The sequence below is a fragment of the Zingiber officinale genome, chromosome 6A (assembly GCF_018446385.1).
Source record: "Zingiber officinale cultivar Zhangliang chromosome 6A, Zo_v1.1, whole genome shotgun sequence".
NCBI lineage: Eukaryota > Viridiplantae > Streptophyta > Magnoliopsida > Zingiberales > Zingiberaceae > Zingiber > Zingiber officinale.
Window position 1 is genome coordinate 122,601,503 of NC_055997.1, and position 72,089 is coordinate 122,673,591.

The 72,089-nt window shown below is 38.1% G+C and overlaps 3 protein-coding genes across 10 annotated transcripts; all 3 read right to left on the reverse strand.

The window, feature by feature from the left end:
* Window positions 1-24,757: 24,757 nt before the first annotated feature.
* Window positions 24,758-29,697, reverse strand: LOC121997842 (serine/threonine protein phosphatase 2A 57 kDa regulatory subunit B' beta isoform-like). Its single transcript, XM_042552481.1, has 2 exons — window positions 28,245-29,697; window positions 24,758-25,311 (listed from the first exon to the last, which is right to left on the reverse strand). The coding sequence occupies exons 1-2, from the start codon at window positions 29,403-29,405 to the stop codon at window positions 24,997-24,999; spliced, it is 1,476 nt and encodes a 491-aa protein (XP_042408415.1). The 5' UTR covers window positions 29,406-29,697; the 3' UTR covers window positions 24,758-24,996.
* A 1,938-nt stretch (window positions 29,698-31,635) lies between these two features.
* Window positions 31,636-32,353, reverse strand: LOC121994367 (ethylene-responsive transcription factor 2-like). Its single transcript, XM_042548429.1, has one exon. It carries the CDS (start codon window positions 32,188-32,190, stop codon window positions 31,699-31,701), a length of 492 nt encoding a protein of 163 aa, XP_042404363.1. The 5' UTR covers window positions 32,191-32,353; the 3' UTR covers window positions 31,636-31,698.
* A 756-nt stretch (window positions 32,354-33,109) lies between these two features.
* Window positions 33,110-50,403, reverse strand: LOC121997843 (light-mediated development protein DET1-like). Of its 8 annotated transcripts, none has more exons than XM_042552489.1 (11): window positions 50,031-50,403; window positions 48,932-49,274; window positions 48,596-48,824; window positions 46,508-46,675; window positions 39,945-40,013; window positions 39,569-39,628; window positions 39,379-39,456; window positions 39,146-39,310; window positions 36,793-36,888; window positions 34,041-34,140; window positions 33,110-33,501 (listed from the first exon to the last, which is right to left on the reverse strand). In XM_042552489.1, the coding sequence occupies exons 2-11, from the start codon at window positions 49,213-49,215 to the stop codon at window positions 33,368-33,370; spliced, it is 1,383 nt and encodes a 460-aa protein (XP_042408423.1). In that variant the 5' UTR covers window positions 49,216-49,274; window positions 50,031-50,403; the 3' UTR covers window positions 33,110-33,367. The 8 variants fall into 8 exon arrangements, with proteins under 8 accessions (XP_042408423.1, XP_042408418.1, XP_042408417.1 ...); XM_042552484.1 differs by having other exon boundaries at window positions 46,508-46,606; window positions 48,932-49,344; XM_042552483.1 differs by having other exon boundaries at window positions 39,569-39,625; window positions 48,932-49,344.
* Window positions 50,404-72,089: the final 21,686 nt, after the last annotated feature.

Sequence of the window (72,089 nt, forward strand, 5' to 3'; positions counted from 1 at the left end):
ACCTTCTTCTCCTCCAAGCAAGGTTCGGCCACAAAGGAAGAACTTCACCAAAGAAGAAAACCAAAATACTAACCAAGCTCCAAGAGATGCTAGCTTTCTCCCTTCTTCTTCTTCTCCGAGTAGTATCCGGCCACCACAAGAACTCCAAGAGAGATGAAGTATTCGGCCACCACAAGAGGAAGAGAGGGAGAGGATGATGGCCGGCCACAACACCAAGGAAAAGAGGGAGAGAAAACAATAGAGGTTGTGTCTCATGAAGGCACCCCTACCCCTTCTTTTATATTCCTTGACCTAGGCAAATTAGGAAATTTATTTACAATAAAATTTTCTTAATTTCCTTGACATGATTTATTTGAGAAAAATAAAATAAAATTTCCCAAATAAACTCTAATGGCCGGCCACATCAAGAGGGAACAAATTGGACAAGTTTCAATCAACAATTAAAACTTTCCTTATTTGTTTCCGGAAATTTTAAAAATAAAATTTCTCTTTAAAAATCTCTTCATGGTTAATAAAAGGAAATTTCTATAATTTTAATTTTATTAACATGTGAATAATTTTAAAGAGAAAAATAAAGCATCTCTCCAATCTACAAATAAGGAAAGAGATCTAAGCTCTTTCTTTAATCTTTGTAGATCTTTTACAAGAGATATTTTAATTTTAATTCTCTTTAAATTATATCTTCCACATAATAATAAAATTAAAATTAAATTTCTTTTTAATTTATTTTGGGGCCCTACTAGCTTGGGTTCAGCTAGGGCCGACCTTTTATACCTAGGCGGCCTAGCTTGTTCCCAAGCTAGCTTGGCCCCTAGTGGGTATAGAAGGTGGGTATAGGTGGGTATAGAACTCTATAAATAAGAGGCTACGATAGGGACCGAGAGGAGGAATTGGTTTTGGTCTCCCGATAAAATTAAGCATCCCGTGTTCGCCCCGAACACACAACTTAATTTTATCAATGATAATTCATTCCACTAGAGAACTATCATTGAACTACCGCACCAATCCCAAATTATATTTTTGGGCTCCTTCTTATTATGAGTGTGTTAGTCTCCCTGTGTTTAAGATATCGAATGTCCACTAATTAAGTGAGTTACTGACAACTCATTTAATTAATATCTAAGTCCAAGAGTAGTACCACTCAACCTTATCGTCATGTCGGACTAAGTCCACCTGCAGGGTTTAATATGACAATCCTTATGAGCTCCTCTTGGGGACATTATCAACCTAGTATCTCTAGGACACAGTTTCCTTCTATAATCAACAACACACACTATAAGTGATACCATTTCCCAACTTATCGGGCTTATTGATTCATCGAACTAAATCTCACCCATTGATAAATTAAAGAAATAAATATCAAATATATGTGCTTGTTATTATATCAGGATTAAGAGCACACACTTCCATAATAACCGAGGTCTTTGTTTCTTTATAAAGTCAGTATAAAAGAAACGACCTCAAATGATCCTACTCAATACACTCTGAGTGTACTAGTGTAATTATACAGTCAAGATAAACTGATACCTAATTACATTACGACCTTCTAATGGTTTGTTCCTTTCCATTTTGGTCGTGAGCTACTGTTTATAATTTATAAGGTACTGATAATATCATCTTCTGTATGTGACACCACATACTATATTATCTACAATATAAATTAATTGAACAACTACAACTAAATGTAGACAATTTGACCAAATGTGATTCTTTATTCATAATGAATGTTTACAAAGCTTAGGCTTTCAGTATACACTCTAACAATCTCCCACTTATACTAATGACTAAGCTGCCATATCTTCTACCATACATCTGATTCTCATTCCCTCCACATGCCGATCGAAAGCTTTCGCCGGAAGGGCCTTAGTGAAAGGATCTGCCAGGTTATCCGCTGATGCAATCTTGGCGATGACAACTTCTCCTCGCTTCACGATATCTCGTATCAGGTGGTACTTGCGCTCTATATGTTTACTTGCCTTATGAGCTCGTGGTTCCTTCGAGTTTGCAACTGCACCGCTATTATCACAATAAATTGTGATGATTTTGGGCAAACCAGGAATCACATCTAAGTCCATTAGAAATTTCCTGAGCCATACGCTTCTTTAGCCGCCTCAGAGGCTGCTACATACTCAGCTTCCATGGTTGAGTCCGAAACGCATTTCGCTTAACACTCCTCCATGAAATGGCTCCACCTCCTAAAGTAAACACATAGCCTGATGTAGACTTACTGTTATCCCTATCGATTGAAATCAATCCGTGTAACCCACAGGGAGCAGATCGTCTGCTTGGTAAACTAGCATATAATCTCTAGTCCTTCTCAGGTACTTTAATATATGCTTTACCGCAGTCCAATGTCCTTGTCTAGGGTTACTCTGATATCTGCTGACCATGCCCACGGCAAAACAGATATCAGGTCTCGTACATAGCATTGCATACATTAGGCTTCCTACAGCCGAAGCATAAGGAACTGCTTTCATGTCTTCTATCTCTTTCGACGTCTTTGGAGACATCTCTTTAGACAGAGCTACTCCATGTCTAAAAGGTAAGAAACCTTTCTTGGAATCCTGCATGCTAAAACGAGCAAGGATTGTATCTATATATGAAGCTTGGGACAGACACAACATTCTTTTCTTGCGATCCCTTATCACTTTGATCCCAAGAATGTGTGCACACTCTCCTAAGTCCTTCATATCAAATTGTTTGGACAACCATACCCTTACGTCTGATAATACTTTGACATTGTTGCCAATTAACAAAATATCATTTACGTATAGTACAAGAAATAGCATCACGTTTCCGTTACACTTTTTGTATACACAAGACTCATCCGGACACTGAATAAATCCATATGACTGGATTACTTCATTAAACCGGATGTTCCAAGACCTTGAAGCTTGCTTCAGTCCATAAATGGACCGATTGAGCTTGCACACTAGATGCTCTTTGCCTTTTTCAATGAACCCTTCTGGTTGCTTCATATGAATGTTCTCTTCAAGACTTCCATTAAGGAATGCCGTCTTGACATCCATTTGCCAAATCTCATAATCCATATGAGCAGCAATGGATAAGAGTATCCGGATAGACTTAAGCATGGCTACCGGTGAAAAGGTTTCCTCATAATCGATTCACTCTTTCTGAGTGTACCCTTTCGCAACAAGCCTAGCTTTGAAGGTCTCTACCTTCCCGTCTGTCCCTCTTTTCCTTTTGTAGATCCACTTGCATCCAACGGCTTTTACACCATCAGGTGGTTCTACAAGCTCCCAGACTTTATTAGAGTACATAGACTTTATTTCAGAATTCATTGCCTTTTGCCAAGATGCTGCATCTATATCTTGGAGTGCTTCGTCGTATGTTCGTGGATCAGGTTCATGTTTACCCGGGATCAAGTCCGAAGACTCTCCCAAAAACATGAATCTTTCAGGCTGCCTTACAACCCTCCCACTACGACGAGGCACTGTCTGTGGTTGTGTATCATGTGTGACACGTGTTGCAGTCTCTTGTGGTACTTCATCTTGTACTGTTGGTACTGAAGTAGACATGTCCTCTCTAAGTTCTTCTAAAACAACTTTGCTACTGGGCTTGTGATCCATTATATAGTCTTCTTCTAAAAACTGGGCATTGGTGCTAACAATGACCTTCTGGTCTTTAGGACTATAAAATAAACCACCTTTCGTTCCTTTGGGATATCCTACAAACACGTGAACTTCTGTACGGGATTCTAACTTATCAGCATCTGGTTTCAAAGACATGTGGACTACCCAAATCCAATATGTCTCAGATCGGCTTTGCCCATTCCACAATTCTATGGGAGTAGAAGAAATTGATTTAGAAGGTACTAAGTTCGGAACGTGCACTGCTTCAGAGCATATCCCCAAACGAATTTGGTAATTCGAATAACTCATCATTGATCTAACCATCTCCATAAGAGTCCTATTCCTTCGTTCTGCTACACCATTCTATTGGGGTGTTCCAGGTGCAGACAATTGGGATTGAATCCCGGCCTCTGATAAGTAATTCCTAAACTCTCCTAAGAGGTATTCGCCACCACGATCTGACCGTAGTGTCTTGATACTTTTACCTAGTCGTTTTTCCACATCAGCCTTGTATTCTTTGAACTTATCAAAGCACTCGGACTTGCGGCGCATTAGGTAAATGTATCCATATCTTGAATAATCGTCTATGAAAGAGACAAAATATTCAAAACCTCCTCTTGCCTGGACAGACATAGGACCACACAAATCAGAGTGAACCAACTCTAACACTTCTTTGGCTCTATACCCCTTGGCCTTGAACGGCCTCTTGGTCATTTTACCTTCCAAGCAGGATTCACAAGTTGGAAAATTCTCCAACTCTAATGAACCCAAAAGTCCATCGGCTATAAGCTTCTGAATCTTACTTAAGTTAATATGACCAAGCCTTAGATGCCAAAGATATGCTTGGTTCATTTCCGAAGGTTCTTTTCTCTTATTAGAATTAGAAGATGAGTTATAAATTTCCATGTTTTGCTTTGTGGAAGAAATTGGATTTAAAGTATACAAATTGCCAACTAATGCACCAGAACAGATAATCACTTTATTTCTTTTAATAACTACATCGTTACTAAAGGAAACTGAATATCCATCTAAAAACAGTTTAGAAACTGAAATTAAATTCTTTCTAAAACTGGGTACATAAAGACAATTTCTTAAAACCAAATTCCTATTTCTACTAAAAGATAAGTAGACGTCTCCCACTGCAACAGCTGCCACCTTAGTAGCATTGCCCATGTAGACGGTAATTTCTCCTTCAGATAGTCGTCGGGTTTCCTGGAACCCCTGCAAGGAATTGCAGACATGATCAATGGCTCCCGTATCTACACACCAGGTGCTGGTAGATAACACCGCTAAACATGTTTCAACAACTAGAGTATGAGATATACCTTTGTTTTGGTTCCTACGAGGACAGTCCGCCTTCCAATGTCCTGCCTGCTTACAGATGAAGCACTTGCCCTTCGGCTTCTTCATTCCAGCTTTAAATCCCGTACTCTGAGATTTATTCACTTTCTTTGCTGAACCAGCTTGTTTCTTCTTCTTCTTTCCTTTCGGTTTAGAAGTAGAACCATTTTCAGCATAGTGAATTTGAGCATTGTGACGAAATAATCCTTCTGCTGCTTTCTGCTAATGAATAAACCCTCTTATTCATATTATAGTTCAGCGGAACCTCAAAACTTCTAGGTAGCGTTTGGAGGATCATATCGATCTGGGTTTCCCCATCAATTTCTCCTCCAAGGATCAGATCTCGTTCGGATAAGCCATCATCTTTAGGATATGATCCCTTACAGAGTACCCTCTTGCATGGTGGTGTCATTATCTTTCTCATGGCTTCTTACCTAGAAGCCCTATCCTCGATGACCAAAGAGTTCCTTGAGATTGTTCATAATATCATAAGTTGTTGATACTTGATGTTGATGTTGCAAAACATTTGACATTGAAGCCAAAATGTAACACCGCCATCTCATCGCTTTTACCCATTTCCTATGATATTCAATCTCCTCTTGGTAGATTCACCGATGGGTGCATCGAGTCGTCAAGACATATTTATAGCTTTGAGAAGAACAATGTTCGTGTTTCTTTCCAATCTATGTAGTTTGGTCCAAGAAGTCTATTCTGTTGAAGTATGATGGACGGTGGGTTGAAAGACATCCTAAGAATCACAAATAACTTTTGGTCGAACTCTAAATTTAGAATAATATTGATTCCTCAAACAATACTATTTTAAATTAACCAACACCTCATAACACCGTGAATTTTGTATGCCACGTTAGTGTGGACGTATACAAATTCAACATTTGTAAAAGAAGAGTTTTAACCCATTAATTTTATTATCTTGTCAACCTAACTTTTGACAAATAAAATTAATAGTTGGTATCATTTGGTCACACAAATAATAGCAGTGACTCCGTTGGGGAGGATACTATTAGATGTGTCTAAGTGTATACCATTACTTGACACTAAGTCCATTAATAAGATTATGCCCCTTCCGTTGGGGAAGATCACACGCTCTTAATTAACTTCCTATAGTCATCCAAAAATGGAAGTTTGTTCTAGTGATCCGCAAACAAGCTCATCCGTTATGGAGGAAGGCACTCAGAGCCAACGCGCAAGCTTGTTTGCATCACTTACAAACCAGTAATGGAGACCATGAGATTTATTTAAAAATCCCTCTCCCACTTAGTTATTTATAAATGAGGAATTTTAACTATGCTAGCCTACTTTACTTGTAAACTAACATGCACACACAGCATAATACAAAAGCAATAGAGAAACTAATTTTCAACTATTATGGCTTTTATCTCTAGTTGTCCTCCGTGTGTTGTCATCCCAAGCTGCTGCCATATTTGGCCACCGCCACCGGGTCTAGCTGTCGCATCCATCTTGCTCCTTGTTCCGCTGCGCCTCTGGTCCTTAGAAGGTTCCACGCTTTGCAAGATTCGATCCGCGACATAAATAGAATTTTACATTTTGATCCTATATTCCATAAAAGGAATGTACATGTATCTAGATCAAAATAAAATTTAATAAAACTAAATAAACTGTTGTATTTTAATACAATCATGCACACACATATAAATGCCCTTGACATGTCCAAGGGTCCAATCACACACATAATAACTAAAAGCCATAATAGTTGGATCCTGCATCCACAAAGTTAGCACATCCTACTATTAACCTGCCTAAATTATGTATGACATGTGCATAATTAAACTAAATACCAAATACACAGAGGCAAAACCCTAGCTCTGATACCAATTGTTGGTTGCTACTCGGAAAACCTATAGGTTCCACTGTACAAAAATTTTGTACAAAGGTCTGAACCTTTTCCTAGCTACCATGTGTTCTTTTAAATTAAATTTTGGATCGCCTGCGGAACTTAACACGTTTGATCCAAAACTTAACCTATTTGTTCTTTTAGGTTTTGACTTGGATCTCCTGCGGAACTTAACACGTTCGACCCAAGTCTCCTTAAGTTATTAATTCCATTAAATATTAATTTCCATAATTGGTTCCCAGTACTGACGTGGCGAGGCACATGGCCTTCTTGGATATGGGAGCAACCACCACCGACTAGACAAAACCTTTTATAGAAAGCTAATATTTAATTTCCTAAAATAACTTTAGGTTAACCAAAGAGAACAATCAAATTACAAGGAAAAGAAAAACAAAAGAACACAGCATCGAAAAAAAACATATTCGAAATTCTAGAACGTAAGCCTCTTGTATTTGGTATTATCTCCATAAATAACTAGCATGATGCGGAAATAAAAATTACTAGTTATACCTTGTAAAAAAACCTCTTGATCTTCTACCGTATTCCTCTTCTAACCTCGGACGTTGTGTGGGCAACGATCTACCGAGATGAGAAACCACCAACCACCTTCTTCTCCTCCAAGCAAGGTTCGGCCACAAAGGAAGAACTTCACCAAAGAAGAAAACCAAAATACTAACCAAGCTCCAAGAGATGCTAGCTTTCTCTCCTTCTTCTTCTTCTTCTCCGAGTAGTATCCGGCCACCACAAGAACTCCAAGAGAGATGAAGTATTCGGCCACCACAAGAGGAAGAGAGGGAGAGGATGATGGCCGGCCACAACACCAAGGAAAAGAGGGAGAGAAAACAATAGAGGTTGTGTCTCATGAAGGCACCCCTACCCCTTCTTTTATATTCCTTGGCCTAGGCAAATTAGGAAATTTATTTACAATAAAATTTTCTTAATTTCCTTGACATGATTTATTTGAGAAAAATAAAATAAAATTTCCCAAATAAACTCTAATGGCCGGCCACATCAAGAGGGAACAAATTGGACAAGTTTCAATCAACAATTAAAACTTTCCTTATTTGTTTCCGGAAATTTTAAAAATAAAATTTCTCTTTAAAAATCTCTTCATGGTTAATAAAAGGAAATTTCTATAATTTTAATTTTATTAACATGTGAATAATTTTAAAGAGAAAAATAAAGCATCTCTCCAATCTACAAATAAGGAAAGAGATCTAATCTCTTTCTTTAATCTTTTGTAGATCTTTTACAAGAGAGATATTTTAATTTTAATTCTCTTTAAATTATATCTTCCACATAATAATAAAAATTAAAATTAAATTTCTTTTTAATTTTATTTGGCTGGCCCTACTAGCTTGGGTTCAAGCTAGGGCCGGCCACCCAATTTTATACCTAGGCCGGCCCTAGCTTGTTCCCAAGCTAGCTTGGCGGCCCCTATTGGTGGGTATAGAAGGTGGGTATAGGTGGGTATAGAACTCTATAAATAAGAGGCTACGATAGGGACCGAGAGGAGGAATTGGTTTTGGTCTCCCGATAAAATTAAGCATCCCGTGTTCGCCCCGAACACAACTTAATTTTATCAATAATAATTCATTCCACTAGAGAACTATCATTGAACTACCGCACCAATCCCAAATTACATTTTGGGCTCCTTCTTATTATGAGTGTGTTAGTCTCCCTGTGTTTAAGATATCGAATGTCCACTAATTAAGTGAGTTACTGACAACTCATTTAATTAATATCTAAGTCCAAGAGTAGTACCACTCAACCTTATCGTCATGTCGGACTAAGTCCACCTGCAGGGTTTAACATGACAATCCTTATGAGCTCCTCTTGGGGACATTATCAACCTAGTATCTCTAGGACACAGTTTCCTTCTATAATCAACAACACACACTATAAGTGATACCATTTCCCAACTTATCGGGCTTATTGATTCATCGAACTAAATCTCACCCATTGATAAATTAAAGAAATAAATATCAAATATATGTGCTTGTTATTATATCAGGATTAAGAGCACACACTTCCATAATAACCGAGGTCTTTGTTTCTTTATAAAGTCAGTATAAAAGAAACGACCTCAAATGGTCCTACTCAATACACTCTGAGTGTACTAGTGTAATTATACAGTCAAGATAAACTGATACCTAATTACATTACGACCTTCTAATGGTTTGTTCCTTTCCATTTTGGTCGTGAGCTACTGTTTATAATTTATAAGGTACTGATAATATCATCTTCTGTATGTGACACTACATACTATATTATCTACAATATAAATTAATTGAACAACTACAACTAAATGTAGAAAATTTGACCAAATGTGATTCTTTATTCATAATGAATGTTTACAAAGCTTAGGCTTTCAGTATACACTCCAACATATAGAACTTAAAAAACTTTAAGTAATGATTTTATAATGTAGGTTTTTACATCTATTAAGATAATTAATTGGATTATATTCATCGATTATCATAACATCTCAATCGATTAATAAACTTAATTTTATGTTGTTTAAGATAATTAAGTAATTTCTATTTGAATAAAGTTCTATGATTTTCTTGAGTCTATCTACATAACGTGCTACTGAGCTGAACTAATGTGTTGACCCAAAGAAAATCATCTTAGATAAATTTAGTACATTTTATGTTGATAAACATATATCTATGCTAAGTGTAATTAGCCCAAAGAAATGTCACTTTTATGCTAGATATATGGTATCTTATAATTATAGAACAAAAATATTATTTTGTTCAAATCACACACAAAATATATCGACCCAAAGGAAGACATATTATGCGACTGATTAAGGTTGTTGTAAGTTGAACCAAAATATAATTCATATAAAGTATCATATGTGCACAATAGATCAACCCAAAAGAAGGCACATTGTGTAGCTAATTAAAATTTAAGTTATATCATAGATTACTGTTAATAAATTATATTTTAGTCCATAAATTAAAATACTATGTTATATTTGGTATCTCATAAGGAGTCCATGTATATGCATTTAAATTTTATTTTATTTATAAAATCTTATGTTATTATATATTTATATTTTCTCGGCTTTAATTAAATCGTAAGTTTATATTTTTCCCTCTTTTATTATTTCAGTGTAATCAGTGACTATCAGTCTTAATAACATCTCCACACTAATTGATTCGAATTTTACTAAGCGAAAAGAATACGTTATCGTAGTCTTAGGCTGCATGGATTTAAACTATACATTAAGGAGCGATCACCCTATAGAACAAAGAGTTGAATTTTAATAATAGGAGAGATCAAATCACATGTATCTAAGTATCATGCCACATGAGGATTTCCATACCAACACAACTTAAAGGCTCAATAACTAAGGAAGAGGATGATAGGAGTTTCCTTAACCAATTAGCATTTCGTAGTAAACGAAAAAGTCGAGACTACCACCTTCTTTCGAAGTTGGTAACCATGCGGTATAATGGCAAAGAAAACATAAGAGAGGATATAATGGAGATATTCAATATAACAACAAGTATGAAAGTATTAAAACTCGATATGTCTGAGAGTATATTAGTGCATTTCATCTTGATGTTTCTTCTTGCACGGTTCACTCCTTTTAAGATATCATATAATACTCAAAACGAAAAGTGGACATCGAATGTGTTCATTGCTCAATGTGTGCAAGAGGAGGAGGAGGAGGGGGGGGGGGGGGGCCTAAAAATTGAACCATCTGAGAGTGCTCACTTAGTATTTGATTCTCAAAGTGTGAACAAGAAGTGAAAGAGGATCAATAATAAAGGAAGAGTAAAATAAATTATAGATTCTGGAGGTAATGGTCATAAGGAGCACACGAAGCAAGATAAGGAATCTACTTATTTCTTTTATAAGAAGAAACATCATATGAAGAAAGATTGCCTAAAGTATTCCAACTGACGTGTAAAGAAAGATAAGTTTCTTAACTTTGTTAGTTCGAAAGTCAATTTGATTATTGTACCCACTGCCACTTGGTGCTACTAATTATATAAGTGTCACTATGCAAGATTATCTTAGGAGCCGACTTATCCTTAATATGAAAGATACATCTATATAGGAAATGAGAAGAAGGCTAAAGTCGAGTCGATTGAAGTTTTTAAACTTTGTTTATGAACCAATGTCTTTCTGGATTTAGAAAATATATTTATTATACTGTCTTTTCGACAGAATTTAATTTCAATTTCTTATTTGGATAAATCAAGTTATTCTTAATTTGGACAAAATTTTTAGTATTTTTTTAATTTAGTGTTGGTTAGCAATAATTCCTTAGTTGATAATCTTTATAAATTAAATACCTTTACTCTTACGGTTGACAACATAATAATGCACAGTATAGATAAGAAAGGTAAATTGACCGATGAGAATTCTTTTATGTTATGACATAGGCGTTTTGGACATATATCCAAACAACCCCTAGAAAGGTTAATGTCACATGGAATTTTTGATTCCCTTGACATGTCATACATTGATATCTGCATAGAGTGTGTTAAGGGGAAGACCACTAACAAAAGGAACAAGGGGGCTAGCCGTTGTAGTAATATTTTGGAGTTAATACATACGGACATTTGTGGATCATTTCCTAAGACATCTTAGAATGAACACACATATTTTATTAGCTTCATAGATGACTATTCCAGATTTAACTATCTGCACCTTATTAATGAGAAGTCACAATCTTTGGACATGTTCAAAATTTTCAAAGTCAAAGTTGAACTTCAACTAAATAAGAAAATTAAAGTTGTCCAATCCGACCATGGAGGTGAATATTACAGTCGATATAACGAATCAGATGAATAACGTCTAGGACCTTTTACGAATTACCTTTCTAAGTGTAGGATTGTGTCTCATAATACTATGTCTGAGACACCCAATTAGAATGGTATAGATGAACGTCGCAATTGTACCCTAAAAGATAGGGTAAGAATTATGATGACATTCACTTTTCTATCGAAGTGTTTGTGGGAAGAATTATTCAAGACTACAGTTAACTACTCAATAGAGTACCTAGTAAGATAGTAACTAAAATCTCATTCGAGATGTGGATGGGTAGACAACCTAGCATTAAGCATTTACACATATGGAGTTGTCCAGCTGAAGCTAGGCCTTACAGGCCTAATGAAGGAAAACTGAACTCAAGGACTATTAGCTGTAATTTTGTAGGTTACTCTAAAAAATCAATGAGGTATAAATTTCATGAACCATCTAAGAGATCCTTTTTCGAAACGGAAAATACCTAATTTATTGAGGACAGTGGAAGTGATAAAATCAGGAAAGTATCTTTTGAGGGAGGCATTGACGATTCTCCTATGTGAAGGCGCTGGAATTCCGTTCTGTTTCAATTTTCCTGTAAAAAAAAAAATGTACAAGAACAGAACTTTTCCTAGCAACCCGCATGTTTGATCAATCATGTATTTGATCAATCAAGAAAGTTTTTGAATGATCAAAGCACACCTTGATCGAAGTACAAGATCGCTGGCCTCTTGTATTGGTATTCCAAAAAATGATACAAAGAAAACTAACTAATTATGCAATGAAATTAAAGAACTAGTTGTATCCTTTCTTTGTAGCTAAAGACCTCTTAATCTTCTGTCATATTCCTCTCCTCTTCTTGGACGTCGTGTGAGCGACGATCTACCAAGACAACACCACCCTCCTTCTCTTCTTGGTTTCCAAACCGCCGGCTACAAAAGGAGGCTCTAGGATGGGACACCTTCTTCTCTTCTTCCTTCTCCTCTTCTTCCTCTTCTCCACTTCTTCCACTTCTTCCTCTTCTTTAAGCCGCCGCCCACCAAGGAAGAGGAGGGGGGCGTCGACCCTAGTTGTAGAGGAGGAGGGGCGCCGACCCTTGTTGTGGAGGAGGAGGGGTGTCTGCCCTTGTTGTGGAGGAGGATGGGCGCTGGCCACAAGGAAGAGATGTGGCCGACCCTAGGTGGAGATGTGGCCGACCCTAGCAAGGAAAGAGGGGTGCCGGCCACAAGGAGGGAAGAGAGAAAATTAGGTTTTAGGGGTCACCACCTACTCCTTTTTATAGGTTTGCCGTCGATTACAAAGAAAGAAAAATAATAGAATTCTATTAAGAAAAAAATCTCCCTTTCTATTAACTTAGTTAAACCAAACTAAGTTATGGATGGGTGGATGCGAGACTTTATATAGAGGCTACAACAGGGACCTAGAGGAGGAATTTGTTTAGGCCTCCTGATAGACTTGGGCTTCCTGTGTTCGGCCCGAACACCCAACCCAAGTCCATCAATAATAACTCATACCACTAAAGGGTTATTATTGAACTACCATACCAATCCCATATTACAATATGGTTCCTTCTTATCATGAGTGTGTTAATCTGCCCGTGTTTAAGATATCGTATGTTCGTTAATTAAATGAGTTACTGACAACTCAATTAATTAACATCCGATTCCAAGAGTAGTACCACTCAACTTTATTATCATGCTGGACTAAGTCCACCTGTAGGGTTTACATGATAATCCTTATGAGCTCCTCAAGGAGACATCATCAACCTAAATAATTAGGCAACAAATTCCTTTTATAATCAACAACACATCATATAAACAGTATTATTTTCCAACTCATCGGACCTCTTGATTTAACGAATAAATCTCACCCATTGATAAGTTAAAGAAATAAATATTAAGTATACGTGCTTGTTATTATATAGGGATTAAGAGGACACACATCCATAATAACAGAGGTTCTGTTCTTTTATGCAGTTAGTATAAATCGAACAACCTCAAATGGTCCTACTCAATACACACATAGTGTATTAGTGTAATTTTATAGCCAAGACAGACTAATACCGAATTATACTACAACCGTTCCAATAGTTTGTCCCAATCCATCTTGGTTGTGAGCTACTATTTATAATTTATAAGGAACCGATAACATGATCTTCTGTGTGACACCACACACCATGTTATCTACAATATATATTAAATGGACAACTGCATTGACATATATATAAATATAAAATACAAACATTTAACCAAAGTGATTCTTATTTCAAAATATTTCAAAAACAGATGTTTATACAAAAGTTAGACTTATAGTATACACCAACACTATGATCACTACTAGTGTGATCAATAGCAGTATGAGTGTCATACCACACATTATGGATATTGCACATCCAGTAAGCATAGTGAACTAAGATATTTCCATGACAACTCCAATGTAATTGAAGGGGTCTGCAACTGAAATTGTGATATTATCTCATATTGATGATCAAGTATCTCAACCACTCAAACACAAGTGTCTTTAATGTGATTCACAAGGGAACGGAGAATCATGAATTCTCATGATTATTTTATCTCCAAGATCATGATTTTAACATAGGGTTAGAAAATGATCCTACATTTTTCCAAAAAAATCAAACAATGTTTTAACCCTGAAAGATGGATCAACACCATACAAGAAGAGTTGAAGTCAATGATAGACGATGACGTTTGGGAATTTGTCGAATTGCCTGAAGGTAAGAAGCCCGTTGGTTGTAAATGGATATTTAAAACCAAGCAGGATTCAAGGGGTAATGTCAAAAAGTATAAGGCTCTTCTTGTTGCCAAGGGATCACTTAGAAAGAAGACATTGATTACAAGGAGACTTTCACAGCTGTGTCGACGAAAGACTCCCTTAAGGTAATCATAGCACTAGTAACTCATTATGATTTGGAGTTATATTAAATGGATGTAAACATTGCATTCCATAATAGAGACATAGAGGAATCTATATATATGGTGCAACCAGAGAACTTTGAGTCTAAGGACTTAAAACACCTAGCATGTTAAAGAAGTCTATTTATGCTTTGAAATAGATATCCCATTAGTGATATCAGAAAATTTGATCAAGTGGTTATCTCATTTGGATTTAAGGAGAACCCATTGATCAATGCATATATTTCAAATTCAGTAGGAGCAAATTTATTATACTTATTTTGTACGTGGATAATATATTGCTTGCAAGCAATAATAAGGGTCTATTGCATCAAACCAAGTCATTTTATCTGGTAATTTTGAAATGAAAGATCTTGGCGAAGCATCATTTGTTTTATATATAAAGATCTGTCATGATCGTTTAAGAGGCATTCTTGGACTTTCATAACAGACCTATATTGAAAATATACTTATAAAGTATGGCATGCAATACTGTATACCTGGTGACACATCTGTGTCAAGAGGTGAAAGTTCAGCCTGTAACAGTGTCTACAGCTTGAACTTTAAATAAAAGAGATGGAACAATTCTCATATGTGTTGGATTATGGAAGTCTCTAGAGGGGAATAAATAGTGATCGAAAAATTTGAATCGAGTACGCAGCAGAAATATGAAAGACAACACTAAAACAAACCAGTTTTACTTGGTTCAGAGCCTTCGTCGACTCCTACTCCAAGGTCTGCACTCGTCGAGTGTTTTCGTTAGGCAATTTACTAGCAGTTCGCAAAAAAATTACAGAAATAAGTACAAGAATTCTTTAAAAGAAATACCGCCAACAATTGAAAATAAACTTGAGCCGCAAATTTTCGGAGAAGCTTTGCAGTGTAGCAAGAGCGTCTTGGAAGCAACGCACACGAGATTAGTCGTAGCAAGTAGTGTTGTTTGTAGCTTTGGAGGAAGGCTCCTTTTATAAGAGTGCTCCGGACGCCTGGACCGTGACGTCGGCCAGGCCAATCAGCGCACTCCACGTTTGTGACGAGATAGAATTTTGCCTTCCGGACACCCGGGCCAGTTCTAGGTGCCCAGACCAACTCCGGGCACCCAAACCACCATTTTCTAGAAAATCATTTTCCTACAAGAAAATGTTAGTCCGAAGTAAAAGTATAATTTATACTACCCTGTAAAATAAAGTGTTAGTAAATATAATAAAAGGGTAGTAATTAGACTCTGTCTCACTGAGACCAGAATCAAGTCATGATCTCAACTTAGATTCCCGAAATGGTTCTAAGTTGGATAGACGCCTACTGTTCCCTCGAACGGGGAACGCGTCCTCACCAAGTCACTCCCCTCCAGTGACTTACCTTAACTTACATGCTAGACATCCCGTCAGCCTGTCGACCTGTCTAGACTTCGTGACAGCTATCCGGTCAGCCCGTTGACCTAGCTGGACTTCGTGCCAGACATCTAGTCAACCCGTCGACCTGTCTGGACTTCGTGCTAGCTATCCGATCGACCCGTTAATCTAGCTGGGTTTCGTGCTAGATATCCGGTCAGCCCGTTGACCTATCTGGTCTTCGTGCCAGCTATCCGGTCGACCCGTCAACCTAGCTGGGCTTCGCACCAGCTATCTGGTCGGCCCGTCGACCTAGCTGGATTTCTCCTGCATACTCAGTGCTAACACAACTAACTTAACCTACTTTATCATTTATCAAAACTTGAGTTAGACCGTTAGTGCTAACCGCAGCAATAATATGCATTAATAGTGGGAAGTTTCATATATTCATAACTTTGTACTCAACCTAATATAGCATTTATAGTAGGGATATTAGACAGATATGTTAGCAACCCAGGACTATGGTACTAGAAAGCAATTAAGAGAATGATGCAGTATTTACAAAGAACTAAATGACATATGCTCACGTATTGAAGATCAAATCACCTGAAGGTGATTGGATACTTAGACTCCGATTTTATTGGATGCTTGGACAGCAGGAGGTCTACTTTAGACTATATTTTCATGCTTACTGGAGCGACTATATTTTGGTAGTAGTCATTTCTACTATGGAGGTAGAGTTGGTAGCATACTATGAAACATCTAATCATGGGATTTAGCTATAAAAATTCATTATAGCATTGTAGATCATTGATGGTATTAAGAAGCCATTGAGGATCTACTGTGATAATAAAACCGCAGAACTTTATGCAAAGAACAACCGCAATTCATCGAAGTCCAAGCACATCGACATCAAGTTTCTAGTGGTTAAAGAAAGAGTTCAAAGTTGTTAGATCATGATAGAACACATCAGTACAGATTCTATATTGGTCAATCCACTCACCAAAGGCTTAGTTTATAAAGTGTTTCATGCGTATGTTATGGATATGGGAGTCCTTCTTATGGAAGAAGAACTCATCTAGTGGGAGTCTATATTTGATAATAAAGATAAATATTTTATTTTGATTATTGTACGTACTTAAAGTTCAAAACATTCATGGGATTTGATTTGTTTATTGCACACTCTGAAATATAATATCATGATTTATTACTGTTGTTTAATATGTGTTGTTTGTAAATATGATATAGATTCTATTTAGGAATCATAAGGTTTAGATCATGATTTATTATTGTAGTTTAGCATACGATATTTGTAGGTACCTCATGGTAGTTTTGGTGTGATCAATCAAGTTAAATTAGATCCTATGTTTATTTGATATCTTGTGTCTAAGTGTGTAGGAATTTAGGAGCACAGGAAGTCTAGTGAAAGACTCAACTAGCGAGAAGGACGACGTGGGAGAGAGTCTATGGGTCGGTGCGTTCGAGGGATGGGGTGTTGTGGAAGAGTACGCTAGTGGACGAGAAGGAAGCGTGCAATATTTTTCGAGGTATAAGAAGTCAGAGCGAAAACTTGCTCAGGAGAAGGCTAGAAAATGAGTTTGGGTGAGCCTTATTCGGAATGACCGAAATCACCCAAGAGAATAGAGTTAGAATGGAGGAGAACCAAACAGTCAATGAGATGTTGATTATCTGGGCGCTTGGTCTAAGTCCAGGTGCCTGGACCCCCTAGGCACAGCCCAGGGCGCCTCCTCGATGCGCCCTGTTTAGCGACTGGTCAACACGGTCCAGACGCTCAGAGCTACTCCAAGCACCCATACCACTTAGGTTTTATCTGTTGTGCACTGTTGTTGGAACCCCAAGATTGTTTTGATGTGATCAAACTAGGTTAGGTCCTGTTGTATTAAATCCTGTGTCTAAGTGTGCAGGAACTTAAGAGCACAGGATATCGAGCAAAAGACATAACTAGCGAGAAGGACAGCATGGGAGTGAGCTGACGAGCTTGGTGCGTCTGAGGGACGAAGTATTGCGGAAGAGTACACAGACGGACAAGAAGGAGACCCGCGACGTTTCCGAGGGATGAGAAACCAGGAGCGGAAGCTTACTCGAAAAGGCCGAAAGTTAGGTTTGGGTAAGCCCTATTCCGAATGGTCGAGATCACCCAAGCAAGAGGAACTGGAATGGAAGACCCGAACCGAGGCGAGTGAAACTAGAACGGAAGGCCCGGGCTGGAAAAAGTCAAATTGGTTGACTTTCCTGGTCTGAGCGCCCGGACTCTAGGCGCTTGGAACCTTCCGGGTGCCCGGAATCAGATCTTATCTGGATTGTATTTGACCGTGATCTGTTATGAAGAGGATAAATGTTTATCCCCCTCTAGGCGATTGGAACCCTTCCGGGCGCTCAGAACCTTCCGAGCGCCCGGAATCAGATCTTATCCGGATTGTATTTGACCGTGATCTGTTATGAAGAGGATAAATTTTTATCCCCCTCCATGCGCCTGGAACCCTTCCAGGCGCCCGAGCAAGGCTATATAAGCAACATTGCTCCCAAAGCTAAACAAAAACGAGAAATACAACGAAATAACACTTGTGCGCTCTTAGTTTTTTGTTTAGCTTCTTTTCTGTGTGTTCGTTGTTGTAAGAGACTTCTCCTCCTGAAGGAGATTTTTTAGTGCACTTTTTTGCTTTGGATTAACAACCTCCCCGGTTGTAATCAAGTAATTCGTTATGCCTCTTTCTTTTCAATTTCTTTATTATTCTTTTATACAAGTGTTCATTTTATGTAAGCTATAAGTCAAGAAAGGATTTTTGTCTTGATTTGTGCAAGGGCTATTCATCCCCCCTCTAACCGGTCGTCGAGGGTCCTAACAACTGTTACCTCGTGGATAAAGTTTTATCCATGCCCAAGCGCCCGGACCCATTCTAGGCATTCAGAGCTGCCACATCAGCAAATCGTCAGATCCGACTAGCAGGATATAAATAGAGTCTTGGTCTCAGTAGTTCAATACAATACTTGAAAACGATCTTCTTTCTGTTCGATTTTGTAATCTGATGCTTAAACTGCTCTAAGAGAGTTCTCAATTAGAAGGAGATTTGATAGTGAGTTTTCAACATCTTGGACTACCAATCTCCTGATTGCAAACCAAATAAAAAGATCTGTCTCTTCTTTCTTACTTGTTAATTAGTTTCTTATTAAACAAGTGTTTGCCTAACTTAGTTTGAAAAGTCAATAAAGGATTAATTTTCATTTTCAAGGCAATTCACCCCCCTCTTACCGGCCAACCGGAGACCAACAAGTGATATCAGAGCAATGACACTTCTGAAGGACTAACCGCCAACCGAAGCAAAGAAATCAGTGGTCAGACCAAGCTTCTACCCGCTAAAGTTCGAGGGGGAGTTCGTGCACTGGAAATGCCGAATGGAGGTATTCCTACAAACTGATTTTGAAATTCTATTAATCATAAAATATAGTTTTGTAGTTCCTAAGGATTATCAAGGAGAAGAGAAAGAAGAAAGTCGATGGACAAAGAAGGAACAAAGTGATTTCGTAGCAAATAACATGGCAAAATACCATTTGTTGAGTGTATTGCCGTCTCAAGAAGTCAACCGCATCGGAAGCTACTCATCATCAAAAGAACTCTAGGAAAAATTCCTAGAGCTCCATGAAGGCACATCCGAGGTGAAGCTTGCATGACGAGATCTCCTTCAAAATCAACTATCAAACGTCCGTCTGGAAAAAAGTAAGAATGTAGCCTAAAGGTAGCCTAACTCTACGCAAAGATCGGGGAGTTGATCACTGGACTGGTCAACCTTGACAAAAAGGTCATCAACCGGGATTCGATACGCTACACGCTCAACGTCTTTCCCAGAACCCCAAAATGGACTTCGATTATAGACGTCTACTATATCTCGAAGGATTTGGAGGTAAGTACCTTAGAAGAACTATTTTCAACTTGAGAATTATATGAATTTAGATGTACAGGGATAAGTAAAGAGTCAAGCTAGAACCTAGCACTAAGAGCCACCAAGAAAGGCGAACTTAAGTCAGATTCAGATATTAATGCAGACCAAGAAACTTATATGGTAAGAAATTTTTTAAAAAAAATAATCTAACAAGTTTAAATAAATACATACTATAAAAAATCCAAAAAACAAGAGAAAGGTTCAATACTATCATTGTCAAAAAGAAGGATATATAAAGGAAGACTGTCTAGATCTCAAGAAGGAGAAAGAAAAGGGGCAAAAGCAAAACAAGCATAAAAATCTCAAAGCCACTTGGGAAGAAAGTTCATCATCCGAGTCAAAATTGGAAGCATATGCTAAATTAACGCTGATGACTAGTCACGAAGAACAAAACAACTCAAAAGATATATAACATAGATGTAGGGGGAGAATTTAGCTTCAGATCCAACATTGTAAGTTAGATATGTATGTTACCTCCTGATCAACTATATTTGGGTATAACATCTATGTCTAAGTTAATATGTAAATTGAAAAATAAAAATAAAAAATTGAAAAAAGAGAATTTAGAAATAAAAGTAATCTTAGCAAAATCATGTTTAATAGAAAACTTTGATAAATTAAAAATTAAAAATGTTAAATTGAAAGAGCAAATAGAAAACTTAAAAAATTCTGTATGTTCAAATTTTACTACTTCAAATGTTAGAAATCATCAAGAACTAAACCGGTATTATAGATTTCACAAAGGTCAAATTAGAAGAGTAACAAAAAAGTATATTTCTAGAAAGTACCTGATTAATCCGGTAGAAAGGAACCTATATTTAGTTCCAAAATCATGTTTAGATTAAATTCTTTATGCATATTTCTAATTTAATTTGATATTTTTAAATTATCTAATATTTTTAAATTATCTAATATTTTTAAATAAATTGTTTTGTATAATTTCTTTTCGAAATTAATTAGATATTAATTTTTATAAGAAAGAGGATTTCATTTCTAATCTGTAGAAAAAATTTTAAAATTTGTTGACCGTTGAATTATTTCCTATGAATTTGTTAACAAAAATTATATTTTTTTTTTATTTAAAATATTTTGCGGAGTTATTTTTTATAAATTTTATTTTTCTATAAACACTTATGATGTTATCTATCAAAGGAAAAAAATTTAAAATTTTTTTATCATTATTGAATTTTCTATAAATTTTTTTATAAAAAAACTAATTTTTAATATTAAAAATTCTCGAACATTCAATTTTAAAAATTTTATTATTGTTTTATAAAATTACTTGCTATAGTACATTCTTAGAAAAGTTTTCAATATTTTTAGAGCTTAGAAACTATTTTTAAGTATTTTTTTAAAGAAATTATAGCAAATAATTTATTATTCCTTAAATTATCCTCCATTATTTGTGAAAAATTTATCACTACTTTAGATATAACTGTTTAACTATTATAAAAATTTTCAAAAGTTTTAGCAAATAAAAATAATTTTTAAAATTATTTTGGTTAAATTACTTTTTAATCATAAAATTCAATTTTCAAAATTTTCTAAGTGTTAATCACAAAATTCAGTTTGTGTATCCCTTAGTATTTAATTCCAATTTATTTTTAGAGCATACCTCTATCTTTAATGTGATCAACGGGGAGAATTAGAAGTTAACTTTAGAGAGGTTAAGTTTAGGGGAGATGCATTTTTGCATATTTATAAATTGCATAACATGTCTATTAATTGAAATTATTTCCATGTTATTTTTTTTAATACTTTAATTTGCATATTTATTTACTTTAATATTTTATTTTACCCTAACATAGGTTGGTCCACATCGAAAATAGGGAGATTGTAGGTACCCAGTGCTAGTTTTGGTGTGATCAATTAAGTTAAGCTAGGTCTTGGGTTTGTTTAATGTCTTGTGTCTAAGTGTGCAGAAACTTAAGAGCACAGAAAGTAGAACGAAAGATACAACTAGCGAAAAGGATAGTAAGGGATAAATTCAACGGGTTCGGTGCATCCAAGGAATGAGATGTTGTAGAAGAGTACGTTGGCAGATGAGAAGAAAGCGCACAACGTTTTCTGAGGTACGAGAAGTTAGAGGGAAAGCTTACTTGAGGAGAAGGCCGGAAAATGAGTTTGGATAAGCCCTACTCCGGATAGCCAAAATCACTCAAGCGAACGGATCCAAAATGAAGAACCAGATAATCAACTGGATGTTGATTGTCCAAGCGCTGGACTAAATCCAGGTACTAGACAGTTAGGGCGCCTAGATTGGTCTGGGCGCCCGGACCCCCTAGGCATAGCTCAAGGCACCTCCTTGACGCGCCCTGTTTGGCGACTGGTCAACATGGTCCGGGCGCCCAGACCACTTAAGTTTTATTTGTTGTGCATCATTGCGTCATGGATAAAGTTTTATCCACGCCTAGACACCCGGAGCTGTCATGTCAGCGAACAGTCAGATCCGACTAGCACGCTGTAAATAGAGTCATGGTCTTAGTAGTTCAGCATACCACTTGAAAACGATCTTCTTTCTGTTCGATTTTGTAATCTAGTGCTTAAACTGCTATAAAAAGCTTCTCTACTAGAATGAGATTTGATAGTGAGCTTCCAACTTCTTGAACTAACAATCTCCTGATTGTAAACCAAGTAAAAAAGATGTCTCTTCTTTCTTTTCTTGTTAATTAGTTTCTTATTAAACAAGTGTTTGCCTAAGTTTGAAAAATCGAGAAAGGGTTGATTTTAATTTTCAGGGCAATTCACCTCCTCTTACCGATTGACCAGGGACCAATAGTATATACAAATATGCTTATACCCTTTTGGGTCACTTAAGACCAATTGAAAATCGGCATGTATTAATCATATTTCATGTAATTTCCACTCTACACATCCATATCTTGATCTATGTCATTAATGACATTGGTATTGTGATTATTGTTGGGGCTTGTTACAATCATATATAATAGCTATGACCACTTTAGTCCTATACTAATAAAGTCAATGGACCAAGTTATTTACAGAGATATCTTGTATCCATAAAGTATGATATCAAATAAAGTTATATTCGCGCGTTGTCAATAATCACATATAGCCCAAGTGAGAGATTGCTAAATTTAATATCCCTTAAGGTGGGCTCACATGTTATTTAAGAGACTTAGGATACAGAAACCTGTTAAGTGACACTTAATGTTATTGGATTTCGAGTTATTGGATGTAAGTTCATTGCATAGAACTCTTTAGCCCAATTTGTTATTATCTATTGGCTAATAATGGATGGATTTCTATATAAAAGGGAGGTCCTTAAGGGTTTAGGATAACCTTGACAAAGCTTTTGATTTCCTATTGACCTAGAGTTTTTTGGTGTCGTCATCCCCTAAGCTCCTTGGAAGACCTTCCTTTTTGCTACTTCTTCTTCCACAAGGATCAAGCCCTAAAGACAAGGACATGGATCTTTAATCAATTTTTTTTTTAATCTATTATGCTTTCTTATATGTTGTCATGTTTACAACATAACTATATTTTGATTACGTCTATTATTTATCTCTTTAGATTTCTTTATTTGTCCTTAGAAATCATAAGATTACGGTAATTAAATTTTATCTTTAGGGTTTAGGAGTTGCGCTATAGTGTTCAAGTTATAAAAAATTTAAAAAAAAAAAAATAAATGCTCACTTAATATAGTATATATATTTAGAGTTTAAGATTTAAGGAAATGTTAATTTAAAAAAAAGAAAGAAATCTAGTCGCTTGCAATAATTTCAGGTGCCTCGATCACTCAGGCGCATACCCTTCCGTAACGAACTGTACATATATAGTTTTGATATGTTTCTCATCTTATGTCACACACTCTGTGCCCACATAGTATAATTGATTTTTTTTTTGTTTTTTTTTAACTCTTGGTTATCTCAATCAGATTTTACCTTTAAAATTTAGGAGTTCGTCTATAGTATTAAGCAAAAAAGAAAATTATATATATATATATATATATATATCGTGATATGCTCCATGTCGTACAGTGCGCGACTGTGCTTGTGCAGCATATCAACTTTTTTTTTATTTTTTATAGATTTTGAATTAAAAAAATCAATATTTATTTATATAAATATCTAATACATAAATATATCCCCTAAATATATTATAATACTCCATAAATACTTAAATTTATTTCATTTTTAATTTTTTTTACTAAGCATTATAATCTAATTGGGAGACCTGAACTCTAGAGATAAAATCTTAAAAAAAAATAACTTGAAAATTATAACCCAATTGGAAACATGAACCCTAAAAATAAAATCTTTAAAAAATATTTTAATTATTTTTTAATTCAAAATTTAAAATAATAATAATAATAAAAAATAACAGACGATATCTATTATTTTTTTAGATTTTAAATTTTTTAAAATTAATATTTTCATATATAAATTCCTAATGCATGAATATATCCTCTAAATACATTAGAATACTCCGTAAATACTTAAATTTATTTTATATATATATATATATATATTTGATGATTTTAAATGCTGAAATGATATTTTTAAAAATAGAGGTTTTTCCCTTCAAAATTTTAAAAATTTGCATAATAATAGTATATAAATTTTTAGCATGACAATAAATATTTTTTTAAATAATTCAAGTATTTAATTGCTACTATCCGATTTTGAAAGTGATGAATTGGATAATAGAGAAGCTTACTATTGGCCATCAAAGAATTAGTATGGTAAAACACATTAATTCATTTCGACAAATTTGCCCGACCAATCCCGAAATGATATAAGTTTTGATTAAAATTTAATCTACACATAGTTGCAAAAAAAAAAAAAACCTCTTGCTCTGCAAAACATTTAATATCTCAATGATATTTATATTTACTGAAAAAAAAATAATCATATCTATAAAACTATAAATAAATATTTTTAATTAAAAAAAATCATCTACCAAATTTGACAACCAACAATTTTAACAATACTAATCAAAATTACTGACCAGTGATCAGTAAAAATCACGAAAATAAATATATATTATGGTTCAATTGGTCTTACAGCGGTCATGATCACAGTAAACTAACAAAAAGAAAGATGATGCATGGAATAAACTGCTGCATCCTTCTTCTAAATGCCCAAAATGGAAAGAAAAAAAAAAGGAAAAGAATATCTTTAGAACCATTCTGATCAGAGGCATATCGATGAAAGATAATTTAGAAAAATGAGCAAACCAAAAAAAAAAAAACTTGACCTAATTGACTATAACCATGTCTTCTCCTGCAGCAGCCTCCAGTCTTCTCCACAACAAGTCTCTTTGCTCTTCCAGGGATTTGGCCTTTACTTGCTTTTCTACATACTGGCGTTGACATGCCTCGAACAGATCACTGTCCATGTCGAGGAACATCTTGCGGACATTAGCCGTAAGGCCGTTAATCGCTTGGTTCCAGTGGCCCTCCATGTTCATCTCTAGTGCTTTGTATATGATGGGAAGTATTTCCCTCCGGTTTTGGGCGATTAAGCTCACTATATGATCATTGTTCCAGAAAAATAAAGCCCTTTCTGCAACCTGTAATTGATTTTATCATCACTGTTTTGCACAAGGGAAAAAAAAAGAACAAAAAAAATTCTAAAACAAATAATCATTTAATATTTCTGTAAATTATGGCAACCAAATATAAGAGAAATGTAAAAGGGTTGCTAAAATTTGTCAACTCATAATGAGGTCGAAAATCTTAAATGAAAACAAATCACCTGCATCATCAAGACGCCGCTGTATTAGCCACATTTATTTAGGATGGGCTAGATTGATCTTATCCATCCACATAACAAGATAAAATGAGTATCAGAAAAAATAATCACACAAAACGCCAAGTTGGCGTTAAGAAATTGAAATTGTTCGACACTACATGAAAATCATGTCTTTAAGTCTTCAGCTTTGTTTCAGAGTCGTAGACCTAAACTTGAGGGTTCATAGATTGTTCATGAGTCACATGACTGTATTCAACACTAGTTGAAAATCATGTCTTTATGTCTTCAGCTTTGTTTCAGAATCATAGACCTAAACTTGAGGGTTCATAGACTGTTCATGAGTCATGACTGTATTAGCGATTGTGACAGTTGGATGTTGAAATCATGAACAACCTTTGAATATATATTTCAAAGACAGCATTATGTTTTTTAAGCCTGAATCCGGGATATAAGGAGTCTCTAAAGATATTGAAAATTTTGGGAGTTATGAAGCCTAACATAATCAGTATAATATAGAATCTTCTGAATGAGATCAAAAGCAAAGAAAGAACATGCAGATAAGTTTAGAAAAGCAGGTAGAAGAACACAGCTCTTCTTACAGTGCTTAATCAATTTAATCAGACGCCACCTATGAGACAATGCCTAGGTAAGAGACTGATGAAAAAGAAGATAGTGAGTTTTGGATTTACCTAATTGATTCAACAATTACAAACTACGAATAGGGATAGACAGATGAGGAAAGAAAAAGTTAATCTTTGGTATGATTAACTCCCTCCCATCCTTTGCCTATAAAACCTAAATAAACAAGAATCAGAGATAAAAGATGGTGGTCTAGCCTACGTATGAATTAATCAAGTACACCAGGAACCGATCTTTTTTGTCTTTAAATCTTAGAACATATTTTTGATTTTCTGATCATGCTTTACCCAGCCAATCCTAGAAGGGGAGCTTTGGCACAACGGTAAAGTTGTTGTCATGTGATCAAAAAGTCACGGGTTCGAATCCTGGAAACAACCTCTTACAAAAAGCAGGGTAAAGTTACTTACAATGGATCCTTCCCCGGGATCCCGCATGACGGGAGTTTCATGCACCGGACCATCCTTTGCTTTACCCAGCCAATCATATTGGATCATTCACACTCAATCTCAGTTTAGTTCCAAAAAATATTCATCAAAGATCAAAATTAATCTTGACTTTGTAGGACCATAGAATAACAGTTCAAATCTGTACAATTTGGAGAAAGGAAATAATATGTAATTAACATAAATTTTAATTATTGTAGATGTGGACATAATTATTTTTAATGTTTTCCTCTTATTTTCTCTTCTGCTTGATTTCCTATTTCAGCTTTTCTCTTGTTCTTTTAGTCAGGTTAGACCTGACAATCAATTGCTTCCTCAAAAATAAACTAAGCTTAGAGACAAGATGGGTGAGAAATGAAATTGCATAGAGAAATAAACAAACAATGTTGACTATTTTGAACGACCCACTAGTACAACCATTGGAGATGAGTAGAGTCAATCCTAGGGCCCTGTTTATTTGGGATAAGGGAAGGAGGGCAAGGGGACAGGATAGGGATTTAGGAAGTATGATTACCTTGTCTACTTGTAGGGAAGGGATGAAAGTCAAGATCTAACAATATGAGATTGAATTGAAAAAAAAAAACATTTCATAACATTTGCAAATTCTATTAACAAAATAGGAAACTTGGATGTCAAAATAAACAAGCATTTAAGCTAACATTGTAACACAATCTAAGAGAATTTGGATAAACCTGTCATACAAGTCAAGACTCAAGTCACAACAATGAATGTATGATTCATCAAAAAGTTGAACTAATAAAATGGATAACTAATTAAGACCAAATAGTGTAAACCAACTCAATCTAGGGGTGGTTTAGAGGCAGTGCAAGCAGGGAGGGAATAAGGAATAAGAGTTCCTCCCATAACCTGTACCATCCCCATAACATGGGGCGGGGATGGATAGTTAAAATCACACTAGACCCACCCATTGTCATCCCTAAATCCCTCTCATATACAAGATCTTTTTAATAATATTTAAGAGTAAATGGTAAATAGATAAAAAAACATATTTACTAATTCCGCGAAGAGATGCATCCTCAAGTAGTGAAGTTCTGCTCTACATAAAAATCACAGATAATATACATAACAAAGGCAAAAGACCCACCCCCATTGTCATCGCTGACTCCACCTCATGTACAATTTTTTTTGGCAATATTTAAGAGTAAATAGTAAATAGATAAGGCACGTTTAGTATTTCCGTGAAAAAACGCATACTTTTAGTGAAGTTTTGCTCTACAGAAACTTTCAAATCACAGATGATGATGTACGAAACAAAGGAAGAAAAAAGAAAATTCCTATCGGTGAAAATATAGGATGAATCAAATTAATTTGCGAAGCGGATACACCAGTAAACAGCATCATGGGCTGAAAAATAAACGAATGAGCAAACTAGAAGTTAAAACCTACAATACGCAACTTTGTAGGTTAAACTATCATAATTGAAATATTTTCCAAAGCCTGCATAACAAGGTAATAGTTATAGGCAAATGAAAGATTGAAATGACTCTTACCAATCAAATTACATAGTTTCAGTCACGAAGATCGAAATTATCGAAATAATACTGCTCCATTGAAGAGTCATGGAAAAACATATAATTTGAACAACATTTAAGATTTCCACTCATTGAGCAAATGGGCAAAGAAATAGAAGATGAGCCAAACTTCAAACCTGAAAATGAGAGCTGCTGAGACAGCGAGCAATCTGCTTGAATAAGGGAGCCATGCACCGCTGGAACTCTGCAGGTTGAGTTGCCTCCAATACCTCTTCTAACTCCCCGAGGAAAAGCACCTCCTTTTGGCAATTAGTAACAGGCCAATACTTCAAAAGTCCCCTAATGACTATATCCGCTAGCTTATAATCCTTATCGACAAACTGCACGATACAGTAGGAGAGCTGCTGGTGGTACAGCCCAACCGACTTCGGCTTATGCAGTGGGATGAGCGCACGGACAAGGAACAACTTATGTTCCTCCTTCATAGGCAGTGCGAAGCCGTTGATTATGCTCCCAAGTATCTCCAACAGCTCACTAATGCCGCTGTGCCTCTCGATCTCAAAAATGAATTTGTAGAAGATATTGTTGATGGCCTTGCGGATGAAAGGGCGGTGTACCATGAACTTTCCGTAGATGCGGTGCAGGATGGTCTTGAGATATTCACGTTCGCGAGGGTCCTCCGATTCGAAGAGGTCCAGAAGGTGGAGCACAAAGGAGTGGTCGATGTAGCGCTTGGCAACCTTAGTGTCGGTGTCCGACGATACGATGTAGCGCAGGAGGAGTTCATAGACGAGCTGAAGGTGTGACCAAGCAGGGTCTAGGAAAGGATCGTCCTCCTCGGGGTCGGTGACCTCGGAGCCGGTGTTCTCGTAAGAACGCGGCGGGAGGCAGCGGAAGATGTTGGCGGCGACGGTGCGGACGAGCTCCTCCTGCACGGATTCAGCGAGCCTGCCGGAGCCAGACTGCACGAAGTCGACGAGCTCCGACAAGGTCTGCCGCTTCACCTCCCTCTCACGGGCCAACCCGAGCGTCTCGGAGAAGTCAAACGCCGCGGCGCAGATCTGGAGCTTGCGGAGGAACAGCGCCTGCTGCTCGGGCACCGACACGTCGCGAAAGAGAGGGAGGGACTCGATCTGCGTGGCGGCGCTGCCAGCAGTGGAGGTTGGTAGTTGATTCAGACTGCCGCCGCCGCCGGCGGCGACAGGAGCGCCGGTGGAGGGGGAGACGGAGGGCATAGCGGAGCGGGAGGCATGGTTGACGGTGACATTGCCGCCAGGCTCTGCTGCGTCCAGCTTAGCGCCCTTGCGGGAACCGCGCTTCATGAATTTGTTCAACATTTTGAGTCAAATCTTCCACGCTCCTTCCCTGGATCGATCTCGCTCCCCGATCGAGGGAGTAAGCTACAAACCCTAGCTAATGAACGCAGAACGCAAAGGGGGAAGAACTCTGATCTCCATCAAGGAATTGAGAGCGGAGAAGAATGAATTGGAGATACGCGCGATTCATTCATGGCAAGAAAAGAAGAAGAAGTAGGAGGAGGAGGAGGAGGAGGAGGAGGATTGATCAAATGATTCCTTTTGTTTTGCTCTTCTTTTTTTTTTTTCCTTCGTTTCTTTTGTTTTTTTGGAAAGATAAAAGGGGAAGAAATTGTGGGGTTAGGGAGGGAAGACGATTTGGATATTTATTTATTTATTCATGAATTGGCGATAATTACATATTTAATTTCAGCTTAAATGGCAAAATGCAATGCACGTCAAGGATTTTAGAATTTCAACACGTTCGAATCGGGAATTATGACGAAATACTTACAAAAGAGATATGAATAGTTGTCACATGGGTTGCACGTGAATGATGAAGGTCTCCACTGGTTGTTGTTGTTGGGGTTGGCTTCATGCGGGCCCCTTGGTGGGGCTCTATAAAATAATATCAATGTAATTAGTGAAGCAAAAGTATCAACGTAATTATTGAATTGTTGGAGATAAAAACAGTGTTATGAGTTAGTTTTTTTTTAATTTTTTTTTTTGATAATTTAGACTTAAAAAATAAAACAAATTTTACTATTATAGAGTTTCTAAATGATAATTTTTTATTCACAATACTTAATTACACCCTGTAAGATTTGTCAAAGATAAAACATGTTAATATTTTGTTATTATTAATTGGATGTCAATTCCAATAGAATGAGTAGATTCAGATCGGATTGAAATTAAGATTTTATAAAAAAAAAAATAATCTAAATGATCTAAATCTAAACACATTTGAAGATTTTAAATCTCAATTCAGAAAACCCAACCAACTAAAATAATACGATAAAAAAATCTTTTTATATATATATTTTTTATAATTCTTTACTGATATTGATATACATAAAAAAAAATTAATTTTAAAATAAAATTTAATTTAACCTTAAAAAATTCACTAAACTGTAAATTCGGATCAACCTGAATTTGAATTCGAGCCTTAAGAGTGTAATCAAACCGAGCTAAGTCAAACAATAAGAGGCTCGAGCTCAAACTCGGTTCATTATCATTAAGCTCGAGCTCAACTCAAGTTCGATTCAAATTTTAGTTCTTAAACTCGAACTCGACTCGTAATAAAATAAATAGCTTAAGCTCAACTTGATAAAAGATTGTTTAAAAATTAAACGAGTTTACTTTAAAATCATTTAAGATAATTAATTGTAATAATTAATAAAATATTATTATATTTATTATTTATATGATATTTAGTTATATAGGTAGAGAGAGGATTGTTCTGCTACAGAACAGACACTAGGCATCTATGTGCGCTTAGTGATCCAAACACTTGGATTCCATTTTATCTTTTTTTTTTCAAAATCAACAATTCTTTTAAAAAAATAACATTATAGTAAGTGATATCTAAAGTTTTTTTTATCTTAAATATTATAATCCAAAAGAGAATATTTAACCCTAGAAAAAAATCTTATTAATTTAAATCTATTTTAACTCAACCCTTAAATTTTAAAATTTTAAATATTAAATATATATAATATACCTTGTGAGTATCTAAAATTTTTTATCTTAAACACTATAACCTAAGAGGAAAGTTTGAACTCTAGAGGAAAAATCTTATTATATATATATATATATATATATATATATATATATATAAACGAGCTTCTTAACAAACATGTTCGTGAGCCTCTTAACAGACACGTTTGTAAGTCTCTAAATGAACATGTTCATGAGTTCACGAACCAAATATTATTAAACTTGAGCTCGGCTCGATAATATTTTCAAGCTCGAAATCAAGCTCAAACTTGATTCGTTAACTTAATCGAACAACTTTTTTTTTTTGAACCGAGATCCTAATAGTTCACGAATGATTTAACTCATTTATACCCTTCACATAATCCAAACTCTCAACCTGAATTTAAAAATCTCCAATCCAGATCCTATATTTTTCAAGTAGACTCGAATTGGATTGACAGGTTGGGATTATATTTGACACCTAATTATTAACACATTAACATTCACTTTACACAAATTACTTGAATTTCATTAATCAACCAGGCAAGGTTGAGTTGGCCTCAGCTTCTCAATTGACTTGTGTCAACAATTATCCTTTTTAAAAAAAAAATACAAATAATTGCCTTTCATTAACAATTTCCTACAATTCCTGGCCATTGCCCGCCCCCCCTGCCACATGAATCATCGTCTCCGCCGGCTGCCGAGGCGGCCTCTCCGCCGCCGGCGCCTCCCCCGAGGACGGCGCAGAGTCGCAGATCCGCAGCGGGAAGTTGAGCACCGCGCGTGCCCCGCGGATGCGAAAGGCGGCGCGGTCGTACGCCAGCGCTGCCTCCTCCGCCGTCGCGTACGTTCCCAGCCACACCCGCGTGCCGTTCCTCCCCGGATCGCGTATCTCCGCTGCAAACTTCCCCCACGGCCGCTGCCTCACCCCGCGGTAGTTGTTCCGCCGCTTCCTCCTCCCCCGCGACCGCGCCGCTGCCCCCGCAGCGGCCGCCACCTGGTGATTGCCATCAGTATCGTCGAGCAGGTGGCGCCGGGCGAGCTCGATCAAGGCGAGGTCGTCGTGGCGATCAGATTGCGAGTACATTTCCATGAAATTAAGCGATTGAGATGGAACCAAATCAATTGGCATGGAGAGATTGCAGGGATTGTGGATTGGGATTTGTATATATAGTAGAGGAGGAGTTGGCGTTGATGCACATAACCGTGCGTGCGTGCATGTTGGATGGGCCCTTCCAGGGAAGCTTCTTGAGTAGCGAAAACTTCAACAGGTGTGGATTTAGTTCTTGCTCGTGAAATCTGAGAGAATAGATTAACTCGAGGAGTTATTTGAATAAGTAATCATTTGAGGAAAGGGATGTCTTTCTTGATCGTTGACTGCGACAGGTCAGCGGAAGGTATCGCTGAAAGGGTCAATGGTCGGATTCGGCTGCGTAGGCTTTTAGATATTCTGGGTTGACCAATGAGACTACTTAAATTTGATTTTATTATTATTATTATTATTATTTACCAATTAACAGATCTATTCCAACCAGGCCCGTTGATCCTGCCAACCTATCTCACCAATTTGGTTTAAACGGATCAATTGACTCGTCCCATATGGATCAATCGAATCAAGCGACAAACTTGGTCAGACTAAATTGACTGATGCAATTAGATCCGCCAACTCATCTAATACATTCAATTAGAATGCTAAACTCTAAAATCAAGCTTTGATTCACTGCTTTAATGACGAGTTGACGGCGGGCAGACGACATGTTTGACCATTGATTCCTGCATCCACGTGAAAAATCAGCATAGCGGTCAAACAGTCAAAGTGATCAAAAGGTAGCGGTTTGCACATCATTAGTCTTTAATCGAGCTTTTTTGCTAATTATATTATTGTTTAAAATTCTGTACAGCTATTTTGGATGATAAGTCCTTAGTTTCGAACTGTTCTTTAAAACCATGCCTTTTTTAAATTTTTGTAAATGACAAAAAAAATGCCTTAAATAGTTCAGTAACAATAGATCAACTCCATGACTAGAGACAAATTTATAGAATCTAGTTAATTAGACAGTTAACAAGTACAATGCATACGATTAATTAATTTCTTTCTAAATTTCTATCTGAACAAAAGTTTATTGGAAATTACACAATGAACTTTTACCTGCTATAGTATAAATTATGACCCTATGATCGTCTAATACTCCCCCTCCTCTCTCATAACCAATAAAATTGTATTTGTATGGGGGCAGAGATTTCAGTGGTTTAGCCTTGGAAGAAGCTTTGTGGAATTCCAGCCTTTAAGAGAGAAGTGATCATGTAGTTCACAGCCTCAGATGAATGTTCACAACTGTTGGTTGCATGTACGTCTGCTGGATCGAAAGCACAAGAGGCCAGTAAGGGTGGAATAGGAAAGAGGACCGCTTCACCCTGTTGTCCGCACCACCGGTATCGAGTCCTACATACAAAGAATCACTGTGGTGTAAGTCCATGTTAGAATGATCTCATTGATTCAGATAATCAACGATGTGTTTATCATGACACAATACATGTATGATCACTTTGTTCTCCAGAAAAGGTCTCAGGGCATTTTTCAAGTTGTTGAAATCAGATAGCCAAATAAATCATCTAAGGACACATGATCTATCATTTGCATACATATGTATAACAGAAACATCATAAATCCTAAGAACTAAAAGGATTTTGAAAGGAAGGGCTTAATAAACATCAAGCATCCAAGAGTACTATCACCAGATACCGTAAGTAATATATTACCCAAATTGTATCAGTGCAGATACTGAATCAAGAAATTATACATCAATTAGTCTATTTCATACTTCACCAAAACACTAATGTGAATGAGAAAACAAACACTTGGTTAAGTACACCGGTATTATAAGACCATATTGGGGTTCTCTTTAGTGTAAATTGTATGCACTCATCCAATGTTCAAAATCTCATGTTAAACTTTGCATTATGTGATAGAACGTAGTTTACCTGTCTTAATCTTGAATTTTGGGACATTTGGTTGCCTTCTTGAAATAAATTTTATTGGATGATCAGTAGAGTGCCTATGTCGGTCTGTGGAGGAAATCAACTACCAACAGAATTGCAACGCCACATATATAAGAAGTAGATCAAAACAACAATGATCGAACTGAAACATGCAAATTGAGAGAAAACATAGATACAATAAAATAAAATGAAATAAATAAAATTCAGATCCTGCAGGTCAACCAAAATGAATTGCTTGCTGTTACATTCAAAAACTAGTTTCAAGAAAATAAAAGTGCATTGCATTACCAAATCAACTTAAACCATCCATTTAAAATGAATGAAAATCATAGAAATGTGAAGTATCACTACAAATAAATTGCCGGTATGCTGAGGATCAAGGTTCAGAAAATCATGGACAGATGTAGCCAAGAAGATCAGCTCGTCTGCAAACTGCCAAGTTTGTGAAATCAGTAAACCCAATTCATAATCAGGCAGGACAACATCAGAATATTGCCTAATGTCTATGCATCATCCTAATGCGCATGGCATTGGCATAGACATATCAATCCTTGTAAATTTATTTTCTTATCATATTTTTAATAACTCCAATTAAAACAATCAATTAAAATTTTTCATCAAGATGAACAAACCATTACATAGATGGATTACATCTCCCACTCAATTAATTAAAAAAAAATGCAATCATAGCCAAACCTCAAACATCTGCCAAATTGCAGACAATTAATGCTTATAAAGAAGCATGAACTTCAATATGCAAAACGGATAATTGAACAGTCAAATGATGGACAGTTTTGACACCTTGTTTTCATAATTTTTAGATAAGTCTAAGCATAAGTTCAACACTTCTAGTTGTGCATTAAATTGAATATAAACAATAAATTATAGAGTCGCATTCCTCTAGTTGTAAATTTAATTCAAATCAGTAACTTTGGCTGGGTTCCCATGACTCAAAGATTATTCAATTAAGATTATAGCCATATGCCATATGCAATACTGTATACTGAATCTGTCTGTAATATGACTCAATATTTAGTCCGACTACATAATGCTAGTATGAAGGCCTAGCACATGTATATCAGGTTACATGGAATAAACTTCCCTTCATTTTTCACGCCTTAAATATTTTTCTATTTTAGATAAGGTATCAATTCTAGACCATACTGACAAAATAAAGACAGCCCTTTCCAGGAACATGTGCAACATGAACATATCTCAAGTTCATGTGACTTGAGGTTTTCTTAATCTTAGCAGGCTTCGTGATGAGAACTGGATCTGTATATATTCCTTTTGAAGCTGACCATACTTTCTAACAACTCTAAAGGAGGACAATCACATCAAAGACTTCCATATACCAAAGGATGGTACAGCTGCACTAATCATTCTAGAATATAATTTGATCCTGTCCAAAAACGGAGAAGGTGACAAACTGAGAATGTGACCGGAAAGTTAACGAAACGAAAACACCACACAAGCATGCAACACAAAGTCGTTAGTGCCGGGCCGGGAAGGGGTTATAGCGATGACCCTCTGACACTCAAGTCAATTTCCGACGAATAGAAAAGATGGAGAATTGTAACAAGGGCATGTAGAAAATGAAGTTGGGCATACCTTCGCTTATAGGTGGGAATCTCCTTTTATAGTGTCACTAGCGTTCGTGCACGCATCTCAAAGCGTAGACATGTTTTCCTAGATATCCTAACAAAAGACAAGTCAAAAAGTACCTCTGACACCATTCCTTAAGAAGCTATGCAACTTTCTAATGTGACAACCTAGAAGCTTCTAAAGTACGATTTGCCTGCTAGACATGCTTTGCTATCAGCGGTACAAACTCCCAAAAGGATATGATGGGATATTTCGTGGGTCCACATGTGGGCGACTGGCTGCTAGTCGGTCGAGTAATCCCCGTCCGGACATAATGCATAGAACCATTGTCCTGTTTCCATTCGGTTGTATGTCGGAGGGCTACCCTTGGTTTGACCGAACATGTCTTCCGCTCGGGAGTAGCGGTCTGAGGGAGTTGCTGCTTGGTTATCAACTTTAATCACGAGTTTTCTAGAGCAGTCGTTTGGACCCGACTGGGGCAACCGGGTGGCTGTGCTCGGCAAGATAGACTATGCCGACGCTCGGCTTAATTGATTTATTTCCTAGGTCGGGGTCTTTGACTACTCTGACTTTGAACTCCACGTCTACTACTTTTCTTCCACTTTGACCGACTAGTGGGGCCCCTCTTCATCACCGCATAATAATCTATGAGAGATCCACAAAATTTAGCTAAAAATATCAAAAAGAGTGTTGTCAAAGTTCTCAAAGTCAACCATCAAAATGGCCAAACTATCTTAAAAACACTAATTATTGAGTAGCTATGCCTAGGATAATTTTGATCTTCAATCAAAACCTTAGGTTTAAAACTACAGATTGCTTGGTATATACCATGGTCCTGCTGCTAGTTTTCATTCAAGTCATCTAGTCAGTTGCAAATAAATCCTTGCAAATAATAGAAAGTAAAACACACATAGCTACAAATAACTACAGTAAATAATATACGTAGCTTCTGCTCTCTACTAAAGTACCTGATGAACCATTGGTACTTTGTACCACAAATCAATTTTTCTTACAGAATAATAGCTACTATAAAGAAAATAAAACCAAAAGAACAAACAATGTTACACTAATCTAAGTAAGAGAAAATTTAGCATAAATTATGAAGATAACATAGACTAAAAGGTCAAACCTTTTCGTCATAGCGAAAGAGTGAGAGATCAAAATACGGTGAAGGGCTTTGTGATTGACAAGTGTATGGCAGTGTGCCCAACATTTTTTTCACATACTGCAAAAAAATAATGAAATTGGATTATGAGGTTTAAACTTTTCAAGAAACAACAGTACCTTGTTTCTAGCCTGCAATTTATTAGTGCAAAAAACAAATATTTTGTTCAGTCAAGAGAAAATATAACCGGTTAAGATGTTTGATAAAGAAAAAAAATTATAGATCCATGCAAAAATGGCCTCTCAAGTCTCATGAACATCATGACCTAGTCATTCAATCAAAATTTAGGCAGAAATATGTTGCTTATTGTGATAATCATCTAGGCAGCTAAAAGGATTAATAAATTGAATTAATATAATAATGTCACAAATTAAGAAAAAAGAATAAAAATAAAAAACATACATACACTACATCAAATAAATAAACAATTTGCAGCAATCTATACACCATATGTACACATCTCATGCAACCTTTTATCTGAAAAGAAAGAAAAAAGATTTGGTGAAGATATTTTGCAATATCCTGATTCAACATCTTCCTAGGGTAGAATGTGGATATCTTTCTTTTTGTATGAAGGAACAAGTACATATGTTTGTTAGTGCAATTCTCCAATATTAAGGGCACCCAAATGCATTACCTCTTCCTTCTTGTTTTCCTAAAAAACTGAAGTTGACACCTATTAGAGGGAAAATAAGATTACTTTTTCTCAGCTAGTCCACTCCACTTGTATTTTTTATTCATTACTGTAAATATACAATTTATGCCCTAGAATATTAAACATCACTTGCTCAAGCTGATTCAAAGATATTATGAAGACCCAACTAGTTACAGCTATATACAATTGTACTCGTCTACTTGCTTCATCCTTTCATGGAATATTATATCAAAGGCTATGTGCATGGGAGCTTCATTGTCACGATACAGCTTCATTGATTCTGAGGGATTATGCCCCAACTGGGTCAACCAATTATTTGGTCACCTGTTGCTAGGATCATAACCATCCTACCCATTTATGATTCCAAAAGTGGTCTGTGATTTATTTTTTTAATCCGAGATTTAAGATGTGAGTGCTGGATTGTTCATTAGTTTGACTTATGATCAGTAAGGCATTAGATGTGAACGATGACCAACAATATCTACTTGATCGCTTTTGGCTTATGATTCTGTTTTTGATAGAGAATATGGATCTCTATGATTTTATGATCTCTGTGTGCAGATTTTGATGATCTGAAATCTATCATTATTTAATCTTGTTAACTAGTGGTTCCATCATTTTGATGGGTAAACTAATGTGTGGAATGATATTGATATGATATTATATATTCAGGGTTAATGAGATGAGTATTTGATTCCAGCAATGCAGCAAAAGTGAGGTTGAGTGTGTTGCTCCAAAGTAAAATGAAAATAATTGGAGAAATGACTCCAAAAATATTATTTGAATTCTTTGAGGATCAGGCTTACTTATAAGAGATTTGAGATGGAAGAATGTTATGCGTCACATTAATTAAAATTTAAGTAGGAGATCAATTAATTAGGGCTTTTGGAGTTCTAATTAGAAATTATAAGGTAGTAATCAAGTTGATTGGGTTTAATATTGGCTTTTGGCTTGAACTGGGCTCAATTTAGGCCTAAACTTAAGTTGAACCAGTTGACTCAGCTATGAATCACTAACTCATTTCAACGACCTCAGACTCAATTGAACTGGGCCTACTGAGGTCTTTAAGTTTGTGTTAAAGAGAATCCGGATTCCAACAGCACACCTGCTCCCCCTTAATCTGAACCACCATCTCCTCCTCTCCCTCTTTTGCACAGCAGTGGATAGTAAACATATCTTGTAATTGATAGAGTTATGCATGTTCAAGCAATATTTGTTCCTAGCAGATTCTCCTCCTCTCCCTCTTTTGCACAGCAGTGGATAGTAAACATATCTTGTAATTGATAGAGTTATGCATGTTCCAGCAATATTTGTCCCTAGCAGATTCTCCTCCTCTCCCTCTTTTGCACAGCAGCAGACAGTAGACATCGTGTTCGATAGAGTTATGCACCTTTGAGCAATATAACCTTAGCAGATTGACCTGGTGTGTGTGGGTGTAAACAGATAAACAAGTGTTTGAATAGTACAGTCCTTTTGGCTCCACAAGCAACAGATAGATGCATGAGAAAAATTAGCAATTATCCTGAACTATGTATAGTCCTGATTATTAAAATCAGTAAATCACGTTTTGCTAGTCTTCTCATGTCAGAACTTCAGATTGTCAATATTCAGATTCACATATTTGTGCAGATTTATTACGAAACTTTGTGGGATGAGGTTCACCTGTGAGAAGCCGCTTGCTTTGCTTTTCATGCTTTGCAGTTGTTCAAGAGCATGAATATTATTGGAGTGTGAAGAAATGAAATTAGCATGCACACTCTCTCTCGAGCCCGCATGAAAATAGTCATAGAACCGCTCAAACAAGGAATATAGTTCCTCAGATGAATTCTGCCAAAAGTAAATTGTTATGAAATCAAGAATCATATCTAATGATAACATTAATGAAAGGTCATTACCTGATAAAATGCAACAATCTCAGTAGTTTCCATGTTATAAACAGCAAAGAATGCTGGATGATGATCAGAATTCCGAACCTAAATTATTAGATGTATTAGGACAGTTGTTTGCCACAGATCCCATGTTAAAATATAAAATAAAACAACTAAAACTTTTGGCCAATGTAAATGACATGGTATAAATGCTTACACCACCATCAGTACTGCCAAACTTCAAAAGAAGATGCTGACGATCCAAAAATTGAACCTGCTGAGTACCCCAAGTGTTACAGCTTCAAATAGAATGACTAGGAAAAATAGCATGAAGGGGAGGGTGGGGAGAAGATTGGGAGTCAGAGTATCCAGAAGCTGGAGCAAGAAAGATAAGCAGGTAATGAAGAGAGTAGTACTTCTACACAAAGACTTGAAGATTTCGTGTGATGTCACCAAGTCAAATAAAATGTCAAAAGAAGTAAGCATTCAAATAAAAGGTCCAGTTTCTCCAGATATAGAGCTATGAAACGTCCAAATATGACAGTGCTCAATTTGAAGATCCATAAAACTTCCAAAAAAAACTTAGTGGATACCTTCAACATGATGAGATCAAGATAATCTTGGAAGTGATAATAGAACTTCTTCTTAAGATGTTGAACCCTCTGAAGAACAATATTTAAATTTAGCATTTTTCTACCAATAATTTCAGTATCAAATACATGTCATAGAGATAAATTATAGATCAAAAGGCGAGTATCTGAGATTTTCAAAGTTCTCTGTTTACTGTGTTTTCTGATTTCAGAAAAAGCTGTGCAAGTAAAAAAGTTAGAAAATTAAACTATAATGTATTATGTCACTTCCAATCAGTGAAGCCAACATGGTCATCTCTTAATGATGCACAGATTTCTAAGCTGCCATTCCTACTATGTTCTCCATTGTCAATTTTTCCTCTTATATGAACAATACTGTATGAAGACTTAATTTAAACAATGCTTCCCACGATTCATCTTTATAAGACTTCCCAGATTTTAACATACCTTAGAGGATTTATGACAATGATGCAAATTATATACCAAGAAGCCAGACTTTAACATACCATAGTGGGTTTATGACAATGATGCAAATTATATACCAAGAAGAACTGAATCAAAAAAACGTCATAAAAGCAAAAATCACAACAAGGCTAACTTTATAATTTTGACAAAATTCCAATTTCAATCAGGTTTAAAATCTAAAGATGTTTCTTTTCTAAATGTTTTAGATTCAAGTATTTTGAATTGTGTAGGAGACAATAAATTAGTTATAATAGTGGGGTCACAACATTGTAATTTTTAGTTCTTGATTTTTCTTTAAATCTTAAGTTTTATGATCTCCAAATTTACTTAGCCCCCAAGTAAATATTGTTGGACCCCGTGGTAGTTTTGATGTGATCAACCAAGTTGGTTAGGTCCTGCTGTGTTTGATCCCTGTGTCTGAGTGTGCAGGAGCTTAGGAACACAGGAAGTCGAGCGGAAGACGCAGCTAGCGAGAAGGACGGCACGGGAAGGGAGCCGACGGGCTCGGTGCGTCCGAAGGACGAGAGAGCTGCGGAAGAGTACTCCGGTGGGCGTGAAGAGCGTGCACAACGTTCGAGGGACGTTAAACCGGGACAGAAGGCTACTCGAGGAAGGCCGGAAATTGAGTTCGGGTGAGCCCTATTTCGGTTGGCCGAAATCACCCAAACAAATGGAGCTTCGGAAGACAAAGTGAAGAAGAAAAGGAGTCAAAAGAGGCTGGAAGTTACTGTAGCAGAAATTACTGTAGCAGGAACCTTGAAGGCGCCTTAAACACATTGAAGGTGCCTTAAACACATTGAAGGCGCCTTAAACACATTGAAGGCGCCTTGAATGGATTGTTTAAGGCGCCTTGAGCAGGCTAGTTTGACCATTTGCGCTGCGGATAAAGTTTTATCCGCAGATTGAGTTGGAGGCGCCTTGAACCCTGTTGGAGGCGCCTTGGACTCTCGGGATAAGATTTCCAGGGCCTATATAAAGGCCCCTGGAGCTAGGAATTCAACAACAACTCAAGCAATCAACTGTGTAGTGTTTCCTAGCAATAGTTCTGAGTTTCCAAAGTGTAAAAGGCTTCTCCGCCTTCAGAGAAGGAGAATTTTTCTACTGCGCTTTTTCTACTGCCCTAGATTAACAACCTTCTTGGTTATAACCAGGTTAAAATCCTGATCTTCTCTGTATTTCTTTATTTAGTTTTTATTGCTTTATTAATTTATCACTATTGCACTAATTGAGTTGAAAGTACGAGGAGGGTATAGTTTAATTTTTGTTTTCAGCAATTCACCCCCCTCTTGCCGGCCTCCGCTGCACCAACAAGTGGTATCAGAGCCTGATCGCCTCAGAAGGACTAACCGTCAACTGAAGCACTACGATCAAGACGATGGCCGGAGCGAACATCCATCCCCCGAAGTTCGACGGAGACTTCGCCACTTGGAAGCACAAAATGGAGGTATTTTTTAAAACGGATTTTGATATTCTTATTACAATGAAATATGGTTTTGCAGCGCCGAAAGACAAAGAAGAAAACACATGGAGCAAGAAGGAGCAAGCCGATTTCGTCGCCAACGGAAAGGCAGAGTTCCACCTGCTTAGTGTGCTGTCGCCACAGGAGGTAAATCGAATCGGAAGCTACGACTCAGCGAAAGATCTCTGGGAGAAATTCCTGGAGCTTCACGAAGGTACTTCCGAAGCGCGACATCCTCCGGAACCAGTTAACGAACCTCCGGATGAACCAAGGCGAGAAGGTAGCGCAACTCCAAGCGAGAATCAAGGAGCTGATAACGCAACTAACGAACCTTGGAGAAGAGGTAACCAACCGGGATTCTATCCGGTACGCGCTCAATGCCTTCCCGAGAACTCCAGAGTGGGCCTCCTTAGTAGATGCGTACTACATCTCTAAGGACCTCGAGGTAAGTACGTTAGAACAATTATTTTCGACTTTTGAACTTCACGAATCTCGAGTTTCAGAACCCAACGGAGCAGAGAAGACAAGTCAGAACATTGCCTTAAAGGCAAAAATGAACAATTCTGACTCCGAAGCCTCAGTCGACGAATCCGAAGCGGCACTACTGGTAAGACGCTCCAATAAGTTTTTCAATTCTAATAAATTTAAATCGCAGAGGCATCATCGAAAGAAGAGGACGGCTCGTTGCTACAACTACAACGAAGAAGGGCACATCAAGGAGGACTGCCCAAAATTGAAGAGAAAGGAGAAAGAAAAGGAAAAGCCAAAATACAAGAAACCAGAACCCTCCAAGTATAAGAATCTGAAGGCTACTTGGTCAGATTCGTCAACCTCTGAGTCGGACATCGAAGAATTCTCAGGGTTTGCGCTATTGGCGAACCATCAACCGGAAGAAGACTCAAGCTCAGAGATGAGCATCGATGAAGGGGGAGGAACATCAGAAGAAGAAAGCAGCAGTGAAGGGGGAGCGTCACCAGACCAGGTAAGTAAGGTACGCAATCTAACCCCAACTCAATCTTTTAAATTTATCAAGTCTCTTTCTAAAGAGTTAGATCAATTAGAAAAAGAGAATGCTGAACTAAAGTTGAACCTAGCAAGAGCATGCCCGTTAAAAATGTATGATCATCTAAAATCAAAAAATGAAAATTTGAAATTAGAAATTGAAAAACTGAAATCTGATGCATGCTTAAATCAATTTCCAAATTCAAAATTAAGAATTTATGGTAAATTAAATTGGTATATAAGGAAGCATCAAGGTCAACTTAGGAAAATACCAAGAAGTTATGTACCCCTAGATTTTTTAATAATCATGTATGAAGGAACCTCTATTGGGTTCCAAAATCTGTGCTTAATTAATTTTTCAAAAATTTAAAGCTTACAGTGAGACAATTAAACATTGAAATTCTTTATGGAAGCTTTGTCTAAGGAAGTGGTTGTTGCTCCAATAACCAAGAAGGCCTAGTGCCTCGCCACGACCTGGAAGCTAAAATATTGAAAGAAAATGTTTAATTAACTTTTTGAAAAAGCATTAAAGAAAAATGAAATAATACTTTGAAAGTTTATCAAATATTTGACTTAGAAAATTCCTTAAAAAATTTTTTTTAATATTCTAACTTAGAAATTATTTTTTTCCCTTAGAAATTTTTTCCCAGAAAAATCCTAAATAACTTCATTTGACTTAAAAATTTATTTTTTCAAAACTTTAATCTTACTTGAAAATATTTTACTTAAGACCCCATTTTTGCTGTGATCAAAGGGGGAGAGAAAAGTACAAGTTTAGGGGGAGTTAAAAAAAAATTTAAAATTTAAATTTCTTTTTCTATTTTTTGTTGCAATTTTACTAATTGTAAAAAATTATACTTAACTTGTTAGTTTAGTAATTTTTCTTTAAAATTACTTTTTATGTCCATTTTAACCCTAACTTGAACTTGGGTTGATGCACATCAAAAAGGGGGAGATTGTTGGACCCCGTGGTAGTTTTGATGTGATCAACCAAGTTGGTTAGGTCCTGCTGTGTTTGATCCCTGTGTTTGAGTGTGCAGGAGCTTAGGAACACAGGAAGTCGAGCGGAAGACGCAGCTAGCGAGAAGGACGGCACGGGAAGGGAGCCGACGGGCTCGGTGCGTCCGAAGGACGAGAGAGCTGCGGAAGAGTACTCCGGTGGACGTGAAGAGCGTGCACGACGTTCGAGGGACGTTAAGCCGGGACGGAAGGCTGCTCGAGGAAGGCCGGAAATTGGGTTCGGGTGAGCCCTATTTCGGTTGGCCGAAATCACCCAAACAAATGGAGCTTCGGAAGACAAAGTGAAGAAGAAAAGGAGTCAAAAGAGGCTGGAAGTTATTGTAGCAGAAATTACTATAGCAGGAACCTTGAAGGCGCCTTAAACACATTGAAGGCGCCTTAAACACATTGAAGGTGCCTTGAATGGATTGTTTAAGGTGCCTTGAGCAGGCTAGTTTGACCGTTTGCGCTGCGGATAAAGTTTTATCCGCAGATTGAGTTGGAGGCGCCTTGAACCCTGTTGGAGGCGCCTTGGACTCTCGGGATAAGATTTCCAGGGCCTATATAAAGGCCCCTGGAGCTAGGAATTCAACAACAACTCAAGCAATCAACTGTGTAGTGTTTCCTAGCAATAGTTCTGAGCTTCCAAAGTGTAAAAGGCTTCTCCGCCTTCAGAGAAGGAGAATTTTTCTACTGCGCTTTTTCTACTGCCCTGGATTAACAACCTTCTTGGTTATAACCAGGTTAAAATCCTGATCTTCTCTGTATTTCTTTATTTAGTTTTTATTGCTTTATTAATTTATCACTATTGCACTAATTGAGTTGAAAGTACGAGGAGGGTATAGTTTAATTTTTGTTTTCAGCAATTCACCCCCCTCTTGCCGGCCTCCGCTGCACCAACAAATCTGTCCACCGAGGATTCTATATATGGGTTTTGTACTAAATTTTCTTTGAATGCAAGTTGTTGCCAAGTCTTTCAACTTTCAGTGTAAATCTCTGACTTCTCTTTCTTATAATTGCTTGGGAAACTATAGTTGTGGTTGCCTAGTTATCTATTTTTCTCCTTCCTTTTTCACCATTCAACCTTTGCTCCTTAGCTATATACTTACACCGTACTTTAAGGTTATTATGGTAAATGATCCTGCACCAGACAATCAAGTAAAATTATCAGCACTTCCAGACTAATGATCTTATGCAGCTACCTCAAGAAAAGGATTCATGTGGGTGATTTTCCGGTATTATTTTCTGTTTGCACCAATGTTCCTACAATATGAAGGATTAAAACTACTATGCTTTGTAGTTCTGAAAGGGACAGCATTTTTGTCCACTGCAATCTTCCACCAGAATCAACAATGTTGCATCGCAACAATTCTGCATGCAAGGTTGCATGAGTGTGTTGCTACACACAAGCAAAAAGCCTGGGGCCATGCACTGTCACCGCACAGTACACAGAGGTCGACATGTGACCTCTCTGGTTCCTAAGGCTAGTGAAGGTCAAGGATAGTTGTATTATAGCAATTAGACTAGAAATTCTGGTTGCAATAAATTCTGAAATCATCAGAATATGAAGGTTCCGGAAGTATGGATGAGATAACAAGAAATGTTTTGAAGAGCAATTGGTTGTGGTTAGCCTCAGAGATCATATTCCAAGCAGCTGCTGAGCAATGAACCAGGACAGAACATTCACAAGTTCCTCATGCCTTTTTCTCAGGGTTCAATATTGCAATTTAGTGTTTTATGCTTTATGTGGGTACAAACATTCTTTGCCCCTATTTCCTTTCCTTTCTTTAGTATTTTTTCCCTTTAATGCTTACCAGTTACTTTATTAAACAAGTACCATTTTGTAGCTAACTAATCTCCTATCTGTTGTCGATTCTTTATATTTGCATTGGATAGAAGAAGAGAGAGATCATCTTCCTGAAATGCATTCCATTTTTTTTGAGACAACTCAATGCACTATGCAGCTTGCCTCTTAATTTGACTGGAAATCAGTTCTGACTGCACAATGGCAGCTCATGTGCATATGCACTGTTGTTGATCACAACATAAAACTGCATGAAACATTTTTCAAACCCATCATATTGCAATTAAAGAACTCATATTATTAGATTCATTAAGAAACACTCTCTGACCACTCAACTGTATTTATTAATCAGTCACCACTTGATGTGTAATGCTCGTTTAAAAAAGAAAACATGCCGATTTTCATTTACAGAAGAACCATGTTTAGGCACTTAGCTGAAAATGTTGTGTGAATACCAGTTGAAGGCCTGATGGAAACAGTGTCTTTCCACAATTTCAAATCATATGACAAAAAAATTCAATGATAAGTCAGCATGCAGTTGATAAGTTAGGAGTGATAACTAGTGGGATAAAAAAAAACAGGGTAACTGAGAGAAAACTACAAATAAGCTACTAACTTTATAATGGAGTAGATCATTGTGATTTAGTACTAATATTCTAGCTTTATTTTTATCATTTGGGCATGTTAAGGTATCTTTTGATTGTTTGCATTCCATTTTGAATTTCCAGGTAAATGTGCTAGTTTCGATCAATAAGAACAAGTAGATGTTAACAAGTCTAATCATACAAGCAATTGTAATACAAAGAAACTTGATTGATTCCCAAAAAGGGGATGTACCAAGGATGGATCTGGTTCTTCATTCCATGCTTTTCTAAAAATAAAGGAAAGCAGACGTTGCTTGATACCAGAAATGAAAGAATTTGCTTCTGTAACCTGCTGGTGATGAATATCGTTATTTGACTGATGAACAAATTCCTGAGGCCTGCTTTTATTAATTCCGGCACACTGAAGAAACATCAATTCTTGCCAACATAATGTAAAAATAGAAAAAACACAATGAAATTTGGATTTAAAATTTTTAATGTTTATCGCCAAATTATTATGATATTATCAGATGTGAAATTAAAAAGGGCACATGGGTTTCATGTCTGTAAACATTCTTATGGTAAAGGAGTGGGGTCTTCCCCTTATAGGTTAATCACATGGGTCAGCATTCCTATAGTTGGGCAGCCTTTGGAAGGCCAGAGTCAACATAAGTCACCATAATGGTTATAATATATCGGTTTTGGGGGTCTGAATAAAATGTGTAGTGACAACTTCCCATTCTGATAGAAACCATACTCCACATTTCTGATTTATAGGAACTTTATCTTCAAGAAACATCTCCGTAACACAAGCAGCTACCATGTGTCATCGGCAAACATTCTCACATGACTTAATACAGGGATAAATCAGTTTGCCTCATATAGCAATTGCACGTGGCTGAGATTCAGTGTAAAAGAAACTGAATTTCTTTAACCATAAAACTAGAAATAATTAAACTATTATAGGTTCATAATCCAGACCAAAAACTAATTTATTTCATTGAACCGATATGTTTATAAAATAGCAAAAAAAAAAAAAAAACTATATTTTTGCATCATTCTCCTCCACTGAGAACTTGACTCGTGATAGGATATTGTCATCTACAGCCCATCCTCTATAATGAGTAAAAAAATATACAATCATTTTCTTTTAGCCTTCAAGAAACCAAAAACTTAACTTTATCATTAAAAAAACTTAGAGCGCTTTGAGCAAGAAAAGTCCCCTTCAATTCGAGGCTTCTCTTTAGAATAGCTAAACTATCATATCTAGATTTGTTCCAAAGGATAGCTTACAGCTAGTATATACTAATTAAAAAGAGAATAAACGATTTACAATCATTAAAGATAGTTGGCAAAGCTAATACAATGCATATAATATGCTGTTTTAAATGGCCAACTAATAATTTGCTGATTTTAAATGGTAATTGCTGACTTTAAATGGCCAACTAATGCATATAATTTTCTACCTTTAAATGGCCAACCAGTGGATATAATCTGCTGGCTTTAAAAGGCCAATTAATTCCTTTGACAATCATCATCTTATTCTAGTTCGCCCCTTTCAATTAACAAGGAAATGTTTTGAGCTGTTACAAGGTGAAGCTTTATTTGCATCTCAACTATGCCCTCGATGTTCAAAAATGATAGTGCTTAGGTGAGGGTGTTAGCACTAGGGTGACGTGAATTGAACCAAGTGTAAGCTTGACAGATGTCTATATACTAAAGTTGGCACACCTCCATATTACCAGAGTTAGTAACAAGTTGTACTTATGAAGCTTTCTTATGTTTTTATTTTCATAATCACTAAATCCCAAATATAATTATTAAGGACCCACATGTAGATAGTTACAGGTATAATTTTGAACATACAAATCACAAAGGTGCATATGTCAAATGACAATAGCTCAATATTTTTTACTACTAACATGGTGGTATCAGAGCCACCAATTCCAAGGCTTCCTCTCCTGATCTACTTCATTGGCTGTTCCTGAGTTATTGCCTTTATAGATTGCTATTTTCTATATTGTTTTCCTGTTGATGTTGCATCCTACACTTGTTTGCTTCCCTCTTGATGACTCTCAGCATAGTCATCCCCAACACTGAGAATGCAAATAGATTTAGACTTGAGTGCAGAGAACGTGGAATCTATATAATCAGCAGATCTTCAAGCGCATGACAGGGTCCTGACTATTGCAGTTATTCCTAGATTATATAACTTCAAAATTAATATCTTAAATGAAATTAAGAGAATATAACCATGTCCATTTTGAAGAGCACAAAATTTCCAAACACTCATTAAGTCAGGCATACTGATTTTAAAGAAGTAGAAGAAAAGGCAATGCACCTGAGAATTAGAGTTAAGAAATAGTTCATCATCCTCTAGGCAGAATGGGCCAATACTTCGTACATCAAATAGATTTCCTGAATCACGAACTTGGAGGATATGTATTGTCTGATGTCTTAAGGACAATATACACAACAAATTTTCATACAAGAAAACCCCCGTGTTATGCACTAAGTTGACATAGTCATTGCAAAAAGATTTCTCGTCCATCACCACTCCATCATTCAGTCTGTCAAGGATATTATGAAAGTAAACTAAAAGATGAGATATTGAGCAGCTAGACAAATTAAGAAATGAGCATGGCAAATAGAAAGTATTCCCTGAGTTGCTAAGTACCTTACAAGGTGAAAAGTTATTTTGTCTATTGAAGGAAGTCCATGAATTGCCCCCTCATGAGTTTGTGTGGTTGATGTTGCAAATAAGCCAAACTGATGGTTCTCCAGATAAAGAAAGAATTCCTTGCAAATGAATTCATTGCTGGATCCTAGTGATATACTGTACAGATGAGTAAAGAAACTGTCGAACTTCTTCGCTTTCTGAGTCAAGGTTTGGTGATCACAATTTTCTCCCCTGAATGAATATGACAACCATTTAGGTCTGAAAACTATGATATCCTGCATGTTCCTGCTGACACTAACAAGGTACTGCCCATCATCTGTGAACTTCCGAAATGAATGATCTGGACAATCAATATCACATATAGTAGAGCCAGGAACAAGATTCTCGTAAAATTGTCTAACAAAGTTAATCTGCAAAAAGGGTGAAATTTGTACAGATAATTTGTTTATCTAAGAAACATAAAACCAGCAATATAAGTCTGTTGAATCTAGTAGATTGAACAATACTAACCAAAAAAAGGGTAGCTAAAATTAAAAAAAAAAATTAAAAAAAATACAAACCAAAATAAGTGGAAAATGTAGATGTTATCATATTACCAGATTATTCTTCACAAGTTTTGTTCCTAGGACATATAATGCTTGAGAGTCAAAAAGAAATAGAATGGGCACTTGCTCATTTTGTTCCTCTGTTGCTAATCTGTATAGCATACTTCATGTAAGTGTGATTGTGAAAAGGAGTTATCTTATACAATTTTAATTTTAATTTTAAAAAATAAATAAATGACGCAAAATATATGCGTCAACCTTGTGAAGACAAATTCAGCGTTTTTGTCTTCGTGTTATTCCATAACAAGGCTCCGCGATCAGTAGTTACTATAAGTTTTGCACAATGCTTAAAAGGCTAGAGTGAGGAATCCAAAATCAAGCAAACGAAGATTGCTTACGGTGACAGAGACCATCACAGAACAAAAATCCTTTTAGCAACCAAAATGACAATGCCAGGAGGCAACAAAAGTAAGCGTCAACTTTCAGCAATGGCACACAGACATACTTAATCATAATCAAACATTTGGAATAAAAATCGGTGAAAAGCATACACAGGCACCAGGACGAGGAGCGTGGATTTGGCGCTTGAAGACCCTAGCCGCGACGTTGGTGATCCTAAACATCAGAATCACCGTGGAAAGAGGATGGACAAGGAAGATGCGGACGCCTGATTCGGGAGGGGGAAGGCGCGGCTGTGGCGGACGCGCATTCCTCCCAGAAATCTCGCTGCTTCGGTCGATTGGAACTCGATGCCAGCGAAGGAGTCACAGGAGAAGGGGATTGCGAGCCCTTACCACCATGACGGGCGTCAGGCGTGGTGGCTAGCCTGGATGTCTGCTCGCCAGGGAAAGATTGTGAGGACGAAAGTGCTACACGGTGAGACTAGAGAACGAGAGCTGATTAGCGTCAAGGTCGAATCCATACGCCCACTACTGTAGGAGCCGAGTGGTCATATCTTGCCTACACTGTCAAAGCCTAAAGGTTCTTTTTTATTTTTAAGTCCAAATACGTATATGTTAATTAATTAATTATTTATATTAATTTTTAAAAAACGAGATGATGAATTATGAAAGTGCATGAAAAAGTGTGTATATATAGATATATATATATATATTCGTTCAGCTAGTTAAGCATGTGCGGCCGCGAGTGAGATAACTTGTAGCTACGAGCCTGCACTACGAACCTTAATGGTAAATGAATTAAATATTTATAAATAAATTTCATGTTGGATTTAGTCAAAATTTATTTATATTAAATATTTATTAAATTAAATGAATAAAATTTAATATTGTTCGATTTATTAATCTTCATGAATAATTTTTATTATAATAAAAAAAAAATGATTGTACCTACTCAGACGCATCTTTAGCTAGGTTATATAAAGAGAGGTAAATCATGAAGTTTATTTATAGTCGATCATCAAGTGGATAGAGGATGACATGAATTTTTGTCTATGAGTATATGCATCAATCAAAAATTAACCTCTTACCTACTGTAACAAAATTATCATCTTGTAGTTAACTGAATACTGTGGTGAAGACTCGTGAATAATATTATTGAACAATATTTGTGAACAAAGTCTATGAATCATATTTATTAATAAAATTATTATGAAATAAATAAAAAAAAATAGAATGAACCAATAAGCTTATACTTTCAAGCTTAATAACTAATCAAAAAATTAAAATTATATAAAAAAATAAAAATTAAATAAATTTAGATTGAGAATCCGATAATATATAAATAAATCAACTTCATAACAAATTTAAGCTCATACAAATAAATTCCAGCAAACTTGAACAACCATTTAAAAGACTTAATTAATTTTAGGGTTAAGGTGACCTCACACCATTACCTTATGAAAGCTGAGCTTGTTATGTGTGTTTAGAGTTCTACTTGTTTTTGTGTAGTATTTTTGGGAGAGATTTAAACAAGGCATTAGTTTGACGATGATATATATTTATATATATTTCAAAGGTTTGAGGGAACAAGAGAACAATGACGATCTGGTAAATATTTTTTAAAATAAGTTATAAATAAATTATTTATTTAATCTATTTTCAATTTTATAATAAATAAATATAAGATATCAGTTAATAATCGAATCGTTTAAATCAAAATTATATAAATTAATTTTTTTACGTAATCAAATCAATCGCACAAAAATTAAATTAATATAAAATATTAATTAAATCAATCAAAAATTAAAATAACTAAACTTCCAATTAAATCGAGAGTCAAAGTGCGAAGAGGCATAATTACAAAATTATGAATTTTAAGCTCTCGATTTTGATTTGGATATAGTTAAATTTGATTTAATTAGTTTAATTGAATTAAATTATTTAAAATCAAGATCAAATCGATTTAATTGACATAATTAATATTTTGTTTAAAAAATAAATTCTAAATGATCTAAGTCAAACTTTTAATTTCTATCAATTTGATTCTATCTATTAATTCAATTTAACCTACTTTTGGTCATTTATCTGCAAGTGTTGAAAATTTTGTGGGCTCAATGGGACGTAGCAAGTTTGAATAGGTCAGATCTCCACGTTGTGAAAGCCGAAAGGCTCTTTTAAGATCAAATTGGTCTATGTTAATTTTTTTTTTAAGAAAAAAAAGTGGACTCTAACAAGTTGGCTATCTATGATGGTTAGTGAATCAGCTTGTAGCTATGCGTGAATCATATGCAGGAAAAACACAAAACCATAAATATTTACCGTGATTCTTTATTGATCTTGTTTGCTTGTCTTCTTAAGGACAATTACAAAATCGATCAACTCTTTCAATTTACAAACCAAATTCGGTCAAGTTTGAATGTTCTCTTGCCGGAAAAGAAAAATAAAAAATTTTAAAAAAAACTTCTTTTTGCTTTCGACTGACATAATATATAATGGAGCAAACGTAGGTACTTTTAATAACTATCTACGTCTCTCACTCTTAACATTTCCCACTCATTTAAATTAAGCCGTAAAGACCACATTAGACCATTTAATTTAAACCTAAAGAAAAATTATTCTTACCATAGCAACCATATCGAATGACTAATGCTAAAAAATTTATCACATCTTATATAGTTGCTCTTCAATACAAATCAGAGATCACATCCATATATTATGAATGACTAATGCTAAAAAATTTATCACATCTTATATAGTTGCTCTTCAATACAAATCGGAGATCACATCCATATATTATATTTATCTTAGATTAAATTATTTAAATCAATATCAATATATCTAATATCTCATGATAACTATTATATGAAATCAGGTAATTATCAGTCTTGTCACACAAAAGTTTCCCATCAACTGTTAAGGTAAACCAAGAAGTGTTTGTAACGGGCAACACATAAATCCAACATCGATGGTAATCTAGTTTGTGGACTAAGTTACTGTAGCAATGATATTGTAGCAATCAAGCAATGCGTTGCTCGAGAGGATAATATGGTTTGTAGAGTAAGATGTTGCACATTGGTATTATAGCAGTGTTACTGTAATAAAGCTACTGTAGCAACGAGTAATGTTGCTGTAGCAACCGAGCAATGCTACTATAGTAGCCGAGCAATGGATTAGTCGGGAGAGTAAGCTGGCTTTGGCGAGCAAGGAATTGTATTAATGTTACTGTAGCACCCTAGAATGAATCACTCGGGAGAAGATTCTAGCTACTTGGGATGCTCATGGATAAATCCAAATACCACAAATGTCCCCCTTCAAGTCGAATTGAAGAACAAAGTCGAATGAAGTCGATTAAGTGAATGATCAAAGAGAATTATCTTGAAGATAAATCTGAATATCATCAGATGCCCCTCTTTCAAGTTGGATTAAAGAACGAAATCAAACGAAGTCCGGTTAAAAGTACTAAGTCAACTAGATCAATCCTAAAGAGAACCCTTGGTATTATCATGCACCAAGACTAAGGATATGGATTAATATTCCAATAAGAGTAAAAACAATTTATCCAGCCGACACATTTGATGCTTTCCTTTTGACAGAGAGAAATGCTTTCTCTCTATATCATGAAAATTTCTTTGAACGATTGAAATGCTATGTTCAGTACCTAATATAAGAATGAGATAAGCATGAAATAAGCATGATAGCAATACTAAACTGAAGCACTGGTACGAAGCATAAGAAAGCCAAAAACTAAATCTAAAATCTGATAGTACCAACTGGGAATAATAAGAATATCAAGAACAATATAAACTCAATCTGGGATAATAAGAAGAATATCATAAAAACTACAAGCCAATCTTGCTTGGGGATAATAACGAGAATAACATGAAGACCGAAAGGCTAATGTTCGGATTAAGGAGAAGGGTTTGATCCCTTGGTTGCGAGGACAGGTAACAATATTGAAAAGGCCAAAAAATCTTATCTTGCCCGTGGATAATAATAATAGTAAGGATACAAGAAGTCTAATAACATTCTAATAAGATTGGTAAGGATACCAAAAAAGTATTAAATTGTTAGAAGTTTAATTGGTCCTAAGATAATTGGAAGAATATAAAGAGACCAAAAATCCTATCCCGCATGGGGAAATTACTGAACTGAATAATGAGACATAAAATCTATCCCGTCGGAAGATATTATTGAGTTAAATAATGAGATGATTATATAGTAACATAGTCATAAAGCTGCTATAAAATACTATAGCTCAAAGGTTGTGAAAAAGACTGAGCCCGGAGGCTGTAAGAGAAGATCATAGCCTAGAGGTTGTTATAGAAAATCATATCCTGGAGAATATCACAAGATAATGTAGCCCGGAGGTTGTGAGAGAATTGTACAATTTAGAAGCTATCATGAAATAGGGGTTGTTAATTATAGTTTGCCTAAAGGGGAAAAGTTCTATACTTAGCACATTGGATGTTATAAGTTGGTCCGGAGGCAACAATAGTTTATCTAGCTCATACGCCATTATAGTTGCTCGAAGGTAGTGTGAATATATCTAGCTCTTAGATTGTTATAATTTGCCCGGAGCTTGTGAAGCCCGAAGGTCGTGAGATAATATAGCTATAGGTTGTTATAAATTGGCCTGGACGTAAAAATATTGACTATTAGGCCGTTATATTTTATCTAGAGGCAGTGAGAATATACCTAGGTCATAGGCTGTTATATTTTGCCTAGAGACAAAAAAAATCCTATACCTAACACATTGGCCATTATAATTGACTAGGAGGTACTAGTTTACCTTACACCTAAGTCGTTATAGTTTGCTCAGAGGCTATATTATATATATCTAGCCTACTAATGATGATAACTTTTGAGAGCATCATTATACCAATAGAGTGCGAGAATATCCAAATTGCTATAAATAATGGGAGATAATAGGAAGATCACCAGAAATACCAACGAAAATGACAATAGTTTCTACTGCACCTACTACATATCATCAAAAAAATTCTAAATTTGTGCTATCTAGCAGTTTTATAAAATTTTAAGAGCACATAATCCCCCATAACATAACTCAAAAGAATAGATTGGTAAGAAAAAAATTATACCAAATATGTCATCAAACTAAGCATAAACATGAACAAAATTCATCCATTATGTGATATTATTATTGAATTAGGGAAAGAGTGGAATATAAAAGATAGCAGTAAGTGATAGGAGATTTATCTTGCCTGTGAAAACTCCTTGAAATTATCAACGAAAGCTTCAAGTTGTTTAATATCAACATATTATGACCAATAATATACTCTAGTTCAGTAATATCCCTTGCTCTCCTCAAATTTTTTGATTAAGCGGATACCACTTTTCTATGCATGGAATGCTCAACACCTTGATTATAGTCTTCGTTGAGGATCAAAAGCTTCTAAACTTACTTTCCTTTGGATTGATCGGGATTCGGGTCTCACTTTTGAAAATGGTTGGATGAGGTGGATTCTACTATTGGAAACTATGCTCAGCGAGGATCTTGACGTGCATGCATGAAGAGATAGCTCCTATAAATTATAAACAAAATATTAATTCATTAAACAACTGGAGCAGCCGCATCTCCCAATGAAAATTATTCCTAGTCAAAGCAAAGTTTTTTAGCCCTATCCATGCCAATTCTACACTATATACTACATCGATTGAAAGAAAATTCACATAGAAAATAACAGACAATTAATTACTATGTTAACCAAATGAGGTATAAATATATCCAATAAATAGACAAATCATCAAGTGATATATGAAATCAACAAAAGAATGCGACAAGGAGACATAGAAACTTATTTTGTCAGTGAAAATTCTTTGAAATTATCAATGAAAGCCTAGTAGGTGAATCAAATCACATTGAGCTTCTCAAGATTTCTAAAGTGATGGCAATGAAGTATAACATTGGATGGCATGTCCTCAGGTAGTGCAGGCAACATTTTTCTTGCAGACTCGATATCATTAAATTGACAATAGATGATAACAAGAAGAAGAGAATATAACAGAGATATAAATGTTGGTCCCATATGAGCCGGCTAGAGGGAGGGGATGAATATTCTTATAATCAAAGGTTGAAAATCTCTCTTGCTTTCGGAACTTAGCAAGGATGAACATATGTTAATTAAGCAAAAATAACTGTATAAAAATAAAGTAAGAGAAGACTCCAAATTTACTTGGTTTGCAACTGGGGAGGCTGTTAATCCAAGGCAGTAAAAGCTCCAATAGAAAGTCTTCTTAGTTGAAGGCATAGAAGTCTCTTACAATAGTTGAGCACACGAGCTCTTAAAACCGAATAACAAAATGAAATGCATGTGTTGTACTGAACTTTAAGGACTAGGGCTCTATTTATAGCTCACTAGTTGAAGTTGGTCATTGGCTGACATGGCATCTCCAAGTGCCTGGACTTGGTCCGGGCGTCTGGACTTGATCGCCTCAATCCACTCGACAATGACTTCTTTCAAATGGATCAAGGCTTCCAAGGTGCTTGGACTTGATCCAGGCACATGGAGTCAACTAATGTGGCTTTGTGCTGATCCTCTTCGACAATGGCTCACTGATGTGGCTCAAAGGAATCCGAGCACTTGGAATCAATCAACTTCTAGGTTGATCGATTTTATGTCTTGTCTCTTGGGTGATACCCCAGTCGTCTAGAGTTGAGCTTACCCGAACCCAACTCCGGCCTTCTCCTCGAGTAATCTTCCTCCCCGGCTTCTCGTCCCTCGGAAGTGTCATGCGGGTCATTCTCGTTTGTTAGTGTACTCTTCTATAACTCCTCATCCCTCGGATGCATCGAGCTCATTAACTTGCTTCCCTTGCCATCTTCTCGCTTGTTGAAGCAACTTCAAGGCATACGTGAAGGATGACATTGGGGATTAGCCGCGGGCTTGGATGCATCCGAGGGACGAGAGCCAAAGGAAGTAAGCTTGAATGCTAAAGATCAAGGCTGCAATGAAGGGTCAAGTGAGTCGTGAAGGTACGAGTGCATGAAAGATTGTACTCAGGATAAAATCATATGTTTAGGGTTTTACTGTAGCAGTTACTGTATCAGTCGACTGGTGAAAACAGCAATCGACTAATGTAGTTGACTGGACAGTCGACTGGGAGCGAACAGAATGCTTCTGTTCACTCAACCAGTGTGGAGCAGTCGACGGCTAGTTTTAGCAGTCAATTAGTATCGACCCATTGGGATGTAACGGTCGAATTTCCACAGAGGGAAGTCGATTGATGGTTTTAGCAGTCGACTGGTAGGTGGAGTTTTCCAACCCGTGGCCTATATAACCAAGGCTTGGGAGCTTGGTTATAGTTGACGAAATTAGTGGTGGTAAACCTTAATTAGTAGTCTACTAGTCTCAAGAGTCTTGTTTGGTGTTGTGGTGAGGTTTCTCCACCCACAATAAGCGACTTGAGATAGCTGGAGTTTGTCGGGGGCTAATCCACCGACAAATAGAGATCGTCCACCTCAAGGACACGCCTTGGAGTAGGAGCAAGCAATCTCCGAACCACGTTAAATGATTGTGTAGCTTGGTTTGATTTATTTCTTGTCTTTAGCTTTCTTTGTATTCATATTAGTTTGTATTTCCGCTGCACAAACTAACAAGTATAGGAAGCGAGTATTTGGGGGTGCCGTCTATCCAACCCCCTTCAAGCTGGCCACTAATCCCTACATTTATAGCTCTGATCGGGGCGCCTAGAAGGGTTCCAGACACTTGGACGTGGATAAAACTTTATCTATGTCACAACGGGTCGTGACAAGTGACGTTTCGATAAATTTTCTAGTCCGGGCGCCTGGAAGGATTCCGGGCGCTCGAATGGTGTCGATACGGCTTCCCCCGGGTGAGGCACCCCGGGGCGCCCAGGGGATCTGAACGCTCGGATCGTTCAAGCGCCTGGACTTGCCCCAAACAGTCAACATTTTGTTGACTATTTGTTTTCTCCCCGATCCGACTCTGTTCGCTTGGGTGATTTCAGCCATCTGAAATAGGGATCACCCAAACCCATTTTCCGACCTTCTCGAGAAACCTTCAACTCCGGCTTCTCGCCCCTCAAAATCGCCATGCGCTTTCTTCTCATCCACCAGCATACTCTTCCGCAGCTCCTCGTCTCTTGGACACACCGAGCTCGTCGGCTTTCTCCTGTGTCGTCCTTCTCACTAGCTATGTCTTTCGTTCGACTTCTTGTGCTCCTAAGTTCTTTCACACTTAGACACAAGGCATCAAAAGACAAGATGACCTAACTTGACATGGTTGATCACATCAAAACTACCACGGGATACTTACAATCTCCTCCTTTTTGATATGAGCTACCCAAGTTAAATTAAGGTAAACAAAAAACAAATAATAGAAAAATAGCAAGTATATATTTTGTATTTCAAAAAAAAAATATGCAAAAAGTAAGTCATACCCTCCCCCTAGACTTAACCTCTAATTCTCTCCTTTTGATCATATTAAAAATAGGAATAAGTTTAAAATGACTTAGAAATAAATTTAAAACAAAGTCTAAGGGAAAAGAATATAGTGACTATTATCCAGAAAAATCATCAAGTTAAATTTTAAAAATCTGGATTTTTACATTTTATTAATAATTTTTGAAAAAACTAATATTAGAATTATGTTTAATTTTAAAAAAAATTGTACACCAATGAAGCAGAAATATCTAAAGCTGTGAAAAAAATTTCATGAAATTACGAAATTAATAATCAGTAATAAATTATTTTCTTAAAAGGATTATTTAAAAAAAATGTTTAAAAATACTTTCTAGGCTCAAGAAATCGTGAAAAATTTTCTGAAGATGTATTAGAGTAAGTATTTTTATAAAAAAATTATTTTTCAAAAATTGAATGAAAATAGAATTTTAATATTTAAAATATGATTTTTGGAGAAAAAATTATAGACAAATAATACACCGATCAAAAAATTTTCTTTTGATTGATAACATAATAAGAGTTCATAGAAAAATAAAGTTTGCAAAAAATACTTTGAGAATTATTTTTAAATAGAAAAATGTAAATTTTATAAAAAAAATCATAAAAAATAATTTAATGCTTAGAAATATTTGGAAAATTTTCTACATATAAGTGATGAAATTCTCTTTCTTTGAAAAATTAACTTCTATTAATTTTCAGCAGAAATCATACAAAGACATTTACTTGACAATATTTGATAATAAAAACTTTAATTCGATTTAAAAGTGAGGCATGCATTTAATTTAAGTAAGATTTTGGAATCCAATATAGGTTCCTACCTATCAGATTGATCAAAAAATTTTTGAAAATATATTTACATGACAATTTTCTAATTTTACCCTTGTGATATTTAAGGTGTCAATTGAGTCTAAAATTTGAAAGAGTAACATTTGTACATGCAAAATTTTTCAAGTTTTGAATTTGTTCTTTTAAATTTTCATTTTCTATCTTTAGTTCGTCAAAATCTTCCAATCGAAAAAATGTTGCTATGAAGTATGCTTTTCAAGTAGATGAAATTTAGCTCATCCATTTGATACGAAGTTTGCTTGCTCCTTTTTAGTCCATTAACATTCTTCTTTGTCCTTTGGTACTACAAAATCATATTTCAATATTAGTAATAACTCAAAGTCCGTTTTGAAAAATACCTCCATCTTTCTTTTCCAAATTGTGAACTCTCCCTCAAAAAATGTAGATCCGCTACATTATGCGAACTCTCCCTCAAACTTAGGCGGGTAGATGCTTGGTTCGGCTATCTCTTATGCTTCGGTCGGCGATTGGTCCTTTTGAAGCGTCTTTGCTCTAATACCACCTGTAGGTCCCTTAGAGGTCGGCAAGAGGGGAGTGAATTGCCCTGCACAAAAAATGAACACCTTTCTCGATCTTTATAGCTTGATTAAAACTAACACTTGCATAGAAGGAATTAACAAACTAATTAAAAAGATAAAGAGGCACCAAGGATTACTTGGTTTGTAATCAGGGGATTGCTAATTCAAGACGTTGAAAGCTCACTATTCAATCTCCTTTAGGCGGAGAAGCCTTTTATAGCAATTGAAGCACTTAGTTAAAAAACTAAACAAGAAAAGAATCGTTTATGTAATACCCGGTTCTGAGATTCTCGTTAAGTATGACTTAAAAGGCTAGATGGTACATCCATATTACCAAGGAGCACCTTCCTTTTCGGAAGCCCAAACTTAAGAACTTCAAAGTTAAGCGTGCTTGACTTGGAGAAATCTGAGGATGGATGACCTCCTGGGAAGTTTTCCAGGGTGCGACGAGTGAGGACAGAGCACACTAAAAGGACCTCCGGTGGTCTGTGGATTATCATATATCTATTTGTTGTTAGATAATACTCGACAGTACTCCACAAATGCATCTAGCAAACGAGCTATATGATTTGTTGCTCTCGAATTTATATTCCACAAAAGATAAGAATCAATTAATAACACTATACTAGTAATACAATACTCATGAATGAAAGTTAAATATGGATCTACCTTTTTAGCTTAGTATATTCCTGAGTGAAGTGCCCCTTCTTACCATAGTTATAGCAAGTTAGCTTGCTTTTATGTTTCAGTCCATGTTTCTTCCCTTTGAACTTCTTCTTATTTGGGGCCAATCCAGCAGTAGCAAAAGTATCATCTTATTTTCTCTTTCCCTTCTTGAACCACTTCCTCTTATTCTTGGATTTAAACACATTGACAAAACCTTCATACAAAAGCTTGTCCAAAAATCCTTATAAATTCAATTCTCTCTGTCTCCAATTCAACATGGCATAAGATATCAATGAAAATCTTGATACTTTCACTGTAAGTTAAATTATATTTCATTGTCTCCCAAGAATCAGGAAGGAAACAAATTACTATTTAAATTTGTTGTTCATCAATCAACTCATGACCTGTAACTTTTAACTCTCGAATCATATTTATCATTTCTCTCGGATGTTAGGTCATGGCGACATTCGAATGTTTTTTATAAACTTAATAATTAACTGTCAAAACTTACTTATACTCACTCCATTGTATTTCTCTCTAAGGGCAAGCCAAACAACATGAGCTGATAGAAACCACTCATACTCACATACTAGGTCATCAACCATAGAACTAATCAATATTCCAATATTCCTTTTTGAGTAGAGTCTTTCTTCTTCCATGCCTTATAGACATTAAAATCACGTCTATGCTGTGTTATCAGACCATCAACAAATTCATCAATAACCTGATTGGCAACCTCTAGAACTTCTTGTTTTTCAATAACATATTACATCTTAAAGTGTCATATTTTGTAGTTATTCTCATTTATTTTTTCTCTTAGTTCAACTATAATATTCTTAGTAGCCATAATCTAATATAGATAAATACATCATTTAGTAATTCAATGTAATCCATATGTATGCAATTCATGATTAGTTTAATATTAATCTAATTTGGTTCATAAAATCAAGTCATAACTATGTTTCCACTCATCATTTGTATGATCCAATTTAACTAACATTAATTAATCATATTACATACAACTCTTCAAATTGATAACAAATGAATAGATCATTTATAATAAACATGTCGTTAACATAGAATATTTTTTTAAAAAAAATTTGTTAACATATAACATTTTCAAGTCTATTAACACATAACATAAGATTAGAAACAACTCTAAGTAACTAGATAGGTCATTATTATTCCCATTAGGACTAACACTATAACAATAACTAAATAGGTCATTACTATTCCTATTAGGACTGACACTATTACAGTTGATCCGGTGATAAGGACGGGGGACCCTCGTTGACGGGAGGTCAACGACACGTGGAGGTCAATGGTCAAGAGGGTCAACCCCAAGGTCGTGCCGAGCGGAGTGGCGGGCCGACCAAGCACTGGCCGACCGGACATCCGGCCAAGGGTCTCCCGGACCGAACGAAAGACAGCCCAACCAGGGGTCGGGTTTCCGATGCTCAAGGAGAAAGAGTCTATGGGTCGGGCGGACAAGCCGCTCGGCCGAGCCACAGGACAATAAGCCGCAATTACATCCGAGCACATGAGCAGGGCTTCCCAGCCCAGGCCGAGCACATTCCCGGAGGCCATGAGCGCCGAGTGGCTGGTCCGCTCGGCCCGGGAACAGGTAAGAGCGCAAAGAGACAAAAAGGGCAACTGGTAACTTCATCCTCGAGACACCTGCCACCGACAAACAGCATGGTCGACGGCCGGAGCGGACAAAGTATCGTACGGTGGAAGCTTCCACCGTCACATCCGGGATATGCTCGGACGATTGTGGAATGACGTCAGACATGCTTTTCTGACACAACCTACTGAGGTATGTTTGGGAAAGCGTGCACGCATCAAGAAGCGTGCCCGCGCCTCCCCGGGGTCCTATATAAGGACCCCCAGACTTCGACGGAGAGAGGTGAATCTTGATCACTATAGCCACAGTAGCGTTACTTTGCTTTTCTTCTTCTTCGCATGACTTGAGCGTCGGATGGTCGTCGCCGGGAAGCCCCTCCCGGCTCGGCTTCTTTGTAGGTTCGCCGGAGATCCACATCACCAGTCGGAGACAGTGGAGAGCGCCACGTCCCCAGTGTCCATTGACTCAGCGCTCGAACAAGATCAAATTGGCGTCGTCTGTGGGAACACACCTGAATCCGAGCAGAGACGATGGAAGAAGTTGGACGCCAACTCATGGTGACGCTCTCTCCCGAAGAATTAGACGCGCTCATCCAAGCGCGGGCGGCCAAAATAGTCGAGCAACAGCAAAAGGCTCAAGCCGATCGGTTAGCGCAACAGGCAATGTCGGCATCAGGCGGTCGGGCGGCACCAGACGACCGGCCGGAGCAACTCTCAATATGGGCCCAGAACAAAGGTCCGACCGGCACTCAGGTGGAAGCTCCGCCCGCCCCGATATCGTTCCATCGGGCTTTATTCCAAACGCCGTCAGAAGTCGCTCAGGCCAACCTCGACCGAGGATCTTTATCAGACGAAGCCCCCGCGCGGGACAATAGAAAAGGCAAGGCGCCACGGATAAACTCGTCCCCCGAGCAGATCAATAGACAGTTCTCCGAGGCCATCCTACGCGACCCACTACCAAGGCATTACGCGCCTCCGACGATCGGGGAATACAATGGGACCACTGACCCGGACGACCATCTGGGTAAGTTCGACAACACCGTCACTTTACATCAATATACAGATGGGGTGAAGTGCCGAGTGTTCCTTACCACCCTTTCGGGGTCGGCACAACGGTGGTTCCGGAGGCAGCCGGACGGATCAATAACAAGTTTCAAAGAGTTCCGCACGACCTTCCTCCACCACTTCGCAGGCAGCAGATGCTATCAGAAAACCAGCGTCAGTCTATTCGCCATCAAGCAAGGACCGAAGGAGTCACTCCGATCTTACATCCAACGCTTCAACCAGGTGGCCATGGACATCCCGACGGGCACCTTGGAAACTATGATGAAAGCGTTCACACAAGGGCTTGTGGACGGTGAGTTCTTCCGATCGCTTATCCGAAAGCCGCCCCACAGCTACGACCACATGTTGAACAAGGCCAACGAGTACATCAACGTGGAGGAAGCTCAGATGGCGAGGAAAAAGGAAGCACCACCCGAGCCACCAGCTCATGCCGAGCGAAAGCCGCCTTCCAATTATCAACCACCAAGAGGACCCCGCGCAGAAGCCGCCCGGCCTCATCAGCAGGCAAGACCACACGTCGTTCAACAAGTAGCGACCGATCGGCATAAATCGAAAGGGAATGTATGGACTCCCATGTTTTGTTCACTCCATCAGTTAGCAACTCACAACACCCGCGACTGTCGGAGCCTCCCCCCAATCACTCATCCTACACCAAGGAGCTACCATCATTGATCACCTTCGTCGAATCGACGACAACAACACCAAAGTCCCGCCCGGTGTATAGAAAGGAGATCACCTGAGCGGCAGTATAATCAGCAGCACAGGGTCATTCCTCGGGCATCGCATGATGGACCCCGACTAGCCGCTCGGGAAGAGGAGAATAGAGACAATACGTCGAGGGGTGAAATCAACATCATCGTCGGAGGGCCGACCGGAGGTGACTCCAACAGGGCAAGAAAGACGCATGCAAGGCAGCTAACGATCCATGCGGTTGGCTGTAGTCGGGAGCGAGCGAGCGGGCGAACGGGCCCGAGATCAGCTTTGGGCCTAGGGACCTCGATGGAGTCGAGATCCCCCATGATGACACCCTCATCATCAGAGCGGTAATAGCTAACTACACTATTCACCGCGTCTTTATTGATACAGGTAGTTCGGTCAATATAATTTTCAAGAAGGCCTTCGACCAATTGCAAATCGACCGAGCCGAGCTGCTGCCGATGACAACCTCCCTCTACGGGTTCACCGGCAACGAAGTTTTGCCAGTCGAACAAGTCCGGCTGGCTATCTCACTGGGAGAGGAGCCGCTCAGAAGAACGCAGACTACCAACTTCATCGTGGCTGACGCTCCCTCCGCGTACAATGTTATCCTGGGACGACCGACTCTCAACGAGTTCCGAGCGGTCGTCTCCACCTTCTGCCAGAAGATTAAGTTCCCGGTGGAAGACCAAATTGGTGAGGTCCGAGGAGATCATCTTGCCGCACGACGATGCTACATAGAGATGGTCCGGGGCGAGGCTAAATCCGCTCAGAAAGTGCCATGAGTCAAGGTAAACGTTATAACCGAAAAGCTACCTTCTCTAGTTTATGAAGAAAAGGAGGCAGTATAGATCCACCCTGCCAACCGGAGGCCACGACTTTCATAGCATCCGATTTGGAAGCAAGCCAGAAAGAGAAGCTGATCACATGCCTCCATAAAAATCGCGACGTTTTCGCTTGGTTGACCCACGAGCTTCCAGAAGTCTCGCCGAGCATAGCGCAGCACGAGCTTCACATCTGACTGGATGCCCAGCCGGTAAAGCAAAGGAAAAGGGACTTCAGTGCTGAACAGAATATCATCATCCGAGCGGAGGTCGAAAAGCTCTTGGAGGCCGACCACATAAGGGAGGTGCAGTTTCCGAGCTGGCTCGCAAACGTGGTGCTGGTCTCCAAACCTGGCAACAAATGGAGAGTCTGCATTGACTTCCGGGATCTGAACAAGGCCTGCCCGAAGGATTTCTACCCTCTGCCCCGGATCGATCAACTAGTAGACTCCACAGCCGGGTGCGAGCTGATATGCATGTTGGATGCTTATCAGGGCTACTATCAAGTACTGCTCGCTCGAGGAGATCAAGAGAAGGTCAGTTTCGTCACCGCAGACGACATTTACTGTTACAACGTAATGTCGTTCAGACTCAAGAATGTTGGAGCTACCTACCAACGACTGATGAACAAAGTATTCCGGGAGCAGATCGGGCGCAACTTGGAAGTATATGTAGATGATATACTTATCAAATTCTTCCGAGCGGTGGACCTTTATGCGGATTTGGAAGAAACTTTCCAGACACTGAGGAGATATGGGGTCAAGCTGAACCCCCAGAAGTGCTTGTTCGGAGCAAAAGACGGGCGTTTCTTGGGCTATATTGTGACCGAGCGGGGCATAGAGGCGAACCCCAGCAAGGTGAAAGCATTGCAAGATATGCCTCCTCCCAGAAATCTTCGAGAAGTACAGCGCCTCACCGGTCGGATAACGGCGCTATCACGATTCATCTCCCGAACGGTCAACCGAAGCCTCCCTTTCTTCAAGATTCTACGCAAAGCTACCAAGTTTCAATGGGACGAGGAATGCGATCGGGCATTCAAGGAGCTGAAGACTTATCTCAATTCTTTGCCCGTGCTGGCCAAACTGGTTGATCCTATCCGAAAGCTGAATCAACGGACGCTGGGCACGTGGCGCTCTCCGAGTCGCTGACGTGGATCTCAGGCCGGTCATATGACGCTCCGGCGAACATGCAAAGAAGTCGGGCCGGGAAGGGGTTCCCGGCGACGACCCTCCGATGCTCAAGTCAGGCAAAGCTCAACAAGAAAGTGGCTCAAAGGATCGTAGAATGCATACCTCCGGCGAAGGATGAGGGCCTTTATATAGGGCTAGGGGGAAGCGAGTGCACACATACCGCGGTGTACACGTGTCCTCAGCCCATACCCCAGTAAGGGCCTGTCAGTGAGCTTACCTGACCCCATACTGCTACAGTCCAAGCACGTCTTCGATGGGACAGCTAAACCCCCTGTCGTAAGATTTGGAGTATGGCCTAAACGTAGAACATGTCCGCTGTCAGAGAAAGACGTCCCTTGTATTTTTCCCCTCGTTCCCGACCGAGCGTCCGGCCGGCCAGCCTATGCATTACGTCCGGCCGGACACCTATAGTGGCCTACTTGGAAGATTCTCAGTAATGTGCTTTGTGGAGACTTAGCAGTATGCTACCTCATGTCTTCGGCCGAGCGTGCCCTCTGCTTGGCCCTACGATCCTGTACCATGAGCGCCGGGGCCCAGCTTCCTACTGGGGCTCCTTCAGTTAGAACCCGGTCAGCCGGCCGGGCGTTCGACCAACACATATCCGGTCGGCCACCTGGCCATTTGACTTCCGCGTGGCATTGACTCCCCAGAACGGGGGTCCCCTGTTCTTACCGCCGGATTGTTGGTTGCTACTCGGAAAACCTATAGGTTCCACTGTACAAAAAATTTTGTACAAAGGTCTGAACCTTTTCCTAGCTACCATGTGTTCTTTTAAATTAAATTTTGGATCGCCTGCGGAACTTAACACGTTTGATCCAAAACTTAATCTATTTGTTCTTTTAGGTTTTGACTTGGATCTCCTGCGGAACTTTACACGTTCGACCCAAGTCTCCTAAAGTTATTAATTCCATTAAATATTAATTTCCATAATTGGTTCCCAGTACTGACGTGGCGAGGCACATGGCCTTCTTGGATATGGGAGCAACCACCACCGACTAGACAAAACCTTTTATAGAAAGCTAATATTTAATTTCCTAAAATAACTTTAGGTTAACCAAAGAGAACAATCAAATCACAAGGAAAATAAAAAAAAACAAAAGAACACAATATCGAAAACCATATTCGAAATTCTAGAACGTTAGCCTCTTGTATTTGGTATTATTTCCATAAATAACTAGCATGATGCGGAAAGAAAAATTACTAGTTATACCTTGTAGAAAAACCTCTTGATCTTCTACCGTATTCCTCTTCTAACCTCGGACGTTGTGTGGGCAACGATCTTCCGAGATGAGAAACCACCAACCACCTTCTTCTCCTCCTAGCTAGGTTCGGCCACAAAGGAAAATCTTCACCAAGGAAGAAAATCAAAATACTAACCAAGCTCCAAGAGATGCTAGCTTTCTCTCCTTCTTCTTCTTCTTCTTCTCCGAGTAGTATCCGGTCACCACAAGAGCTCCAAGGGGGAGAGAGAGGTTCGGCCACCACAAGAGGAAGAGAGGGAGAGGTTGGCCGGCCACACCAAGGAACAAAAGAGGGAGAGGAATAATAGATGTTGTATCTCATGAAGGCACCCCTACCCCTTCTTTTATATTCCTTGGCCTAGGCAAATTAGGAAATTTAATTACAATAAAATTTCCTCAATTTCCTTGACATGATTTAATTGAGAAAAATAAAATAAAATTTCCCAAATTACAATCTCATGGCCGGCCACATCATTGGAGAACAAATTGGACAAGTTTTAATCAACAATTAAAACTTCCTAATTTGTTTCCGAAAATTTAAAAAAAATAAAATTTCTCTTTAAAATCTCTTCATGGTTGATAAAAGGAAATTTCTATAATTTTAATTTTATCAACATGTGAATAATTTTTAAAGAGAAAATAAAACATCTCTCCAATCTACAAATAAGGAAAGAGATCTAATCTCTTTCTTTAATCTTTTGTAGATCTTTTACAAGAGAGATATTTTAATTTTAATTCTCTTTAAATTATATCTTCCACATAATAATAAAAATTAAAATTAAAATTCTTTTTTAATTTAATTTGGCCGGCCCCACTAGCTTGGGTTCAAGCTAGGGCCGGCCACCCAATTTTATACCTAGGTCGGCCCTAGCTTGGTTCCCAAGCTAGCTTGGCCGGCCCCTATTGGGTGGGTATAGAAGGTGGGTATAGAACTCTATAAATAAGAGGCTACGATAGGGACCGAGAGGAGGAATTGGTTTTGGTCTCCCGATAAAATTAAGCATCCCGTGTTCGCCCCGAACACACAACTTAATTTTATCAATGATAATTCATTCCACTAGAGAACTATCATTGAACTACCGCACCAATCCCAAATTACATTTTTGGGCTCCTTCTTATTATGAGTGTGTTAGTCTCCCTGTGTTTAAGATATCGAATGTCCACTAATTAAGTGAGTTACTGACAACTCATTTAATTAATATCTTAGTCCAAGAGTAGTACCACTCAACCTTATCATCATGTCAGACTAAGTCCACCTGCAGGGTTTAACATGACAATCCTTATGAGCTCCTCTTGAGGACATTATCAACCTAGTATCTCTAGGACACAGTTTCCTTCTATAATCAACAACACACACTATAAGTGATACCATTTCCCAACTTATCGGGCTTATTGATTCATCGAACTAAATCTCACCCTTTGATAAATTAAAGAAATAAATATCAAATATATGTGTTTGTTATTATATTAGGATTAAGAGCACACACTTCCATAATAACCGAGGTCTTTGTTTCTTTATAAAATCAGTATAAAAGAAACGACCTCAAATGGTCCTACTCAATACACTCTAAGTGTACTAGTGTAATTATACAGTCAAGATAAACTGATACCTAATTACACTACGACCTTCTAATGGTTTGTTCCTTTCCATTTTGGTCATGAGCTACTGTTTATAATTTATAAGGTACTGATAACATGATCCTCTGTGTGTGACACCACACACCATGTTATCTACAATATAAATTAATTGAACAACTATATTTCTCATAAATGTAGACATTTGACCAATGTGATTCTTATTACTAGATAAATGTTTATACCAAAAGCTAGGCTTTTAGTATACACCCTAACACGGATCACTTGCCTCCCCTTCAAGTCTAGTCGAAGGAGGCGATTAGTCCGACTGACTGGACTGCGAGTCTAGCCGGGCGGCGCCTGCGTGGCATTATCCTCCGCTCGGCCTACCACAGGGATGACCTTAGAGGTTAGTCAACAGCCACATTCCTTGAACCTCCTCGTAATCTGCGCCAATCTTCGACATTAAGGCTGAGCATGCGTTCATTAAATGCTTTGAATGGCTGAATGCCACGTGGCACACTGTAGTCATCGTACGGCGGCGACAGCGTGGTGTTTTGATGGGATCGAAGCGGTTCGAAATGGACGGTGCGATGCACGCTTTGATTCCCGTGACCTGGATCCAACAGTGGAGGCCGCCCGGCCTCCACCCTATAAAATCTTCATTCTCCCTTATCCTCTTCATTTGCTTCTTCACGAAGGAGTGATGTACATTTTCGGTCTGAGTCCCATACGGACTCCTCTTCCGACCGGCTTCGGTAAGAATTTTACTTAGGCATTTGCTTTGATTGCTAACTGATTTTTCTCCTTTCCTTTGCAGCTGACATCGTCATGGAGTCAGTAATGGCCGGTGATCCGGCAGTAAGAATGGGGGACCCATAGATGGGGTCCCGTCCGAGCGGAGCCAGAGATTACCCAGCCAAAGGTTTGGGTTTCCGACGCCAAAGCAGAAGAACCGGAGCCGAGTGGCCGAGCGGAGGTGTCCGCTCGGTCGAGGACAGAATGGCCGAGCGGAGGTGTCCGCTTGGCCGGAATCGTGGCGAGGGAACAGTGGTTAGCCGAGCGGCCTATTCGCTCGGCTCGGGATATGATATGTCAGCAAAGGCATGATGATTAGACTGTACGCAAGATGGCACTATTAAAGGCCCCACCATCACGTCACGGAAAGGTTGATACAGTAGCAGTATTGTCTTATGGATGCCCTTCTGACAGGCCCACACCTAGGCATGGTCGAAAGCAGGTGATCGCTTCGATTGGTGTGCCCAGGCTCCCTCGAGAGGTCTATATAAGGCCTCCATTTCTTCAACCGGAGGTACACAAGTCTACATTTTCTAAGCCACTTTCTTATTCCTTCGCCTAACTTGAGCGTCGGAGGGCCGTCGCCGGGACACCCCCCCCCCCCCCCCCGACTCGGTTTTGTTGCAGGTTCGCCGAAGCACTCGAGGATACAGCAGGGAGCGCCACATCCCCAGCGTCCATTGACCCTGGTTCGGACAGGATCAGCTGGCATTCTGAAGAGAAAGGCGGCGGCGCTCGAAGCCGCGGCAGCAAAGGAGATGGAGGCGCTCGGCATCCAGCCGGTCGGCTCATATGAAGGGGAGAGCGGGACTCATGCAGAGTCGGCCGCTCAGGTTTCTCAACAGCATGTGGCAAGCGGAGCCACTCCCAGCGGGGGACAAACTGTCCAAGAAGAAGGTTCTGCTCGGGAAGAAGGACAACCCGCCTCGAAGAGGCGCCGAGTGGAAACTCCACTCCGCTCAGCTACCTCTGCCATTCAACCGTCCGCCCGAGCTACTGCACATGCTCGCGGCAAGGCGCCCGAAATCGAAGCTATTTCATCTGATCGGACTCCTTCGGAATGGGACAAGCCGAAGGCCCCTATTGAAGCTATTCCGGTCAACACCCTTCCGCCCGCTCGTCAACCAGTCAAGCACTCAACCATTCATTCTCAGTTTTCGGCGCCGGCTTCTGATCCTCTTCCGACCGCCGGTCGGACGACCCCCGGCCATGGCCGCACTGTACGAGTCTCTCTTCATCTCCCGACTGAAGAGCTACTGCCAGAAGCCGATCGTCCAACCGCGCCCGAGCACACCATCACCTTGAAGGGGCCCCTAGCCGAGATGTGGGCTGACGCTAGGGCGCGCGTCGCGCTGATCCCCCTTCGAAATTTGGCCAATAGCCATATGCAGGAGGCCACGGGGGTAAGTTTGTTTTCTTCAGTGTTTGGTATGCATTATCTCCGCTCGGCAACTAACAACTTCTAATTCTCTCGCCAGAGATGGGTGGAAGAGATAGCTGTCTCCAACCGCCTGGCGATGGTGGACGAAGTATTGAGACAACTGAAGGCGGTTAGCGGCCCATCCGGCTCTCAAGGCCCCTCGTATGCCGAGCTGCAAAAGAAGCTGAAGAAAGCTCAAGATTTGTTGGCGGCCGAGCAGAAAAAGACAGTCGATCAGGCACATGCCTTGGCCGAGTCCGAGCGGTAAGTCAAGTTGCTCGACACAAAAATAACCTTGGCCACCACTCGGAAAAACACGGCCATTTCCGACTTGGAGAAGAAGAATGTGGAGGCTCGGGGCCTGGAGCTAAAGGTAAAGGAGCTGACGGAGCAGCTTGATAGAGAGAAGGCAGGCCGCTCGGCCGACGCGGAGAAACTTCAGAATCTGCAGGATTCCCTTACTGCCTCCCAGGCGGCCCTCAAAGAATATCAAGAGGTCGAGCCGAGTCAGGTCGCTGCCCTAAGACAGAGCTACATCCGCTCGCTTGAATTCTCTGAAAAAATCTGCGAGCGGATGTACACAGCCTTCGACTTGGCTATGACCGCCACCACCACTTATCTGAAGTCTAAGGGTCTTCTTCCGGAGTCCACTACTATTCCGGCCGGCGATCAAGTGGCACTCCTTGACAATATCCCCAAGGACCTTTATGATTACATTGAGTAGACGTCTTTATATGTAATTAGGCCACTAGGCCAAAAAATGATCTTTTTTTGTACTTAGGCCGCTCGGCCTAAAGTTTTGATTTTAATGCAACATTTCCCTTTCGCGTACTTTGTCCTTTTGCTAGTTAATGTGTGTTGTCCGCTCGCCTATTATCATATCCCTTCCGCTCGGCTAAATATGTAATATTTCCAATATGCAACATTCCGCCTTGATAGCAGCGATCGCTCGCTAGACACCGATGAAGTACCTTTGGGTACTGGGCCGAGCGGAACGTAGAGAGGATCGAACGATATTGACGGCGAGTTTCGATGAAGTACCTTTGGGTACTAGGCCGAGCGGAACGTAGAGACGATCGAACGATATTGACGGCGAGTTTCTTGGACAATTGCATCCTTTTTATTGGCCTCATCCACTCGGATGATTTATAGACGCCGGCTCGTCTCTCGATATTTAACGTCGGAGCTCGACGGTCTTCCGCTGGGATGATTTATAGACGCCGGCTCGTCTTTCGATATTTAACGTCGGAGCTCGACGGTCTTCCGCTCGGATGATTTATAGACGCCGGCTCGTCTCTCGATAT

What these genes read in the sequence shown, in the direction of transcription:
- LOC121997842 (XM_042552481.1), bottom strand. Translation starts at nt 29,405, where the DNA reads ATGTTGAACAAATTCATGAAGCGCGGTTCCCGCAAGGGCGCTAAGCTG. An exon ending in TCAGCAGCTCTCATTTTCAG is followed by an intron (nt 25,312 to 28,244) that starts GTTTGAAGTTTG and finishes AATCAATTACAG; the next exon opens with GTTGCAGAAAGGGCTTTATT.
- LOC121994367 (XM_042548429.1), bottom strand. Translation starts at nt 32,190, where the DNA reads ATGCCAATTGATTTGGTTCCATCTCAATCGCTTAATTTCATGGAAATG.
- LOC121997843 (XM_042552482.1), bottom strand. Translation starts at nt 50,102, where the DNA reads ATGTTTAGGATCACCAACGTCGCGGCTAGGGTCTTCAAGCGCCAAATC. An exon ending in AAGAACCAGATCCATCCTTG is followed by an intron (nt 40,014 to 46,507) that starts GTACATCCCCTT and finishes ATTGTTCTTCAG; the next exon opens with AGGGTTCAACATCTTAAGAA. An exon ending in AAGCAAGCGGCTTCTCACAG is followed by an intron (nt 36,889 to 39,145) that starts GTGAACCTCATC and finishes ATTTTTTTGCAG; the next exon opens with TATGTGAAAAAAATGTTGGG.